The 72089-nt window shown below is 44.6% G+C and overlaps 2 protein-coding genes across 9 annotated transcripts; one reads left to right on the forward strand and one right to left on the reverse strand.

Moving 5' to 3' along the window:
* Nucleotides 1-3679: 3679 nt before the first annotated feature.
* LOC138788984 (uncharacterized) lies at nt 3680-19746 on the reverse strand. Of its 4 annotated transcripts, none has more exons than XM_069967448.1 (2): nt 19696-19746; nt 3680-6573 (listed from the first exon to the last, which is right to left on the reverse strand). In XM_069967448.1, exon 2 carries the CDS (start codon nt 6570-6572, stop codon nt 5670-5672), a length of 903 nt encoding a protein of 300 aa, XP_069823549.1. In that variant the 5' UTR covers nt 6573; nt 19696-19746; the 3' UTR covers nt 3680-5669. The 4 variants fall into 4 exon arrangements, with proteins under 4 accessions (XP_069823549.1, XP_069823547.1, XP_069823550.1 ...); XM_069967446.1 differs by lacking the exon at nt 19696-19746 and adding an exon at nt 19150-19578; XM_069967449.1 differs by lacking the exon at nt 19696-19746 and adding an exon at nt 16624-16718.
* On the forward strand, nt 19321-40998 carry RNF2 (ring finger protein 2). Of its 5 annotated transcripts, XM_069967444.1 has the most exons (8): nt 19379-19397; nt 21720-21774; nt 22993-23084; nt 23178-23338; nt 27685-27900; nt 34604-34876; nt 36743-36914; nt 40235-40998. In XM_069967444.1, exons 3-8 carry the CDS (start codon nt 22998-23000, stop codon nt 40334-40336), a joined length of 1011 nt encoding a protein of 336 aa, XP_069823545.1. In that variant the 5' UTR covers nt 19379-19397; nt 21720-21774; nt 22993-22997; the 3' UTR covers nt 40337-40998. The 5 variants fall into 5 exon arrangements, with proteins under 5 accessions (XP_069823543.1, XP_069823544.1, XP_069823545.1 ...); XM_069967442.1 differs by lacking the exon at nt 21720-21774 and having other exon boundaries at nt 19321-19397; XM_069967443.1 differs by lacking the exon at nt 21720-21774 and having other exon boundaries at nt 19323-19570.
* Nucleotides 40999-72089: the final 31091 nt, after the last annotated feature.

Consider the following 72089-nt stretch of genomic DNA (forward strand, 5'->3'; position numbering starts at 1 on the left):
CGCCTGAAGAGACAAGGGAGCGCTGCCGCCGACTGGACAGACAAGGGGGCGCTGCCTCCGACTGGACAGACAAGGGGACACTGCCTCCGACTGGAGAGACAAGTGAGCGCTGCCTCTGACTGGACAGACAAGTGGGCGCTGCCTCCGCCTGGAGAGACGAGGGGGCACTGCCTCCGACTGGACAAGCAAGGGGGCACTGGCTCCGCCTGGAGAGACAAGGGGCACTGCCTCCGCCTGGAGAGACAAGGGGGCACTGCCTCCGACTGGAGAGACAAGGGGGCGCTGCCTCCGACTGGAGAGACAAGTGAGCGCTGCCTCTGACTGGAAAAAAAGGGTTCAGTCTTCAGAGGCGACAAGAAGATGTCTCCTTTATGAGAACAGTGAATCTGACACCACTTGTGTGTCGGTTTCTCTTCATCATGTGAATCACCTTCTTCTCTGCTACTATAAATACTCTGTGTGTCATGGCAGCTGCTTATTGCTGCCGCTGATTGGAAAAATGTTTTTATTACACCTGTAAGGAACAATGTGACAGCAGAATGAGAGGGGAAGGCGTAACGTGTCAAAAATCTGATCCGCTGTGATAAGAGAAGGCCAGGACAAAGTAAATCAACACTGCGCCGGTCAGCGACCGCCAACCCCGCAAATCGAGCGCAAGCAGGGAAGGAAGGCCACGGAATAGCCCTGCAACCCCACTGTCACACTTTGCGTGGTTGGCGGTCGCTGGCCGACACAGTGTGGAGTTAGTGTAGGGACTCATGTGGGCCAGGGGACCTGCACGTGGTACATGAGGCAATATGGTTTGATCAAATTATATACCAACATCCTGGAGTTGGTTTTTAAATGTATCCGAGAGGCATTAGTGTCAGCCATAGGTGTGAGGTGCAGCAGCTCCTTTGTCTGTATGTCAGTATCCTACAATCAGCTGATTTATGGCACGTCACAATGACCTGATCAGCTGATCAACCAGCATCTGGTCGGCACTCGGCACTATACAGTCCGTTAAATTCTTGTTTTTGTTCTGTTTTTTGACCCAAAGAACAGGGCTGACAACGCTAAATCTAGATTTAAAACAAAAATAATAGTTTATTAAGTTAATTTAAGCTACCATAATAAAATGCAAAAAGTGCTTTCCTAGGGTCAGAATTACAATGAGTCACAACATCATTTTTCTGAACTGTACAGTACAAGAATTTCACATAGCTTGGAGCGAACGTTTTCCAAACAATAAAATATATAATTACCTATCAAAGAGGGTCCGTCACTGGATGTCAATCAGATGCCCTACTTACACAATAGTGCTGTGAGTACTACCTACAGGACAGTCTCTTAAGTGCCAATTTAGTCATCTGCCTTTGGTCTGCGCCTGGTTATACACTCTCAGGCCATACTCCACTGGCCAAGCATGACATGATCAGTACTGATCTGGCAGAACAAAAAAAACTCTATCCTAGACTGCTTCATTCATTGTGGGAACAGGCAGAGGTGAGTATTCACTTTTTTTCATAGGCACTTTTACTGGGGGAGATAATAAGGACAAGCAACTACTGTAATGAGGGCACTAAAGGGGCACAATATCTGTGTGTGAACACTGATACTCTATGAGGCACTATTGTTGTTGGTAGCTATAGTTATAAGGGTAACAGACAGCAGCAACCACAGTACTGGAGAAGCCTGGCTGTACTGGCAGGATGGGAAGTTTGTGTATAAGGCGGAGAAGTGGTGGAGAGTAAAGATGACGGAATTTCGAGCATGCTCAGGTTCATCCAAACACTCTGCATTTGACTACCGGTGGCTGAAGAAGCTGAATGCAGCCGTGGGGCTGTATCCATGTTTTTCTGGAGTCCCTAGGGGAGCATCCAAGTTCTTCAGCCACCAGTAATCAAATGCAGAGTGTTTGGATAAACTTGAGCATGCTCATCCCTAGTGACTGGAATAGTAAATGCATTATAGAGGCAAATCTGCAGAGACAAATCATTTGTGGAAGATGTCTTCAACCTGGTTTGAGTCAAATTGAATGACTCTAGTCAGAAAAGACATCACCTGTGAGTCTCTGAGACATGACTGCAATGTGTTTACTTAAAGGGGTTGGCCTTCTTTAAAGACTTTTTGTAAAACCACATTTATTATTTGTCTATTGTGGTATAACATACTGAATGTACACTCACCGGCCACTTTATTAGGTACACCATGCTAGTAAAGGGTCGGACCCCCTTTTGCCTTCAGAACTGCCTCAATTCTTGGTGGCATAGATACAACAAGGTGCTGGAAGCATTCCTCAGAGATTTTGGTCCATATTGACATGATGGCATCACACAGTTGCCGCAGATTTGTCGGCTGCACATCCATGATGCGAATCTCCCGTTCCACCACATCCCAAAGATGCTCTATTGGACTGAGATGGTGACTGTGGAGGCCATTTGAGTACAGTGAACTCATTGTCATGTTCAAGAAACCAGTCTGAGATGATTCTAGCTTTATGACATGGCGCATTATCCTGCTGAAAGTAGCCATCAGATGTTGGGTACATTGTGGTCATAAAGGGATGGACATGGTCAGCAACAATACTCAGGTAGGCTGTGGCGTTGCAACCATGCTCAATTGGTACCAAGGGGCCCAAAGAGTGCCAAGAAAATATTCCCCACACCATGACACCACCACCACCAGCCTGAACCGTTGATACAAGGCAGGATGGATCCATGCTTTCATGTTGTTGACACCAAATTCTGACCCTACCATCCGAATTTCGCAGCAGAAATCGAGACTCATCAGACCAGGCAACGTTTTTCCAATCTTCTACTGTCCAATGAGATGAGCTGTCGATGAGCTTGTGCAAATTGTAGCCTCAGTTTCCTGTTCTTAGCTGAGCGGAGTGGCACCCGGTGTGGTCTTCTGCTGCTGTAGCCCATCTGCCTCAAAGTTGGCCGTACTGTGCGTTCAGAGATGCTCTTCTGCCTACCTTGGTTGTAACGGTTGGCTATTTGAGTCACTGTTGCCTTTCTATCAGCTGGAACCAGTCTGCCCATTCTCCTCTGACCTCTGGCATCAACAAGGCATTTCCGCCCACAGAACTGCCGCTCACTGGATGTTTTTTCTTTTTCGGACCATTCTCTGTAAACCCTAGAGATGGTTGTGCGTGAAAATCCCAGTAGATCAGCAGTTTCTGAAATACTCAGACCAGCCCTTCTGGCACCAACAACCATGCCACGTTCAAAGGCCTCACATCACCTTTCTTCCCCATACTGATGCTCGGTTTGAACTGCAGGAGATTGTCTTGACCATGTCTACATGCCTAAATGCACTGAGTTGCCGCCATGTGATTGGCTGATTAGAAATTAAGTGGTAACGTGCAGTTGGACAGGTGTACCTAATAAAGTGGCCAGTGAGTGTATGTGTGTATTACAGTATATAGAGGCTGCATACACTGTCTGGCTGGGTTCACACACAGTATATTTCAGTCAGTATTGTGGTCCTCATATGGCAACCAAAACAAGGAGTGGATTGAAAACACAGAAAGGATCTGTTCACGCACTGTTCAAATTCAGTGGATGGCCGCCATTTAATGGCAAATATCTGCTGTTATTTTATAATAACAGCTGTTGTATTGAAATAATGGCGGTTCTTAACGTTATATGGCGGCCATCCACTCAATTTCAACATTGTGTGAACAGAGCCTTTCTGTGTTTTCAATCCACTCCTGGTTGAGGTTGCAAAATACTGACTGAAATATACTGTGTGTGAACCCAGCCTCTGTCTGTACCTGTACTGTACTGCAGCCTGTCCTGCCTGTCCTAGTGCTGACTACGACTACGTTTAGCACAGTAGTGCTAGGACTGGCAGGGCAGGTTTTGGACAATACAGCAGGCTTTGCTCAGCTGAGGATGTGGCTGCCCATGCTAAGGAGAAAAGATCCCAGGCTCCTATCTGAAAGAAAAAAAAATTGAAAAATAAGGACACTTCAAAAATACATAACTTGATATATGTGTTATGATCTAAGCATTGTTACTAGAGATGAGCGTACCGGGTTTGGGTTCGTGTCGATCCAAACCCGAACGATCGGCATTTAATTAGCGGTGGCTGCTGAACTTAAATGCCGAAAGTTCGGGTTCAGATCGACTCGAGCATGCTCGAGGTTCGCTCATCTCTAATTGTTACCTGGTTTTGTTTTTTTATCTTATTTAAAATGGGGTTTCCTATTAAAGTGATGGCCCATCACTAGTGTGTGCCACCACCTTATGATTCATGGACATCCAACCTCTGGGACTCCCACCAATCCAATTGTAAGAACGAATTGCTGCTGCTGCATCCACTTCAACCTTGAGCACACTCGGGTTAGTCCGAACCCGAAACTTCTGAATTTGATTACTGGTGGCTGAATGTAGTTTTCTGACTTATTAGGGCTACATCCAACATCTTCAGACATCAGTAATCAAATGCAGAGTCTTCGGGTTTGGATAACCCCAAACATGCTTTAGGTTCGCTCATCTCTATTCACCAGTAAATCCCCTGCTACTTCAGTGTTCCCCATGGGATGTGCTGCAATGGCCGCCCATACACTGAGCATGTGCTGGAGTTGATCACTGGTCTCAGCGGTCTCATCCTACGTGTAGAACATGTGACCTCAGAGGGCAGCGATTGGCTGAAGCATCACATGCACTCTGTGCACTGGAGGTGAATTTAGGAGTAAAGGTTTTTCTTATGCAAAGAAAAAAGAACGTTACAATAGTGCAAGGAACTACCTAGAACAACTAATACTAAAAAAGTATAGCATAATGTCCAATTTCATGACTCCTGTCACGGTCTTGAATAATTGTTAATGCCCCATGGATGCCATCCTTATACTGAATGCAGACTTACAGCTGTGTGTTCTGATGGTAGGAAGTCATAGTGCCTGAAAATATGCAGCTGTAGGTTTAGTACTGTGATTATATGTTGCTGAAATTAGAAAATTAGAAATGTCTACCAATAATACTTTGTTCCAACATAGTACCTCATAACATAGGCCAAAAACTAATAACACTCTCCAACACATGTACATGGTACATAAAGCTTAAAGACCACAATGCACAAAAGGAGGAGACAGATGTGAGCCAATGTGCATTCAAATTAGCTTAGTTAAAAGAGAAGTCTGGCCATTTCTAAAAGCCGACAGCCTGCAGGGGAAGGGGGGAAACTGATTACAAGTAACAACTTACCTCTTCCCGAGCCGAGCAGTGAGTGCAGGACTCCAGCCGTGCTCCAGGACCTCCAGGGTGTCCACATCACAACCCGGCTGATGGACTGGCTGCTTAGCCAGTGACTAACTGCTGTGGGATACTGCTCCAGTCACTGATTGGCTGAGCGGCCAGTCCATCAGCTGGGACAGGCATTTCCCCCCTAAGTCGTGACGTCATCGGCAGGGGTCCCGAGGCCGGTCCCACCACTCACCGCAGGCAAGACGAGAGGCTCCTACTTGTAATCAATCCCCCCCCTCCCCTGACGGCTTTTGGAAATTGCCAGACTTCTCCTTTAAATCTTGGCTAACGGTTCCCATATAACTCTATATTTGCAGCTCACATTTCATTAATCTACAAGTTACGGTTCTTTGTTGTCGGACTTTAATCTTCTGGCTTCCAACTAAGGCAAAAATGTTGGTCCTTGGACTATTCATGCTGCCAAGAAAGCGCCTTCTATATCATATAAAATATTGGATGCTGTCTCTCCAGTTTCCTGCAAATAACCCTCCTGGATTTCGATGGTATGGGTGCTATCCACACCTGGGGGGCCTTTGATGGGTAAAAATTTGGCGAATCATGGTTATTTTCAGAAGTCCTACTGCTTATGAGCGTGCCACGTATCGCTTCTTCTACAACATGGCACTGTATGCCGAGTGATTTATTAGACTTGGAAATATTGGCCATAACTTTCTTGTTTTTGGTGCCGAAGACTGGATCAGTTTGGGTGGACTTATGAACCTGGCCTGGGAAAAAATCTGTCATAGTACCAATGGATCGGGTGTGGCTGGTGCGGACACCCTTTTTTATGAATCCTCGGCGATAAGGATGGTGATCTCTATTAGACTGATGTATGGGTAATTTTATAACCGTCACTGCAGTCTCTTCTGATAAGCTTTGTTCGGAATCAACATCAATCACGTCAGAAGGAGAAGCAATGGACACAGAGATTGTAGGACACGAAAGAATCGGGGAGCGAGCGTATAAATGATCGAAACGTTCGATGCCGGCAAAGCTGCATATTGGCTTCTCGTCCTTCTTGGCACTTTTGGATTTGGAGCTTTTATTGGTAGAGGATGCTGATGGAAATATGGTCGGCAGCGCATCCTTTCTCAAGCATCGCGTCGTTCCTCTGACTTCGTAACAGTCAAAACCGAAGTGTTTGGAGCAGATACGGAAAGCTCCTTTTGCGCTAAGGAAAATCTTTTGACACAAGGCGTCCACATCCCCAAAGTCCTGTGGTGTCTCCAGCAGCCATCTTCTTATTATATTTATATCTCTTGGAAAAGAATGGAGAACTAGATCCGGATCTTTAATTTTCCAGGAGCTGTTACATCCATTCACAATGCACGACGGCATGCTGTAAATAAATATAAATAGTTTGATTACATTCATACGGTTGCTAAAAAGTTAAAGGGGAACTGTCAGCAGGTTAGACGAATGTAACATGCGGATATTTCACTACTGCACAGGAGACATTGAGACTGCCATTACGGTGCAGTTAGTAGTTTGCTCTACAGGCCAATAGGACAGATAGGAGCACTGCCGCAAACCCATAGCGCCAATCCAGACTGCCCGCTCCACTGATTATAAATAGAGAGGGACGGGCCAGCTGGGGGGGGGGGGGGGAGGATCAGCACTATGGGGTTGGCAGTGCTCCTAATGGTCTTACTTGAACGTGGAGCAAACTACAAACTGCATCGGTACGGCGGAGCGTAAGAGACATACCTTCCTCCTCGGCGTCTCCTGTGCAATAGGGAGCTATCAGCAGGTTAGATTTGTTGAATACAAATAATACACCAGCACGTTTAGATAATCGCGGCTTCAATCATGGCATAATCCATAAATTATGGGTGGGAGCTGAAGAGGATTCTTTTTTCTGCCCATTACTTATGCACTATGCTTGGTCCTGGTAATGTACCTTAGTTCTGGTAATGAGCTTAGTTCTGATACTATATTTCTGGATGAAGCTTAGTCCTGGTACTGTACATATTACTGAGCTTTGTTCTGATACTGTATTTCTGTATGAAGCTTAGTCCTGGTACTGTACATATTACTGAGTTTTGTTCTGATACTGTATTTATGCACTAAGCTTAGTCCTGGTACTGTACATATTACTGAGCTTGGTTCTGGTACTGTATTTATGCACTAAACTTAGGGTACCATATGGAAGAGTATAATGGTGTTACTGTAAGTATTATGTAGTTATATTAATAGTGAGACAAACTTGGGTATTTATAGGAATGAGACAAGTTCAGAAAACGTATAGGATAACATTATTACAGTTATTTACATTAGATTAATAAGTGCATTTGGAATATTTTAACTGTAGGTTATTGGGGTATGAAAACATTTTTGCCGTATGCTGCACCACCAGCACCCGACCCACCCCTGGGTGCAGGAAGCCATGCCCTGACTACCAATTAGGAATCAATTCTGCATCTCACTCTAAGACTCACGACTGTCTAAGGTCTATGGAAACCATGGTGATCCTATCTCAGTTTCCTTAGTAACATCAAAGCCTCCCCCTTGACAAGTGTGGGTCGTAGGGACTGGAGTTTTCTCACGAAAAACAATGAAGAACAGAGTTTTCTCAGACTTTAGACAGGAAGCTCAAGCTGCCTTTTTTATGTTTTACTAGAAAATGTACCCGGCGCTGCCCGGGTATAAAGTGTCAGTGTCCTGTATACCTGCAGGGTCGTATTTACCATTAGGCACCCATGGTCTGGTGTGTAGGGTAGCACCTTGCAGAGGGGCAGTACCCTCCTGTTCAGACTTGCCAGAAAATCTGGTGTCTTTTCGAGGGGGGTATGGCGGTATTGGTCTGGTATAGCGGTGTTTTCCAGTCACAGTATGGCGGTATTGGTCAGGTCTGGTATGGCAGTGTTATTCAGTCACAGTGTGTCGGTATTGGTCATGACTGGTATGGCGGTGTTATCCAGTCACAGTATGGCGGTATTGGTCAGGTCTGGTGTGGCTGTGTTATCCAGTCACAGTATGGCGGTATTGGTCAGGTCTGGTATGGCAGTGTTATTCAGTAAAGTGTGTCGGTATTGGTCATGTCTGGTATGGCGGTGTTATCCAGTCACAGTACGGCGGTATTGGTCAGGTCTGGTGTGGCGGTGTTCTCCAGTCACAGTATGGCGGTATTGGTCAGGTCTGGTATAGTGGTGTTATCCAGCACAGTATGGCGGTATTGGTCAGGTCTGGTGTGGCAGTGTTACCCAGTCACAGTATGGCGGTATTGGTCAGGTCTGGTATGGCAGTGTTATCCAGTCCCAGTATGGCGGTATTGGTCAGGTCTGGTGTGGCGGTGTTACCCAGTCACAGTTTGGTATACCTGTCCTGTAGTGCCCTGTATATACATGTACTGTATAGATGGAGTAGGGGGTCCTGTATACATGTACAGTATTGATGGAGTAGGAGGTCCTGTATATACATCTACTGTATAGATGGAGTAGGGGGTCCTGTATACATGTACAGTATAGATGGAGTAGGGGGTTCTGTATATATGTACTGTATAGATTGAGTAGGGGTTTCTGTATATACATGTACTGTATACATGGAGTAGGGGGTCCTGTATATATATATATATATATGTACTGTAGAGATGGAGTAGGGGGCCCTGTATATACATGTACTGTATAGTTGGCGTAGGGGGTCCTGTATATACATGTACTGTATAGATGGAGTAGGGGGTCCTGTATATACATGTACTGTATAGATGGAGTAGGGGGTCCTGTATATACATGTACTGTATAGATGGAGTAGGGGGTCCTGTATATACATGTACTGTATAGATGGAGTAGGGGGCCCTGTATATACATGTACTGTATAGATGGAGTAGGGGGGTCCTGTATATACATGTACTGTATAGATGGAGTAGGGGGTCCTGTATATACATGTACTGTATACATGGAGTAGGGGGCCCTGTATATACATGTACTGTATAGATGGAGTAGGGGGCCCTGTATATACATGTACTGTATGGATGGAGTAGGGGGTCCTGTATATACATGTACTGTATGGATGGAGTAGGGGGCCCTGTATATACATGTACTGTATAGATGGAGTAGGGGGCCCTGTATATACATGTACAGTATAGATGGAGTAGGGGGCCCTGTATATACATGTACTGTATGGATGGAGTAGGGGGCCCTGTATATACATGTACTGTATGGATGGAGTAGGGGGTCCTGTATATACATGTAATGTATAGATAGAGTAGGGGGTCCTGTATATACATGTACTGTATAGATAGAGTAGGGGGCCCGGTATATACATGTCCTGTATAGATGGAGTAGGGGGTCCTGTATATACATGTACTGTATAGTTGGAGTAGGGGGTCCTGTATATACATGTACTGTATAGATGGAGTAGGGGGTCCTGTATATATATGTACTGTATAGATGGAGTAGGGGGTCCTGTATATATATGTACTGTATAGATGGAGTAGGGGGTCCTGTATATATATGTACTGTATAGATGGAGTAGGGGGTCCTGTATATACATGTACTGTATAGATGGAGTAGGGGGTCCTGTATATACATGTACTGTATAGATGGAGTAGGGGGTCCTGTATATACATGTACTGTATAGATGGAGTAGGGGGTCCTGTATATACATGTACTGTATAGATGGAGTAGGGGGTCCTGTATATACATGTACTGTATAGATGGAGTAGGGGGTCCTGTATATACATGTACTGTATAGATGGAGTAGGGGGTCCTGTATATACATGTACTGTATAGATGGAGTAGGGGGTCCTGTATATACATGTACTGTATAGATGGAGTAGGGGGTCCTGTATATACATGTACTGTATAGATGGAGTAGGGGGCCCTGTATATACATGTACTGTATAGATGGAGTAGGGGGTCCTGTATATACATGTACTGTATAGATGGAGTAGGGGGTCCTGTATATACATGTACTGTATAGATGGAGTAGGGGGTCCTGTATATACATGTACTGTATAGATGGAGTAGGGGGTCCTGTATATACATGTACTGTATAGATGGAGTAGGGGGTCCTGTATATACATGTACTGTATAGATGGAGTAGGGGGCCCTGTATATACATGTACTGTATAGATGGAGTAGGGGGTCCTGTATATACATGTACTGTATAGATGGAGTAGGGGGTCTACCAGTTATTACTGTGGATGTTGTCAGGCAGCTTCCCTAGCAACCATTGCTCCCTGTGAAAAAGAAAGCAGTAATTCTATTGGTTGCTAAGGCTCCAACTGCCGTGTCTGCTGCAGCTAATTATATCACCTGTGTTTGCAGTGAGGAGATTTTCCAATTCATCTCTATGGGGCGCCTCTCTTTCCCCTCCCCCTCCCCTCCTGTACATCTGGCGGGGACGGGACCTTCGCAATAACCTTCCCGGGCACCCAATGTATCTGTGTGCCAAATTTGGGGTCAAACGGTTCAGGCGTTTGGAAGTCTATAGAGGACAGACAGACAGACAGAGAGACAGACAGACAGACAGAGACAGACTTTGATTTTTATGATATAGATAGCATTCTGTCCCATTGGATTTAACAAGGAATTTCATATTTACCAAAAGAAATTAACTTAATAGCCACATGAAAACAAAAATCTATAAACTGAACAAGAAAGTTACGGAAAATGTGCAGAATGGCCTATTTGATGCTTCTTTTAAGGGGTACTCCGGTGAAACAAAATTGTTTTAAATCAACTCATGTCAGAAAATTATATAGATTTGTAAATTACTTCTATTTAAAAAATCCCAAATCTTCTAGTACTTCCAGCTGCTGTATGTCCTGCAGGAAGTGGTGTATTCTTTCCAGTCTGACACTGTGCTCTCTGTAGGACCTGTGTCTGTGACAGGAATTATCTAAAGCAGTAGCAATTGCCATAGAAAACCTTTTCTGCTCTGGACAGTTCCTGGAACGCACAAAGGTGGCAACAGAGAGCACTGTGTCCTGCAGGACATACAGCCGCTGAAGGTTTTTAAAGAGACTCTGTACCCACAAACTGCCCACCCCAAACCACTTGTACCTTCGGATAGCTGTTTTTAATCCAAGATCTGTCCTGGGGTCCGTTTGGCAGGTGATGCAGTTATTGTCCTAAAAAACAACTTTTAAACTTGCAGCCCTGTGCCCAACGGCCGTGGCCTAGAGTATCTGTGCCCTAACTTAGCACTACCACTCTGTTCCTCCTCCTTACCCTCTTCATCATTAGGAATGACACTGGCAGGATATTTCCTATTCCTCTGCAGTGTACACTGCACAGGTGCCTTAACGATCCAGCCCATGTGCCGTGCTCACACAGCTGATTAATAGGAGAAAATCTGCCTGGAGCATTCCTAATGATGAGGAGGGCGGGGAGGAGGGATGGAGGGCTTGTGCTAGCCTAATGCATAGTCACTCTAGGCCATGCCAGTTAGGCACAGGGCTGCAAGTTTGAAAGTTGTTTTTTTAGGACAATAACTGGATTAAAAGCAGCTATCCGAAGGTACAAGCGGTTTGGGGTGGGCAGATTGTGGGTACAGAGTCGCTTTAAACAGTAGTCATTTACAAATCTGTATAACTTTCTGACACCAGCTGGTTTGAAAACAATTTTGTTTCACTGGAGTACCCCTTTAAACTCTAGATAACGTTAATTGCAAACCATCTAGTAGATATGGGGTGTCTATGCATTTTAATGATAGGAGAGATGGGTGGAAAACTCACAGGTCAGTATATTTTTCAGGCTGCGTTCACACTACGTATATTTCAGTCAGTATATTTCAGTCAGTATTGCAACGAAAACCAGGAGTGGATTAAAAACACAGAAAGGATCTGTTCACACAATGTTGAAATTGAGAGGATGGCCGCCATATAACAGTAAATAACGGCCATTATTTCAATATAACAGCCGTTGTTTTAAAAATAACAGCAAATATTTGCCATTAAATGGCGGTCATCCACTCAATTTCAACATTGTGTGAACAGAGCCTTTCTGTGTTTTTAATCAACTCCTAGGTTTTAGTTGCAATACTGACTGAAATATACATATACTGACTGAAATATACGTAGTGTGAACGCAGCCTGAAGCTGGGTTCACACTATGTATATTTCAGTCAGTATATTTCAGTCAGTATAGCAACCAAAACCAGAAGTGGATTGAAAACACAGAAAGGCTATGTTCACATAATGTTGTAATTGAGTGGATGGCCGTCATTTAATGGCAAATTTTTGCTGTTATTTTAAAACAACGGCTGTTATATTGAAATAATGGAAGTTATTTACCATTATATGACGGCCATCCACTCAATTTCAACATTATGTGAACAGATCCTTTCTGGGTTTTCAATCCACTCCTGGTTTTGGTTGCTATGAGGACCTGACTTGAGGACCAAATACTGCCTGAAGTATACAGTGTGTGAACCCAGCCTGAGGCTGGGTTCACACTACGTATATTTCAGTCAGTATTTTGGTCCTCATATTGCAACCAAAACCAGGAGTGGATTGAAAACACAGAAAGGCTCTGTTCCCACAATGTTGAAATTGAGTGGATGGCCGCCATTTAATGGCAAATATTTGCTGTTATTTTAAAACAACGGCTGTTGTATTGAAATAATGGCCGTTATTTACTATTATATGGCGGCCATCCACTCAATTTCAACATTGTGTGAACAGAGCCTTTCTGTGTTTTTAATCCACTCCTGGTTTTGGTTGCAATATGAGGACCACAATACTGACTGAAATATACGTAGTGTGAACCCAGCCTAACTCAGCAAATTTGAGTCCGCTATTTTTCATTAGCAATTCGCAAATTTCCATCCGTACTGCATCCGTATTTTTTGCTGATCTGCAAAAAGTGTGTGGTTAATAATAACCTAGTCACTATCTGCGGATTGCAGATCTATGTTTTTTTCAGATTGCATCCGCAAAAATATGGATCCCATAGGGTTCTATTGTGATCTCTCTTTTGAGGCAGGCGCTATGATCCAAGCTTTTCTCTGCTCTCCATTGCTAAAGCAGTATATGGAATTGCCCTAAGTCCCATAGACTTGCATTAACATTCACTTGCAATGCAAATCTATGGGACTGCCAGCAATTACATACTGTATACTGCTCACTTTAGTGGCAGAGAACTATTTTGCTGTGGTTTTGAGCAAGGATCCTGCTGCCTGCCCTAAATTCTATCCGGGTCTCCAGTCCTCCGGCTGCTGCTGTAGCTGGATGGGCAAGCAGGATGCTGGATCATAAGCGGCGCAGAAGGTAAGTATGTACTGCTTATGATCTGGAAACTGACAGCACTGACAAAGGCATAACTGTGCTGTCAGTTTCCCTTTGCTAGCGGCCACACATGTCCTGTTTACACAGTAAGACGTGTGGCCGATAACAATAAACTTTAAAATGTGATCAGCTGAGGATCAGACATTTCCCTCGTCTGCAGTTTCTAGCAACGTTCCTGGCCGATCACTGGCTTGTGTAAAAGGCCCTTAAACCTGGTTTCCCTTCTCATTTTGTGGGACAGAAGATGCTTGAGGTCTCAGCAGGACCCAGCAACAAATGAAAAATACTTAATAAGTTAAAAGCATGCCCTCTAAGGGCCTATTCCACAGGACCGATCAACAGTGTAAATGAGCGCCAATCTGCTAGATGGTCGCTCGTTTACTGGGCCTATTCCACAACCCGATGATCGTTTAGCGAGGGCTGCAGGTACATGGTTGCAAATGTCCTTGCAGCATACATTACCTAGCAGGGCTTCTCCTCCGCTCCGTCTTCCTCCCAGGGTCCCGCGGCGCAGCATCAACTCCACAGCGGTCCCGGCCAGTGATTGGCTGAGCGATCTGACAGCTCAGTCAGGCCGCACCCAAGCTGATGCTGTGCCGCAGGACCCGGGGAGGAAGACGGAGCGGAGGAGAAGCCCTGCTAGGTAATGTATGGTGCTTCTCAAATCGTTGGTTGCCCACTGCGCACCACTATTTCACAAAGCGATGCGCGGTGGGTGACCTAAATAAACGATCAGCCAATGACACGATCATCGGCTGATCGTTTTCTCTATTCCACCGAGCGATAATCGGACGATTCCGGACGATTATCGCTCCGTGGGATAGGCCCCTAAGGCTGGGTTCACACTGTGTTTTTGCAATCCGTTTAACGTATACGTTTTATAGAAAAAAAGGATTCAATTATGTGTCATCCATTTGGATCCGTTTTTCCATTGACTTCCATAATAATAATAATAATAATAATAATAATAATAATAATAATAATAAAAAAAAAAAAAAGAAGCGAAACGGAAGCGTTCCTGATTGGTCCATGCTGAACACACACCCCTTCCCCATTGCTGTCATGTGACCACACAGACCTCTGGCAGCAGCCCTGCTTCTCTATTCTAGCCTGTAGTACTACGCTACTGCATTATTGGGATCTGCAGTTCCATCCTGTATCTACAAACTGCGGCTGTTTTTCAGGTTTATGCAGTTACAATACATTATACACCACATGCTGATTGCTATATTGTACAGTAACTTATAATATCACATATCCAGCTGTTTCTCATTGTTTGTTTCATTAAAATTAAATTTGCTTTGATTTAAGAGTGGATTTGGATTACAAGCACGGTCCCACAACGAATTATGCTTGTAATCCAAGGCACCACTGTACTTGTTTTCGAGTATTCGATCAAAAATGCCGTAAAAATTTGATTCCTCTTTTACCTTTCCTGGTGTTTTTTTTTTTTTAACCAATAACTATGCAGGGGGGGGGGGTGTGGAACAGGCACTAGGAGCACACAGGAAGTGAAAAAAAAGCATCTACATTCATTGGCTGGCTAAGCCAGGTGACCTTCAGAATAAAAGAATAGTGGTTTTTAGATTTGTGTTCAGATGCTACTTGGAGCTAGACAGGGAGACGGTGTGTAGCTGGGACAGTTAGGTGTTAGGTGATTTTAGGCAGGAGGGAACCCCAAAAGCCCTTGTTAGGGCTAAAATTATAGATAGCAGAGCTTCATCACACATATCTACAGCTATTAAACCGGCTAGCAGCACATGAGTGTGTACAGATAGGCAGGCAGCTGGAGTGCACTGTGAGGAATAGGTTGCAGTGTATCTACTTAGTGAAAACTTTAGATATAGGATATACAGCTGTATACTGAGAGTGTGCCAAAAATTATAATGGTACTACTGTTTTGCATTCTGTGTGTAACATTAACCACTGACATGCCTGTTGAGTGAAGGCATTTCTAAAAAATCATATATCAGGTATATAATAATTTTTAATTTTAAATAATAATTTTAATAATAATAATAATTTTCATAATTATAATGCTGACACTTTATCAAATTGAACAGCCATTGGATTGACCCAGAGTTTATTTCTCCACCGGTGGAAAGCAGCAAAACATGAAGTGCCATGTCTGCTGAAGCTCCTTTCCTCCTCAACCACCATATAAACGGGCCATTTTTAAAAAATCTTTAAGGGTACAAACCCACTTGACGTATTTACTGCGTGAATCAGTCTTAAAAATAAGCAGGCAAAACGCAGGTTGGCTTTATACGATTGTTCTGCATTAAAATACGCAATTGCGTATTTTTGAAGCGTGAAGCTTGTTGTTAGCAAAGCATCAGTTGTTAACAACCTGTGTTAAAAACGCATGTAGCTTCATGCTTCAAAAATACGCAATTGCGTATTTTAATGCAGAACAATCGTATAAAGCCAACCTGCGTTTTGCCTGCTTATTTTTAAGACTGATTCACGCAGTAAATACGTCAAGTGGGTTTGTACCCTAAAGGTGCGATGACAACAGACTCACACATTTTTTTAGAGGGCTCATCTCAAGGGCCATGCATAGAATTTTTTTCCGGGGGCTTACCTCAAGGGCATCAAGATCAATTTTTGAAAGGTCTCATTTCTAACTTGTCTAACTCCATTTTTGAAGGGCTCAACTTATCAACTTATTTTTTGTCACTGCTCATCCCAATTGGTATTCTTAAATTTGGTGCCTTCTGGCTTTCCTACCTCCAATAATTAGCCTCTCATGCACAATTGCATCAGGGTGTGGGGAAAAAACTTGGCATTTCAACTTTCAATCAGAATCTTGCTATTTTAGGAGGATCCATGTATTGCCCATCTCATACCATTTTATTTCTGGATACAAACTTGTTTAGGGTGTCCTCTAACTTCCTTTCATTTTGTAGCTGTTTCAAAGGCAGAGTTTAAAGAGAACCAATCATGGCCGAAATTCAAAATTTTTTTTTTTTTGCTAATTAGCTGTACATTTAAATTTTATTAAAGGGAACCAATCACACACAAATTGGCCATAAAGATAAGGAAACGTGCTGGTACATCAGCCAGCACGCTTCCTAACCATCCCCCTGTCCCCTCCGTCCCATGAACATTCAGCCCGCAAAGTTAGTTTAATAGTGTCCCGCGCTGTATGCAAATTACCATCTAAGTAGTCAAGGTGGGCGGGCAGCTGGTCAAGTAGTCACGGTGGGCGGGGGCTTCGTCATGTAGTCACAGGCTCCTGGGCCGCCTCCGGTGCTGTAATCACGCCCCTCCGGGCGTGTTGTAAAGCGGCTCCTGGTGACGTCACTTGGGGGGGCTGGCATTGCACGTCGGCCACGCCGACGTCTTTACTAAGCTGCGCATGCGCAGTACAGTGGGTGAAGCCGCTGCTGTACTACGCCGCGCAAGCGCAGTACAGCAGCGTCTTCTCAGGCTGCACTGCGCATGCGCAGCTTAGTAAAGACGTCGGCGTGGCCGGCGTGCAATGCCAGCCCCCCCGAGTGACGTCACCAGGAGCCGCTTTACAACACGCCCGGAGGGGCGTGATTACAGCACCGGAGGCGGCCCAGGAGCCTGTGACTACATGAGGAAGCCCCCGCCCACCGTGACTACTTGACCAGCCGCCCGCCCACCTTGACTACTTAGATGGTAATTTGCATACAGCGCGGGACACTATTAAACTAACTTTGCGGGCTGAATGTTCATGGGACGGAGGGGACAGGGGGATGGTTAGGAAGCGTGCTGGCTGATGTACCAGCACGTTTCCTTATCTTTATGGCCAATTAGTGTGTGATTGGTTCCCTTTAATATTTGCAAATACACTTAATTATTTTTATAACTGTATTTTTGAGATATACACACTTTACTTTCCTGTCTCGCGCCGGCTCTTTTCAAAAGAGCCGGCGCGAGACAGGAAGCTCTCGTCATGCAGAGTGGCAGCAATGCCGGGGGCGCCGCAATATTGATGACGTCACTTTGCGTTCCACCGCTGGAACGCAAGTGACTAAATTAAGATGGCGGCGCCCGGCAGCGGACAAGAGGATTGGGTAAAGTATAAGATACAGACTGCAAAGGCAGTCTGTACCTTCATAAATAGACAAAATGAAGATACAGACTGCCTTTGCAGTCTGTATCTTATACTTTACCTCATCCTCTTGTTCGGTACAGCAAGGCCAGCCGCCGCCATCTTGAATATGTCACTTGCGTTCCAGCGGTGGAACGCAAAGTGACGTCATCAAGATGGCGGCACCGGCCTTACTCCACCGGAACAAGTGGATTAGGTAAAGTATAAGATACAGACTGCAAATGCAGTCTGTATCTTCATAAATAGACTTCATAAAGATACAGACTGCATTTGCAGTCTGTATCTTATACTTTACCTACTCCTTTGTTCCGGTGCAGTAATGCCGGGGCACCGCCATCTTGATGACGTCACGCTGGAACGCACGTGCGTTCCAGCGTGACGTCATCAAGATGGCGGCGCCCCGGCATTACTACACGGAAGAAGAGGATTAGGTAAAGAATAAGATACAGACTGCAAAGGCAGTCTGTATCTTCAGGAATAGACTTAGGGAGAGAGGACCTTTAATAATAGGGACAGTGATTTTTAGGTGATAGGTTCTCTTTAAACACACCTGGGATAAACATACATCTATTCTAAGATAATAAGAAAGAAAATACTAAAAGGGCAGACTGGATGGACCCAGTGGTCTTTTTCTGCCGACAATCTTCTATGTTTCTATGTATATACCTCTCCTGACCCCCCCCCCCAGTATATAGTATATATACCTCTCCTGTCCTCCCCAGTATATACACCTCCCCTGTCCCCCAGTATATAGTGTATATACCTTTCCTGCCCTCCCAATATACAGTATATACACCTCCCCTGTCCCCCCCCAGTATACAGTATATATACCTCTCCTGTTCCCCCAGTATACAGTATATACACCTCCCCTGTCCCCCAGTATATACTCCTCCCCGGTATATACACCTCCCCTGTCCCCCAGTATATACTCCTCCCCGGTATATACACCTCCCCTGTCCCCCAGTATATAGTGTATATACACCTCCCCTGTCCCCCAGTATATAGTGTATATACCTCTCCTGCCCTCCCAGCATACAGTATATACACCTCTCCTGTCCCCTCAGTATATACTCCTCCCAGGTATATACACCTCCCCTGTCCCCCAGTATATAGTGTATATACCTCTCCTGCCCTCCCAGTATACAGTATATACTCCTCCCCTGTCCCCCCCAGTATACAGTATATACACCTCCCCTGTCCCATCAGTATACAGTATATACACCTCCCCTGTCCCATCAGTATACAGTATATACACCTCCCCTGTCCCCCAGTATATAGTGTATATACCTCTCCTGCCCTCCCAGTATACAGTATATACTCCTCTCCTGCCCTCCCAGTATACAGTATATACACCTCCCCTGTCCCCTCAGTATATACTCCTCCCCGGTATATACACCTCCCCTGTCCCCCAGTATATAGTGTATATACCTCTCCTGCCCTCCCAGTATACAGTATATACTCCTCCCCTGTCCCCCCCAGTATACAGTATATACACCTCCCCTGTCCCCTCAGTATATACTCCTCCCCGGTATATACACCTCCCCTGTCCCCTCAGTATATACTCCTCCCCGGTATATACACCTCCTCCCCGGCGCACTCACCTCCCGGGCACACCTCACCGCCTCCCTCCCTGTCTCCGCCGTCTTTGTGCCGTCTCCCGTCACACATCCCGTCCGTCCCTTTCCGCCCCGGGTTTTGGCCTCCCCTCCTCCGTCATCTCTCCTCCCCTCACACGGTGCGGCATCTTCCCGAGCTCCATTGCGGATTGTGCTGGGCCCGCGCCATATTGTAGGAGCCGAGCACCAGGAGCCCGCAGCCCGCAGCCTCAGCCCGGACAGCCCGCAGCCCCGTGAGTATGGAGCCCTAGACCGCCCGGTGGTGTAGGGATCGGGCCGCCGCTACGTGCGGTGCCGGGGGGAGGAGGAGGATGCCGCCATTGTCTGTGTGATGCCGGGAGGTTACAGCACAGGACAATGAGAGCGGCCATAGATGTGCTGGACATAGCGATCGCTGCCTGATCCGGTACAGTGTGTCACCACAATGCAGCGTCTCTCCTCATGTAGTGACCGCCGAGACCTATATATATATCCTCCTGTTACCGGGGGGCGGGGCTAACAGAATACCGCGACCTGTCCTACGGGGATCACCTTGTAAAATGCCACCGACAACGGCCTCAGAAACTAACGGGTCTCTGCTTCCCTTAACAACCAATCACAGCGCAGCTTTTATTTCCCCGGAGCTGAATTTGACCTGAAAGCTGCGCTGTGATTGGTTGCCATCGGCAACAGCAGTGTCTGTTTTACCATTCTGAGGAGGAGGACAGGAAACCGAAGGCTGGACGGACTCTGTTGCCCATAGCAACCAATTAAAGCTCAGTTTTCAAAATGAAAGCTGCAATGTGATTGATTGCTATGGGCAACAGAGTTTTGTTATGGACAGTTTAAGGCTAGGGTCACACTACGATTTTCAAATGGTTACGTTTATTGTACCGAAAAAAAACTGGGTCAACCGCTTTTGGTGTACGGTAAAATTAAAAAAAAAATTTAAAGAAGCGTTCATTTGAAGCTTTTTAAAATTTATTTATAATGGAAGTTGATGGGAAAACAGAATGCCACACGATTGCATCTGTTTTTAACAATTGTTTTTGTGTCTGTGCCCCCCCCCCCCCCCCCCCCCCCCCAATTAAATGGATATGTTAAATAGGCAGCAAAAACAAGTGTGAGCCTAGCCAAAAGCCCCTATTACATAAGGTGATGGGGAGAGTAAGTGAGCGCCAACATGTCAGGTTAGCGCTCTCTTGCTCCTCGTTCCCCCGCCTGCTGTCGGTGCTATTACACGCACCAACAGCGAGCGAGGAGGAGCTACCTGGGCGATCGTCATGGAGGGACAGCAGCAGATCGTTGCCGTTTCAGCCCGTTGAAAGACAACGATCAGCCGACATCGTGCATGTCGGCTGATCGTTGTCTTCTATTACACAAAACAAGTATTGGCCGGATACGGCCGATAATCGCTTCGCTGTAATAGGGCCTTAAGGCTGGGTTTATACAACGTTTTTGCAAACCGTTTTTTTTTTTTTCATCAGCTTTTGCAAAAATCTCATGCATCCGTTTTGATCCGTTTTTCCATTGAGGCTACATTCACACGTCCGTTGTTCTGTCCGCAATTGTGGACAGAACATAAAACCTAGGGTATTCAATGGCAAAAAAAGGACATGTCGTAATGCGGACCGGTTGCGCTATGCTAATGAAGCGGCAATGTAGTGCTCCATGAAGCACGGAGCATTACAGATGCATATTCATAGTACGGTCCACGGTCACGGGCTGCACTACGGATGTGTGAATGTAGCCTGACTTCCATTATAATAAAAGGATCAAAACACATCCATTTTTTTTTTTTAACGTACACAAAAACATAGCTGACCTTTTGTGTACGATAAAAAAAAAAAATTGTTTTGATCCTTTTTTCTTTCTTTTTTTTTTTAAATGGAAGTCAATGGAGAAACAGATCCAAGCGGATGCACACAAATGCAAAAAAAAAAAAAAAAGATTGCAAAAACGTAGTGTGAGCCCTGCCTTATTTAGCTGTTGCAAAACTTCAGTTCTCATCATAATGGGAGTTGCAGTTTTGCAACAGCTGGAGGCGCTGCGATAAGAGCAGATACAATGGCCGGTGCTGTCATGTGTGGCCGTGCCCTGCAGTATATGTCATCCCTCCAGCCAGTAATGGCTTGGGGAACAAAGAGTCCTTAGAAAGAAGAGAGCAGCTGCATGTACCATACATCTCCTTCCAGCCACCTTAGCTTTCCTTAAAGGGGAACCTATCATTTAAACAAACTTCTTGAATACCCATCAGGATCCCCTCCCCCTATTGAAACATCCAGATTTCAAGATAGCTCTAGATGCGGAACTTTGCATGCCCTGCATGGAAGCCCGGTCTAGCACTTGGGCAAGTGCCGCAGGTTGCTGACGCTGGCCCCTTTAACTGTACGCACTCCTAATCAGGAGCACATACAGTTAAATTTGGCGTTGTGTTTGACAAGGCCGGGAGCCATTTCTTCCCAGCCCTGTAAATCACCCTTCTGGTTGGAGGCAGCATTATGTCTCCAGCCATAAGTGGCCGCTCTCTCCCCCAGCGCTGCAGTGAACGAGTGATGCCTCTTATGCTCTTGCAGAGCCAGAAAACAGAGGGAAAAGCCTGCTGGGAGAACTGGTGCAGCTGTGCAGCAGGTGAGTATGCGTCTTTTTCTTCTTTTTTCTTTTTTTCAGATCCTAACTTACGATCAGGAAACACTGATGGCTTACTGACCAGTGTTTCCTAACCGTAAAAACGGCCACGGTCACGTGAAGAGTTGTAACACAACTGTAGTTTTTTTTTTTTTTTTTTTTTTTTTAATTATTTTTGCAGATTTCTCTGCTGGAAAATGAATTAATGTTTAAAGTTAAAGACAGAGAAAAACAAACCCCCATTCTACCCTACCATGGCAACACTTTCCTGGTCTATACCTGGCCTCTAGTGATTCCATAGCTTATCCACACGTGAAATGGTTACGTACATCACCATACTTCATTGTAGGAGGCCGGGTGTACAGAGACATCCTGATGAACCAGCAAAGCATTGCTATGGGAGAGCTAGGGGATCGATAAGGATAGCCTCACACTTTCCCACAGTCTGACGTAGTGAGACGCGTTGCCAAGAAAACCTTCCCACACCTGACATATTCTGTGCACAAGTCCTATTGCCGTAATTAGAATAAGGCTTGTACACAGAATTTGCTGGGCGTGGGACCGTTGCCTCGGCAACCCGACCACCTGGCGAGAGCCGCTTCTCTCTACGCCAAACTGTGAAAGCAACATGGCGGTGATCCTTCAGCATATGTTATAGTATATGTAAATCTTCCCATTACATTATAAAACTTGCAGACTACCACTATGCTTCATTATAATGCAGACAACAGAAGTAATCCGTAAGCCTACTATATATCATAGAAGGCGGATAAAAATGGATGTTACACATAAACACTAGAGATGAGCGAATCCACAGTAGAAAGGAAGCGATTTGAAGTCTGCTCCGCTCCCTGACACTCCTCCTCCCCAAGTGCTAGAAAAAGATGGATCCAGTCCTGGGAAACTGAGAAGATTCCCAGGACTGGATCCATCTTTTCCTAGCACTTGGGGAGGAGCGGCAGGGAGTGGAGCAGACTTCAAACCCCCGCAACATCTGTTTGTGGATACTTACAGACCTAATGACTTCCTTTGGCGGTATAATGGGTCTTACAGATTCTGGCTCTGTGACAAACATGGTTGTCAAAGAAATCAAAGGGACCTATACTGTCAGCAATTGCGGTTTGTATGCGGACCTGAGTAGCTCTTACCCTGCCGATGTTTAGTCCTGTTTTTTAATGTACATCAAACTAACGGGTCTTCCGGTCTGTTTTTTCCCTCCAGTGACCATGTCTCAGGCTGTTCAAACCAACGGAGCTCAGCCGCTGAGTAAGACATGGGAGCTCAGCCTGTACGAGCTGCAGCGGACACCACAGGTAGTCACCCCCAGATTCCCTACAACATTGCCCGTCCATATGTTTTTGGTTTTTTTTACGCTTCTGTTTACACAGTCCCTTGTCTGTTATCAGGAAGCCATTACAGATGGCCTGGAGATTGTGGTGTCCCCAAGAAGCCTCCACAGCGAGCTGATGTGTCCCATCTGCCTGGACATGCTGAAGAACACCATGACGACTAAGGAGTGCCTGCACCGCTTCTGTGCCGACTGCATCATAACCGCTCTCAGGAGTGGGTAAGTACTCACAGGGGCTTGTTACCTTACTGTTACTGGATACTTTACACCACCTTTCTAGTTGGTCGTTAACCTGGATATGATATTTAGCTAAATTAAAAAGGTATTCCAGTATCAATTTTAATCAGGAGCATTAAAATGATGGGATGATAAAAAATAAGACTCTCCTATTTCAGTCCCCTGCAGCTCCCATTTATGTCTCTGCTCATTGCCACTGTCAAGTTGAATCTTCCCAGCAGGACCTTTCTTTCATTAGTGTCCTATCTCATTGATTGACTGGGAAGACTTGCCCCTGAAGCAGTAAATAGGGGCATTAGAAGTAACTGGATTGGGATTGGCAGGGAACCAGGGTAGACAATTTTTTTTTTTTTGAAAAATGTCATTACACTGCAATATCTGTTTTGCCTTTGTGAGATTCATTCATGATGTGGGTTATATTAGTAGTAAGGGACCACATTAAATAATACCATATGCCTTACATTACCGTCTGACGAATCCATCAATTTAGGCAGTAATAACCATCCAATGACCATCCAGTATGTATGGAGGTCACCCAGCTATGCTGGATCCTTCTTTTCTTAAAGCTGGGTTCACACTACGTTTTTGCAATCCATTTTTTTAAATCAGTTTTTTTGCAAAAAAAGATGAAAAACATATAGAAAAAAAATGGATGCATGTGTGTGCATTCGTTTTGATCCGTTTTTTCCGTTGACTTCCATTATAAAAAAAAAAAAGGGGGGGGGGGTCAAAACGCATCCGTTTTTTTACAGAAACAAAAACGTGGTCGACCTCATTTTTGTGTCCGTCAAAAAACTGATCCCTTTTGATCCCTTATTTATTTATTTTTTTATAATGAAAGTCAATGGACTGTGTGCATCCGTTTTTCATTCGTATTTTGGGAAAAATGGATTGCAAAAACCAGCCTAAGGGACCTATTACACCAACAGATTATCTGACAGATTTTTTTAAAGCCAGGAATGGACTATAAACAGAGAACAGATAATAAAGGAAAGACTAATGGCCCTATTTCACGGGTCGTCTAGAGGAGCAAACGAGCGCTTTCAGCACTCGTTTGCTCCTCGTTCCCCGCTCGCTGCCGCCGCCATTCAACTCGGATGCAGCGAGCGGGAGGGGCGTCGGGGAGCTGCCCGGGTGATCGCTGATCGTCCGGGCAGCCCATAGGATACAGCAGCGTCTGCTGCCGATGCTCCTATTCAACGGAGCGACGACAGCAGATCGTTGCTGTATTAGTCGCTTGTTTTTCAACATGTTGAAAAACAAGCGACTGCAACGATCACCCGACATGAACGATGTCGGCTGATCATTGCACTCTATTCCACGGGACGATTATCGTCCGTAGCGGCCGATTGCGGCCGAATACGGATGATAATCGTTCCGTGGAATAGGGCTTTAAGATTTCTTCCCTTTTCAAATCCACTCCTGGCTTTGGCTTAAAGAAATCTGTTGGTGATAATCTGTTGGTGTAATAGGGAGGTGGCATGCAGCAATTTAGGGCCCTATTACACCAACAGATTATCTGAAAGATTTTTGCAGCCGAAGACAGGGATATAAACAGAAAACAGGTTCTAAAGGAAAGACTGAGATTTCTCCTCTTTTCAAACCTATTCCTGGCTTTGGCTGTAAAAAATCTGTCAGATATGTTGATGTAATAGAGCCCCTAACAATAAACAATTGCAAACTACATAATTTATCGTTCACCGAAAAATGTTCCCCATATTACACAGAACAATAGTCATTAGTTAAGATAGTTACTACGATCGTTTACTCCATTTGATCCCAGCAAATGAACGATCGATGTGGAATTAGGGTCCATTTACACAGGAAGATTATCACTGGAATGGATTTGAAAAGAGAAGAAATCTCAGGCTTTCCTTTATGTCCTGATCTCTGTTTATAGTCTGTTTCTGGCTTTGGCTTCAAATCTTTGGCAGATAATCTTTCTGTGTAAATGGACCCTTATGGTGTGTTTACACAGGCAGATTTATCTGACAGATTTTGGAAGCCAAAACCAGGAATGGATTTGAAAAAAGGAGAAATCTCAGTCTTTCCTTTATGACCCGTTCCCTGTTTAGGTCCGTTCCTGGCTTTGGCTTTAAAAATCTGTCAGATAAATCTGCCTGTGTAAATGCACAATTACACTGAACGATTAGCAATGATTTTGGCGTCGGCACCAAATGAACAATATTTCGCTGATCATTTGCTTGTTGCCTGTATTTGCGCAAAACAATTCTCGTTTAAATTCGAACAATATAACGATAGTTCGCACAATAATCGTCCCGTGTCACTCCTCTCTCTGAATCTGAACACATGCACACTCAGCCAAGTCAAGTGTGCAAAAGTGTGGTGGACAGAAATGATAATAATGAGGGAAAAATGATTTTTTTTTTCTTTTAAATTCATATTGTTTTACTGCTTCACATAAAGTTTTAAAAAAGTTATAATTTTCTAACACATTCTACAGTTAGTTTTCCTGTAGTTTTTTATTTATTTATTATTATTCATTGGCACCATGTTGGTTTTTACACAGCTTTTTGTTTCTTCTCATCCTGTCTTATGGTAGGTAAGGTGGGGGAAAAAAGTGTTCATTATTTGTAAGGGTATGTGAACACTTAGGAATAGGTCAGGAGTTTAAAGCTCTCAATTTCCACTTGAAATTCAAGTAAAATATGAACAGAACAATGTCCCTTTGTGTTCAATGGGATTTCCATTTCGTCGTCCATACAGCAGAATTTTCAAGCAGAATTTTCTGCCCTGAATCCGCTTTCCACCCAAAAAATTGACAATTCTTAGGATAGATTCAGCTAGAGGAATCCCATAGAAGTCAATGGGGCTTGAATTCTGCTCAAATTCTGCCAGAGCTCAATAGGTGAATAATTTCAAGCAGAAACCTTTCCTATTCAATTCCTCACCTATTCCTCAGTGTGCACATACCCAAAGGGTGGGTTCACACTGAGGAATCTGGGCAGATTCTGCCGCTCGCGCCCACCTCCACCTGTGCCAAAAACTCCCTTTCTATGGTCGGGTGGATTCCGCCGTCCAACCAAAAGAATTGAAATGTCAATTTTTTGAGTGGATAGCGGAATCTGCCGGACCATAGAAGGGCGTCTATAGCTCGGGCAGAAATGCACGTGAGTGGTGGAATCTGCGGCGGAGGATCCACCCGGATTCCTCAGTGTGAACTCATACAAAATAAGCCTACCCTCTCCTTAGGGCCGTTCACATGTTCCGCACATGGACAATGTGCTATGGACCAAAATCACAGAACTCCTGGCATCATGATTCATTATGATGCTGGAAGTTCTGATTTAGTTTAAAGCATAATTGAAAACATTAAATATCAACAGCACAAGCGATTTTAAGAAACTCTGTAATAGGTTTTATGTACTAAAAGAGTTTCCTTCTGGACTGAAAAAGCAATCTCCCAGCCTCCCCCCTCACTGCAGAAGCTGCAGGATTTCTGTCTCCATTATGTGGCTATGGAGAGGGTAGGGGCTGTTAGGAGTGACTGAGCACGGAGCAGTCCTGCACAGCACAACACCCTGCAATCTTCTCTCAGTAAGTTCATAGATAAGCACTGACCTTTCTGACACCTGAATTTAGAGTTTTAGGTGCCCAGAGAGTCTACAAACAGCTGACCTTCATGTCACCTCTTCCTGCTCCCTCGGCCCCTCAGCCCCTCCCCCCTTCATAGGCTTACAATGGAGAGAGCAGAGCCGTCTTCACTGGCTTCTCTGTAATGAAGACGTGTTTGCCTGATAATGCACAGATAAGAAGTCAGGGGGGGAGGCTGGGAGATTGCTTCTTGAGTACAGAAGGAGGCTTTTTTGGCTGATGAAACCTATTACATAGTTTCTTAAAATCGCTTATACTACTGATTTCTGCAATAAAAAAAACATGACAGTTACGCTTTAAATCTTCCCACTACAGTACAACACAAAGATTGAAACTAATTCAGTGCTCCCGGCATCATCGTGAATGATGATTCTGTTCCGCAGCCTGTGTACGGAACATGTGATTGACCCCTTAGATGCTGCAGTTTCCAGAAGCATCCGTAGGTTTTTTTTTAATTCCCCTTAGGGTTAAATCCTTTTATCCCTAGGGTTAAATGGCCTTAGTCGGAGTTGGTTCTGAACTCACGCGTTGCAGCAGGTTGTTAACTGTATGTAATAGCGGACAGGTTTTGTAGTTGATGGGGGGGGGCTCTATTCCTGAGCCTCTACCATAACTGTACATCAAGCCTCAGTGTACACTTATGTCATTGTGCAGGAAGACGCTAAATCACTATTGCTTTTATGTCTTACACAATTGTCATCCATTTCTATCAGGAATAAGGAATGTCCGACGTGTCGTAAAAAACTGGTGTCCAAAAGATCACTGCGCCCAGACCCAAACTTCGATGCCCTGATCAGTAAGATCTACCCGAGCCGAGATGAATATGAAGCTCATCAGGAAAGGGTTTTGGCCAGGATCAGCAAACACAACAACCAGCAAGCGCTGAGCCACAGTATTGAGGAGGGCCTCAAAATCCAAGCAATGAACAGGTAATGCCGGCCCGAGCGCATGCTATACACTGTATGTTGTCTGTTGATTCCTCCTTCTCCATTTCTTAGATCCTAGTCATGTCGATTTGTATTCGTGCAAAACGGTCTATGTAAATGCAGTGAAATACCGCTAGAGTCCGTCCTTTTATGTTTCCTATTTTTCTAGAATCCACTCCTGCCTTGGGCTCCAAAAAAGAAAAAAAAAAATGTTTTTTGTTTTTTAAAAAAAAAATTTTTTCCCTTCCAAAAATGGCTAAACCTAATTTCAGATAAGCTTAAATAAATCCGCGATTTCTTTTCACTTATATTCTGGCTGCAAATCTTGGCTCTATAGGATCAATGAGGATTTATAGATCAGGTCTTTAGGCTTGCGCTGCATCGGCGACCTCCACGAAGCCCCAGATCTCTGTGTAGGCCCAGTCTCAGACCTAAGGTTGGGCCAGGACTTGCAGCCATATTATACTTGTCTTAAACTCACCTATATGTGCCAGTGCTGGACACAGTTACCAAGTCAGTAAGTATATTCAACGTTTTTAGCAATAACATCCAGGAGCTCAGTTATTGTCTTTGTTTGTCTTTATTTGATGTGTATTTCTACACATTAAAGGGAGTCTGTCAGCTCTATATCATGCTCAGGTGTCATAGAGGTATTGCTAAGCTGCAGCATGCACGCCTCCTCTCTCCACCACTTTTCTCTGCCTTAACTAATTCACATACAAGGTTCAGTGCTGAAAACTAGAGATGAGCAAACCTCGAGCATGCTTGAGTTCATCCAAACCCGAGCGTTCGGCATTTGATTAGCGGTGGCTGCTGAAGTTGGATAAAGCCCTAAGGCTATGTGGAAAACATGGATATAGTCATTGGCTGTATCCATGTTTTCTAGACAACCTTATAGCTTTATCCAACTTCAGCAGTCCCCGCTAATCAAATGCCGAACGCTCGGGTTCAGATGAACTCGAGCATGCTTGATATTCTACTACTCTACTAAAATCCAAGCCCTGTACATCAATCATGCAGGAGGGGTGGGGGAGGAAGGAGGCATGCATGCTGCAGCTCAGCAGTCCTTCGCTGACATTTGAGCATGCTGTAGAGCTGACAGATTACCTTTAAGGCAGTCGATGAGAAAAATATCTCCATAATATGATGCAATGGACTACCATGTTTTTATGTTTTGGATTGTCACAGGTATAATTTGGGTCTCTTATTATGGATCCATACAAGGATCTGTAATATACGGCCTATAAAACCACAAAACATTGCTTCTCAGACAAAGTAAACTACTGGTATACAGTATATCCCCTTTGAGATGAATGCACCGGTATCTGCTGAGGTATCTTCTGTTTTGTGCTGTGTACAGGGAGAGGAGAACATTCTAAGCTGCTTACCAGTTTCTTCTTCTGGAAAATAAACAAACCGCAGGAGAAGAACATTATGGTAAGCCAATTTAGAATTTTCTCTTTTTAGCATCAAAAAACATTCATGTAGGTGCAAAAAAAAACCACACGTACTTTAGGCTCTTTTCACACCTGCAGTGCAGGAGAATCCATCAAAAGAAAGGATAAGCAGAATAAAGGACTCCAATGGGATCGGTCGGGCAGCGTTGGTGTCCATCATGATCTATCTTAATTCTATCTTTCTGCTTCTATGGCGGAACAAAAAATGTAATCAGTGCAGATGTTAATAGATAAATGCCTGATAAATGTGATCTTAAAGGGGTATTCCGCTGAAACATAACTTTTCAAATATAGTTGCCCATTGTGAGTAAATAACAAGGCGTATTCTTACCTTACTGTGCTTCCCAGGTGTCCTCCTACAGCATATTCAGAACCCAGCCGAGACAATCCCACCTCTACTTCCGAGACGGGGGCGACAGCTCTTACAGCCAATCACAGTGATGAAGAGTCCATCTCGGAAAGGGAGGCGGGATTGTTTGGCCGGGGACTTGAACATGCCATAGGAGGACACGGGTGGGTGGAAGCCAGCATGGAAAGGTAAGAATACGCTGTTTATTTCCCCACCATGGGCAGCTGTATTTGCAAAGTTATGTTTGAGTGGAATACCCTTTTAAATGCTTAAAGGGGTATTCCACTCAAACATAACTTTTCCTATGTTGCTGCCCATGGTGAGACTAACTATTAATTCCATACTTGTTGTTATCTATTCAGTCTCCTTCCTCCAGTTCTCAACTGCTGCTTTCTGCTTAACCCCTTGCCCCAAAATGACGTCCTGGGACGTCATGAAATGCCAGTGCTTAATGCATCATGACGTCCCAGGACGTCATGAAAGTAAACAAGCACTGTGCAAAATCGCACAGTGATGTTTACTGTTTCTGGGCACTGGCAGGACCCAGGGTCTCCTAGCAACAGCCAGGAGACACACCTGAGCCCCGACGGTCAGTTTAACCCTATAGATGCCGTGGTCAGTACTGACCGCGGAATCTATAGGATTGACAGGAGGAGGGAGCTCCCCCTGTCACCCATCGGGACCCGTGCAGTGTGATGGGGAGTCCCGACGTGTGGCTGAGCCTGCTCATAATCAGTGGAGCCTGGCCCCCCGGCGTATCTGCAGATCTGACCCCCGCACCCCCCCTCCCGCTGAGTACATATAGTAGTATATAGGAGTGACAGGAGGAGGGATCTCCCCCTGTCACCTATGGGGACCCTTACAGCACAATTGCGGGGTCCCGATGTGTCCCCCAGCTTGTGGAATCAGTGCACCAGTAACTGCAGAAGCCTGTGAGATCGCGCCGAAGGCTCTGTCTCACACACTAAGTGACAGACTGTCAGATCCTGCGGCGCGATCTCACAGTAGCGATCTGTGCAGTAGTTACTGTAGTGTAGTAGTAGCAGCAGTTATGATCGCAGGGTCCCGATGTGTCCCCCAGCTTGTAGAATCTTTGCATCAGTAACTGCTGCTACTACTACACTACAGTAACTACTGCACAGATCGCTACTGTGAGATCGCGTCGCAGGATCTGACAGTCTGTCACTTAGTGTGTGAGACAGAGCCTTCGGCGCGATCTCACAGGCTTCTGCAGTTACTGGTGCAATGATTCCACAAGCTGGGGGACACATCGGGACCCCGCAATTGTGCTGTAAGGGTCCCCATAGGTGACAGGGGGAGATCCCTCCTCCTGTCACTCCTATATACTACTATATGTACTCAGCGGGAGGGGGGGTGCGGGGGTCAGATCTGCAGATACGCCCGGGGGCCAGGCTCCACTGATTATGAGCAGGCTCAGCCACACGTCGGGACTCCCCATCACACTGCACGGGTCCCGATGGGTGACAGGGGGAGCTTCCTCCTCCTGTTACCACTATAGATTGCACAGATCCGGACCCTGTGATAGCTAGTATAACACATAGTAGTACATCAGAATTGATATGTGCTATACCTGTCAATGTCAGGCTATAGCACATAGCAGTACTGATAAACTACTATTTGTTATACTAGCTATCACAGGGTCCTGATGTGTGCCTGCACTGTGTACCTGCTAAACATGGCCCCCAGTGTGGTAACCTGTGAGATTGCGCCACAGGCTCTGTCTCACAGGCTGTCAGTGTAAAACTGACAGGTATGGCACATAGCAGCACTGATGTACTGCTATGTGCTATACTAGCGATCTAACAATTGCAGCGTTTAGTCCCATAGGGGAACAAAATAATAAAGTGAAAACATAAATAAAATAATAAAGTAAAAAATGTAGATTTTATCTTTCATGGCAAAATGCTTAAGACTTTCCTCCAACACCTGTGAGGTCTAAATGCTCATTACACCCCTAGAAGAATTTTATGTGATGTCCAGTTTCCAAAATCGGGTAATTTCTGGGGGTTTTCCTCTGTAATAGCATCATGGGGGGTGCTGCAAACGCATATGGTCCCTAAAAACTGTTTTAACAAAATATGTGAGAAGAGCATCTTTCCCCAAACAACAGTTTGTGACCTATATAGGGTACTGCCGTACTCAGAAGAAATTGGGGAACACATTTTTTGTATTATTTCCTTGTCTGTCTTATTATATTAGAAATTTCAAGCCAAAAATGAATTTTACTGGAATATTTTTTCCATTTTCATTGCCCACTGCTAAATACTTTCTCCAAACACCTGGGGAGTGCTTATACTTACTATACCCCTGGATGATTAATTTGAAGGGTTTAGTTTCCAAAATGGGGTCACTTGTGGGGCGGTCCACTTTGCTGGTACTACAGGGGCACTCCAAGCGCATGTTGCACCCAGAAACTGCTCCATGAAAATATACACTGAAAATGCAAAAAGGGCACTCCTTCCCTTCTAAGCCCTGCCATATGCCCAAACAGTGGTTTATACCCCCATATGGGGTATTTTTGTACTCAGGAGAACTTGCGTTACAAATTTTGGGGTGCATTTTTGCATATGTTCTTTGTGAAAATATGAAATTTTAAACTAAAAGAAAATATTAATGGAAAAAAAGCCAATCTTTAATTTTTTATTTCCTAATAAGAAATGCTTTCCTCAAACACCTTTAAGGTCAAAATGCTCACTACACCTCTCAATGAAATCTTTGAGGGGTGCAGCTTTTAATATGGGGTGAGTTATGGGGGTTTCTAACATACAAGCTGCTCCAATTGACTTCACAAATGGACTGGTCCCTAAAAAAATTGATTTTTGAAATTTTCATGAAAATGTGAAAATTGCTGATAAACTTCTAAGCCTTGTAGCATCCTAGGAAAATAAAATATGTTAACCAAATCTTGACAGCACATAGCAAACGTATTGCTAATGTGACTTAGTAACTCATTTATGTGGTGTGACCTACTTTTTTAGAAACAGAAATTTTCAAAGTCATACTAATGCAAATTTTTCAAATTTTTCTTAACATTTTGCACTTTTTCCCCACAAAACACCAAAAATATTGACTGATTGAATACAATAACATAAAGTACAATGTGTCACGAGAAAACAATCCCAGAATTGTGAGCATACGTTGAAGCATTGCAGAGTTATAATGAAATGAAGAGAGACAGGTCAGATTATGAAAAATGAGCTTGGTCATTAAGGCCAAAACATGCTGCGGAGGCAAGGGGTTAAAACACAAAAATCTGTGTGTGAGCTTTTCTCTCTGTCTCCCTCTCCTCCCCCCTCCCTTCTGAGACGGCTGATGTAAACAAGTTTCTGGCAGGCTTCCTATGCAACTTTGTAATGCTGGGAAAGTTAATCATAGTTAATCAGCAACTTGACCTCATATTAACCCTCCCAGCAGTACAAAGAAGCTACAATGTTGCAGATAAAGCTGGTCAGGGACTTGTTTACATCAACTGTTTTAGAAGGGAGGAGGAGGGAGACAGAGAGAAAAGCTCACACACAGATTTTTGTGTCTTGAGCAGAAAGCAGCAGCTGAGAACTGTGGGAAGGAGACTGAATAGATCAGAACAAGTATGGAAGGAATTGTTAGTCTCCTCATGGGCAGCAAGTTATGTTATGTTTGAGTTTTAATACCCCTCGGGGTATGTGCACACTATGGAATCCCGATGGAACACCCGCTCGCGGACTCTGGCAGCCACACGCATCTCCGCTGCTCCCATAGGCTTCATTCTATGGTTTCTATGGCAAACCATAGAACGAAACCTATGGGAGCAGCGGAGATGCTCGCGGCCACAAGCTGCAGAATCCGCAACGGGTGTTCCATCAGGATTCCGTAGTGTGCACATACCCTGAAGGTTTGCCTGTCAGTTTAAAAATAACTTTTGGCATGTCCTAGGGACATCAGAAGTTTTTGATCTCTAGAACATGCGGAGGGCAAAGTGCACAGGTTAACAGTCCTATCTCTGCTCTCTGTGCTTGTAGCAAGGAGGGTCCCAGTGACATCACATTGTATGTCTGTCTTGGTCATGGGCACAGAGCACGCTCCCCTACTCACTCATTATACCCATGGGTCAGGGTCTAAACTCTCTGAGTCCGACTGATCACAGCTTTTGACAGTCGAAAGTTTTATTTTTTTTTTTTTTTTACAGTGACAGTGCCAGTTTAAAAAAAAAAAGTATTATTTTTAGAAAACTGCTGTCCACTGTCTGTTGTTAGGCTTAATCTGTAGTAACAGAGTAACCAGGTTAGCAGAGAGGAGTAAGTGCTGTGATTGGCCAGAGAAGCAAGGGTGGAAGTGTGTGTACCACCCTTTGCATCAAAAAGATGTGATGCAGCTGTCCAGGCAATTCTGTATGAGAAAGTATCCTTCAAAACAATTAAAAATCTGCTGCCACCTATAGGTAGCTACCCTGTAGATCAGTGTGTGACTTTTTTGAGGGAATGTGCCATCACAAAACTACCTATTGTTTAATATTTTTTTAGGATTTTTTTCATATATTTTTTTTTTCCAGTTTACTATCTATAGTATAAAATTAGTCTGGTAGATTTCATCTTCACCACTGGGGCTAAAACTAAGCTGAGCCTTCCTGTCTGTGATAATGGGGGGGAGGCTGCTGGAAAGTTATTTGTACAAAATTACAGTGAAAGTTAACACCAGTAAATAGAGGATACAATAGCAGCTCTGCCTTCCCCTGACTGTGCAGTGACCTCTCTTAAAGGTCAAAGAGCATGCCCTGTAACCTTTCCCATTTGTGTGAGTGGGACAGGCTCGGTCTTACTGTTGTCTGTGTCTGTGATGCTTGTTTCTAAACTCAGTTTGCTGGATTCTGGATATCACTGATGGGATGACTTTTCCATTCCAGGTTACAGAGAGGTAAAAAGCAGCAGGTGGAGAATGGCAGCGGGGCAGAAGACAACGCGGACAGTTCCCACTGCAGTAACGCTTCTGTACACAGCAACCAGGAAGCGGGGCCCAGCAACAAGAGGACCAAGACATCCGACGACTCCGGATTAGAGCTGGACACTAACACTGAGGCCGTCACTATGGATCCCGCACTGGACGGATCCAGCGAGATCGAGTTGGTGTTCAGGCCCCATCCTACACTGATGGAGAAGGACGACAATGCTCAGACTCGGTAATAACAGAATACTCATTGCTCATCAAACAGGAGAGACCGTCACCGGCACTACTTAGTCATATTTTTCCATTCTATGGTTCCATAAATAATTATAATACGGATGTGAGTTCGTCTTTAAATTATGGGGTGCTCACTTCTACTGAAAATGCAGTACGCTATAGACAATGTAGAAAAAAGGAAAATAGTAACGGGCACTCACCATTAAAAATTTAAACTTTATTCAAAAATCTTGATTAAAAACGCCATAGCAGGAAGAGCATGGGGATGTATGCCAAGGAGTTGGCGTACATCACCATGCTCGTCCTGCTATGGCGTTTTTAATGAAGATTTTTGAATATAGTTTGAATTTTAAATGGTGAGTGCCCTCTACTATTTTCCTTTTTTCTACATGGAATACTCATTACATTTCATTACAATCCATGGGATGTGTTATTGCCATTGTGCAGCTACTGAGACCACGCCTGCTTACAATGATCAGGATGTACCCCTCAACATCTCAGAAGGCTTACATCGAAAACGTGGCATCCCTGAAAGTGAGAGCCAGATAGCAACAGGCTTCAGAAGTAGAGAGGAGCAAACCTGACAAAAGTTCAGGTTCGTGTAAACCTGAACAGTCTGCATTTGAATCCCTCCGCCTGGAGTAGGTAAAAGCAGCCCAAGGATTGTCTGGAAAACATGAATACAACCTATAACTGTATCCATGTTTTCCAGACAGCCCTCAGGCTGCATCCACCTTCTCCGGGCAGCAGGATTCAAATGCTGACTGTTCGGTTTTGTGAAAACCCAAACTTTCAGCAGATTTGTTCATCTCTACTCAGTGCCAGCAACTATAACTCATGATAAGGTTACCTTTTGTTTTGCCTGACTTTATGAAGCCAGACACTCTCCAGGATAAGATGGTTCCAGATTAGTTAGCAGCTGCAGTTCTGCGTACAACTTAAAAAATCACAGACAACTGATGTATGTATCAGTAACATAAGTTTGGGAAGCACCCCCTTTATTGTTTTGTGTTAACTTTTATAGGCAGAATATGGGGCGGTACTACTCATGCGCAATGTATTTACATGAAATACATAAACTTTCAATACAGGCGGGGTTTCAAGTCACAAGACACGTACATTTCACACTCTGATTCCTGTTTCCTGTCCTGCGCAGTCAGGCTGGTACAACAAGTTGTTTGTTATATATTGTTTATATAACAGTGTCTCCTTGTGTCTGTATTGTGGCTGCGATGAATGTTGAAGGTGCTGTGCACATTGGCCTGCTGCCAGCATTCCTCTGCTTCTTCCAGACCATCTGTCATGCTCTGATCACATTCTGATCATCTTTTGATTCAGAGACCTGTGTGTGTGTGTGTGTGTATATATGTATGTATGTATATATATGTATATATATGTGTGTGTGTGTGTAGGTGTAGTCCCACAGGTATGGTGTAAGCAGGTAAAATCACATCACCTAGCCTTATCACTCACAGCCAACATCCTACAGCTGTTATTCCAATCACAGCTGTTTAACCCCTTGGATGCAGTGGTCAACGGCAAGCAAGGCATCTAAGGGGTTTGTCAGAGAGACTTTCACCCTCTTTCGGGTTATTGAGGTGTCAATTTGTTGTGTTGTATTGTAGCTGGAGAGGCCTAGTGAAAGTCAAATGGGGAGAGATTTATCAATCGAGGCCACCTACCCCATGATTTAGGGTACTTTTAAACATCTGATAGATTTTTGAAGCCAAAGCCAGATATGGATTTGAAAAGAGGAGAAATCTCAGTCTTTATGACCTGTTCTGTTTGTGGCTAACAGATAAATCTGTGTGTGTAAACTGACCCTCAGACTTGGTTATAACTGAACTATGTTTACATTTTACAGGTACATAAAAACCTCTGGGAATGCTACTGTCGATCATTTATCAAAATATTTGGCAGTCAGGTTGGCTCTTGAAGAATTTCGAAGTAAAGGAGAGACAAACCAAATGAATCTGAACACGGCCAGCGAAAAACAGTACACCATATATATCGCTACGGCCAATGGGCAATTCACGGTGAGTATTGCATAAGTATGGAGGCCTCCTATAGCTGATCTGTAAATAGGAAGCCAAGCTTTTTAGTAGTTAGAGGAAAAGCTTTAGCTTCGGCTGTCGAGGCATGGTGAGAATTGTAGTTTTGCAACAGCTGGAGGGACAAAGGTTCCCCATCCCTGTTCTTGAAAGAGTAGTGGTCAGTTTTTAGGAATATATTCCAGTTGACCAGAAAATCCCTTAGCATTAAAGGGTTATTCCACCCCAGAGCTAAAAAATAAAATGCTTCCTAGCTAGGGCTGGGCGATATGGGCCAAAATCAATATCGCGGTTTATCGCACATGTAGCCGCGGTGACGATAACTGAACGATAATTATGACACGCCCCTTTTTACAAACCACACCCACTTGCCATGCCAAACTGGCGATATCAAAAAAGTAAAAAAGAACTCACTCAGCAGCAACCCGTGGTTAGTCTATTATCATTATTATTATCATTACCATTTGTCATTATTTGGGGATGTATGACTATAGAGGGGGCCGACAGGGGTGTATGACTGTACAGGGGGGGCCGACAGGGGTGTATGACTGTACAGGGGGGGCCGACAGGGGTGTATGACTGTACAGGGGGGGGGGCAGGGGTGTATGACTGTACAGGGGGGGGCAGACAGGGGTGTATGACTGTACAGGGGGGGCCGACAGGGGTGTATGACTATATACAGTGAGGGCAGACAGGGGTGTATGACTGTACAGGGGGGCAGGGGTGTATGACTGTACAGGGGGGGATAGGGGTGTATGACTGTACGGGGGGGATAGGGGTGTATGACTGTACAGGGGGGATAGGGGTGTATGACTGTACGGGGGGATAGGGGTGTATGACTGTACAGGGGGGATAGGGGTGTATGACTGTACAGGGGGGATAGGGGTGTATGACTGTACAGGGGGGGATAGGGGTGTATGACTGTACAGGGGGGGCAGGGGTCTATGACTGTACAGGGGGGGCAGGGGTGTATGACTGTACAGGGGGGGGGCAGGGGTGTATGACTGTACAGGGGGGGCAGACAGGGGTGTATGACTGTACAGGGGGGGCAGACAGGGGTGTATGACTGTACAGGGGGGGCAGACAGGGGTGTATGACTGTACAGGGGGGGCAGACAGGGGTGTATGACTGTACAGGGGGGGGCAGGGGTGTATGACTGTACAGGGGGGGGCAGGGGTGTATGACTGTACAGGGGGGGATAGGGGTGTATGACTGTACAGGGGGGGCAGGGGTGTATGACTGTACAGGGGGGGGGCAGGGGTGTATGACTGTACAGGGGGGGGGCAGGGGTGTATGACTGTACAGGGGGGGATAGGGGTGTATGACTGTACAGGGGGGGCAGGGGTCTATGACTGTACAGGGGGGGGGCAGGGGTGTATGACTGTACAGGGGGGGCAGGGGTCTATGACTGTACAGGGGGGGGCAGGGGTGTATGACTGTAGTTCCCTCATTAACAGTACAGGAGTGTAGCATAGGAGGAGGAGTGAATGGGCTTCAGCAGGCAGGATAAGCTATAGGAGACATTGCTGTGTGTGACATCCTGCTTGCTGCAGCACATCCATTCCTCCTATGCTAGACTCCTGTACTGTTAATGAGGGAACTACAGGACAGCTGCCGCCAAGTGCTGCTCCTCCAGCTCCAGCTCTGAAATGCCAGCGTCCCGGCACACACACGTGCAGCGCTCGCCTGCCGGATGTGGGGGGCGCTCAGATAGGACCGGACCGGTAGGGGCCTCGGACAGGTGAGGAGAGGTGGTGAGGCCTCGGACGGGACGGGACCGGACCAGTGGGGTGGGGGCCTTGGACATGTGAGGTGGGACCGGACGGGTGGGGAGAGCGAGCGCTTGGACGGGACTTGCGGGGGGCGGGAGGTAAGCTTTTGCTGCTGCCCCTCCTCCTCCTCCTCCCGCTTTGATGCCGGCGTCCCTGCACATAACGTGCAGCGCTAATGCCGGGCGGCGCGCATGTGTGCTCTGACGGGACAGGAAGTACAAAAATACCGCAGATACCGTCCTGGCTAAGTTGAGGGCGGTTAACCGACGCCAGTGACGGTATCGGTATTTTTGCGGTATACCGCCCAGCTCTATTCCTAGCTGCTCTTATTCACCAAGTCTTCCTGAGTATTTTGAGTCATATCCCAGCTTTCTAGCTGCTGCCGTTCCTGAGTTACAAGTTTTTCTAAAAGCCGATCTATATCCAAGATTGCGCCAGCCAGGAAACTACATCTCCCAGCATGCATTGTACCTCAGAGTCAACTGCCAAATATCCGCCTCATCTTGTAGTATCTGCCCATCGCTGGCTTAATCTGCTTCTGCTTTACACTGAAAACAAAGGGAAAGATTTATCAAACAATATGTAAAGTGAAACTAGCTCAGTTGCCCTAGCAACCAATCAGATTCCACCTTTCATTTTCCAAAAAGTCTGATATATGAAAGGTGGAATCTGGTTGCTACGGGCAACTGAGCCAGTTTCATTTTACACTGTTTGATAAATCTCCCCCAAAATAGCTATCTACATAGACTAGAAAGAGAGAGAGAGATGAAACAACTTTGTTTCCTTTCCCTTATACTGCTCAGGAGGCTGTCACTGTTCTGTTTCCCCGCCTCTTGGCCAGGTGCTCACTGATTAGTGTGATGTCAGTGGTGGGCGGGGTTACAGATGAGGCGTTACAGCTTGCCTGTTAACAGAAGAGACAGAGATCGTTCGACTTTGGTCTCAAAAGAGGGTGGAGACAGAGTGGAGCAAGAATTGAGGATATTCTGCAGCTGGGGGCTGGGTTCACACTATGTATATTTGAGGCTGTATTTGGTCCTCATGTCAGGTCCTCATAGCAACCAAAACCAGGAGTGGATTGAAAACACAGAAAGGATCTGTTCACACAATGTTGAAATTGAGTGGATGGCCGCCATATAACAGTAAATAACGGCCATTATTTCAATACCACAGCCGTTGTTTTAAAATAACAGCAAATATTTGCCATTAAATGATGGCCATCCACTCAATTACAACATTATGTGAACAGAGCCTTTCTGTGTTTTCAATCCACTCCTGGTTTTGGTTGCTATACAGCCTCACAAATACAGCCTCAAATATACATAGTGTGAACCCAGCCTGAGTCAGGGTGTAAGTCAGGATTTACGGCCCAATTCATGTATTAGAAACCAATTACAAACAAACTTAGATTATGGGTAGGAATTCAACAGGGTAAAATTTTCTTAAGTGGAGTACCCCTTTAAACACAGTATAATAATCTGAAAAATCCATTTGCATTCTTGCTCAGTTAACATCTGTTCTGTTTTCTTCCAGGTGCTAAACGGTTCATTCTCCCTGGAACTTGTCAGCGAAAAGTATTGGAAGGTGAATAAACCGATGGAACTTTACTACGCACCAACTAAGGAGCACAAATAGTGACGGACTCCCTCAGACCCGGTGCTCTCCCTTACCTCCAAGGTGGACTCTGCCGATCCCTCCGACCTGACGGACATTTGTCACCTTACTTTACAAGGACGGTGTTTTTGATGACTCTCGAAGCAAAGAGACTTCCTTTTGACGAAAGGACCATGTCTTTATCTAAGGATTCCTTATGTTATTTGTATTTATTTATTTAGTAAAATGTTGGTAAATGGTTTGTATGCGTCGTATGGACCCAAATGTAGCAAAAGGAGAGGAGGCGTCTGCCGTAAACTAACGCCAGCTAAGTATGGGTTCTTGGTTCTGGAGGACAGTGAATGTATCCCATGGGCACATGATGCGTCATATCACTAACCTGATCATGGTGACTTTTACACTTCATATCAAGTTTCTACAGAGCACATGTACAATTTACCCCGCTCCATTTTACTGCTCCCCCCCCCCTTATCACGATAAAACGGTCAGACAAGACTTGTGTTCCATCCTATTGGTTGATACAGATCTGCTTTCTGTGCCAAGTGTATTGAAGTTCCTGTGGGCATGTGGATGTTCAACATTATACAGTTAAGAAGGTGTGAGAAATTGACTCTTATCTATCCTGCGGAAGTTAGTATTATGTATATACCCATTGTAAATAAAACGGCTTTGAGTTGGCATGAGTTATTGACGCGGACGATCATTTTACTGCTTTCCACTTTTTAGATAGACTGCAAAGTGTTATCGGGTCTTGGATGACTTCAACCCCAGCCTCCACTGACCAGCTGCTTAAAGGGGCTATAGAGCTTCAGTATGCATTACAGCCTCTTCATCATTTAAAGGGGTTATCCAGCGCTACAAAAACATGGTCAGTTTTTCCCAACTCTTGTCTCCAGATTGGGTGGGGTTTCAGACTTAGTTTCATTGAAGTAAATGGAGCTTAAAGGGAACCTGTCACTTGGCATTCCGGCGCGGAGCCCCGGACACTTACCCTTTGCTGGAAGTCCCGCTCCTGGACCCGGTCCCTGGACGGAGATATTGCTGTGTGTGCTCGCACCAGAGATGAGTCCGACACCCATAGAGAATGACTGCTCCATCAAGGAAATTAGCATACAGCATGCTCAGCTTCGGGTGCCAATATCTCTGTCTGGGGACCAGATCCAGGAGCGGGACTTCCAGCAAAAGGTAAGTATCCAGGGCTCCACCGGGGGGTCGGCCGGGCTCTGCGCCGTAATCCCGGGTGACAGGTCCTCCTTAATTGCAAACCACACCTGAACTGGAGACAAGAGAGGGGGGAAAAGTAGCCATGTTTTTGTAGCGCTGGATAACCCCTTTAATACTGGGTTTGACACTGGTTTGTACTTGGCATCTTTATTTTTTTAATTTTCTTTTTTGGTATAGCAGCTCTGTCTTACTCGAATGGCACACAGCAGCAGTGCCAAGTAAAAAGTACGTTACTGGAGGCAGAAAAGTTAAAAGAAGGAAAAAAAAAACCTTTTGTGTATAGTTATGATCAGGGTCTGGGAACTTAGCCACCCACTGATCGCCAGAAGAAGTGCCCAGCTAAGTGCTTCTCTCCCCAGCTGACTCCTTGCTGCAGGAATGAACTTGAAGAGGGAAATTTATCAAGGGCTCTGCACCCATTTTTGGTCTAAGTTCTATTAATGAACCATTATTCGAGGGGTGAATATTTTTTAGAATACCTGCAACTTTTATTAAAATCTGTTTTGAGTATTCAACTAAAAATCGGGGATTTGCACCAAATTTATGATTTGCGACTTTTTAAAAAGTCACACAAACTGGTCTACATCTGGTCAGTACCAAGGGGGATATATTTGCACCATTTTTTATGAATATCCTGAGAATTTTCTATTCACAAATTTATTATTGCATGTTTTACAGTGAAAAAAAGTGAATTAAAAAAGTCTTTAAAAGTATTTAAAAAAAAAAACCCTTGTAAACCCCCTCCCAAAGTTTAAAATACCCCTTTATTGCCCATTGTAAAAAAAAAATAAATAAATAAACATATTACATATCGTAGCATGTGGAATTGTCCGATCTATTAAAATATAACATTATTGTTCCCGGCAAGGTGAGCATGGCTGATTTTATTGAATTATAAATCAGAAAAAAACAAATAAAAAGCGATCAAAATTTTTCTGTTACACCAATATATTAATAAAAACTAGAGATCATGGCGCAAAAAAAATGACAACTCAACTAGCTCCGTAGGGGGAAAAATAAAAGCGCTATGACTCTTAGAAGGTGAGCAGGAACATTGCATTACCTTGACCCCGACAGCCGGGCATCAAAGGGCTTGCTCTTGAAGGGGTTAATAATGATGCTGGGAGCTTCCAGGTCCAGTCTGTAGAACACAGTCTATGTACGGACGGAATTCTCCGGATGTGTAAATGACCACTTAGGGTGGGTTCACACTATGGAATTCCCGTGGTTTGCACCCACTGGGGGTGGGTTGGCTCGCCTCCAGTGCTTCAGCCCAGGCCTGATGGTACATTCCCTTTAATGTGGCTTCGTGCTGCTCCTCCCTGGGTGCTGGGAAAAGTTTTCCAGGACTGGATCCAGCTTTTCCAGGCACCCGGGGAGGGGGAGTGTCACAGAACGGCAGTGAGTTAAAACGCACTTGGCTGATAAGTGGATTGCAGAGATATGTAACTATGTAAATACCCACTTGTGGCAAGATCCAGGCTGTAATCGTAATCATTTACATATTGCAATGGTTTGTTTGCACCAATATTACTGTTAGGCCCATAGCCATTACACAAGAAAAAATTGCAAAAACTATACATAGGTAGAAAAGGTATATAATTCTTTATTTAGACCAATAATTTAATACATGATACAAATATGGAATAAAAGATACACAGAAGTATATAACTGGAGAGAGGGACAGATGTCAGTGAGGTAAATGTGTAATTCTATGCACAAATAATTGTAAATTACAGTGCTTAACCCCTTAACAACAAAGGGCGTATATTTACCCCCTGTTGTTGGTAAGGGTGTTCAGAACGGGGCCGCGCGGCGACCCCGCTCTGAACCGCCGCGATCCCAGGTGCCGCATATAGCCCAGGACCGCAAAGTTGACAGCTGCATCCGATTACTGCATGCAGCCGTTCCCTGGTGTCTAGTGGCGGAGATCGCCCCCCCTGGGACGTTGTCCTGGAGGAGCGATCTCCGTGTCTGGTGCCAGCCGGCTGATCCTGGCTCAGCACTCGTTTGTTTTCGGCTGCAGCAGCTAAAAGAAAACGAGTGCCGATCTCATTGATCTATGCTGCATATCTATGCAGCATAGATCTCAATGAGAGATCAGTGCACTTATACTAGAAGTCCCCCAGGGGGAATAACCCTAACCCCAGGGGGAATAACTCTAACCCCAGGGGGAATAACCCTAACTCCAGGGGGACGTCTAGTATAAGGGTAAAAGTAAAAAAAAAGTGTTTGTTTTCAATCAAAACCCCGTCCCCTAATAAAAGTCTGAATCACCCACTTTTCCCATGTAATAAATAAACATGAACAAATAAATAAACAAACATGTTTGCTATCGCCGCGTGCGTAATCGCCCGAACTATTAATTAATCACATTCCTGATCTCGCACAGTAAACGGCATAAGCGCAAAAAATCCCAAAGTTAAAAATTGTGCATTTTTGGTCGCATCAAATCCAGAAAAAATGTAATAAAAAGCGATCAAAAAGTCTTATATGCACAATCAAGGTACCGATAGAAAGAAGACATCATGGCGCAAAAAATTACACCCCACACAGCCCCATAGACCAAAAGATAAAAGCGCTATAAGCCTGGGAATGGAGCGATTTTAAGGAACATATATTTGTTAACAATGGTTTGAATTTTTTACCGGCCATCAGATAAAAGAAAAGTTATACATATTATACATAGTTGTAATTGTAACGACTTGAGGAACATATATAACAAGTCAGTTTTACCCCAGGGCAAATGGAGTAAAACAAATACCCCCCCAAACAAACAAAATGCATTTTTGTTTTTTTCAATTTCACCATACGTTTATTTTTTTTCTGGTTTTCCAGTGTACTTTATAAAAAAATGCAGCCTGTCATTGCAAAGTACAATTAGTGGCGCAAAAAATAAGGGCTCATGTGGGATTCTAGGTGGAAAAATGCAAGTGCTATGGCCTTTTAAGCACAAGGAGGAAAAAACGAAAACACAAAAATCGAAATTGGCTCGAAAGTGTCACTGTCGTATTTTGTGTTTTTTTTTTTTTTTTGGCAGAAATCAATAGTCCAGGCGATTTTAAAAAACATTGTAATTGGGTTTATTAGGTTTAGGGAAGAAAAGGAGCACTGCACCTCACACCTATGGCTGATACTAGTGCCCCTAGGCTAAATAAAAAACACATCAGAATTTTGTGTATGAATTGATCAAGCCATACTGCCCCATGTACCATCGTGCAGGTATCTGATACACATGGGTCCCTACACTAAGTCCACACCGTGCCAGTCAGTGGCCACCAACCCCGCAGGCGGGCACAGTCAGGGAACGGGGGCCATGGGACGGCCCTGCGACCCCCATGCCACAGGACCAGACCCAAAAACACCACACCAGAACCCGGCCAGCACCACCGGCGGAGAAGGTCGCCCCCAAACAGCACAAGTCTGGATAAGGTATTGCGCTTACCATAGCTGCTGCAGACAGAATGGGAAAAGACAGGAGGGATTAAAACCATGTGCACTCAGGTGTCTCCTGCTAATTGCGGTCATGTGGGTCTCACCAGGAGGAGTGCAAAACACGGAGAAAAGAGAGAAACAAAATGCGGTTCAGGGAAGAAAAGGAGCGCTGCACCTCACACCTATGGCTGATACTAATGCCCCTAGGCTAAATAAAAAACACATTAGAATTTTGTGTATGAATTGATCAAGCCATACTGCCCCATGTACCATCGTGCAGGTATCTGATACACATGGGTCCCTACACTAAGTCCACACCGTGCCAGTCAGTGGCCACCAACCTGGCAGGCGAGCACAGTCAGGGAACGGGGACCATGGGACGGCCCTACGACCCCCATGCCACAGGACCAGACCCATTTCTGTCTTTTTGGCTTGTGCATATTTTATGTATTCTGTCCCTTTTTTCATTGTGGCTAGCACTCGTGCTTTGTAAGACCCATGTGATCCAAATTAGCGGGAAGCACCTGTGTGCATAAGGGGAGGATCTCCTAGTATTCTCCCATTCTGCCTGCAGAGGAATGGAGAGAGAGGTAAGAGCTTGTTCACACTTGTGTTGCTTGGCGTCCACTTTTTCCTCCGGTGGCGCCTGCGGGGTCCGGGGGGGCCCTTTAGGGTCTGGTCTTGTGACAATGGGGTTGCAGGGCCATTCCGTGGCCCCCCTTCTCTGCTTGCGCACACTTTGCGGGGATTGTGGTCGCTGACCGGCACAGTGATGTTTTTTGGTTAGGGACTCATGTGTGTCAGAAGACCTGCACGTGGTACATGAGGCAATATGGTTTGGCCAAATTATATACTAACTTCTGATGTTGGTTTTAAATGTAGCTGAATAAGCTTTCGTGTCAGCCATGGGTGCGATGTGCAGCCATTTCTGTCTTTTTGGCTTGTGGGTTTATTAGGCAAATATGCCATTATCTGCATTCAAAAAGACTTTCCCCAGGTCCCCCCCTCCCTCCTCTCTCTCATTCACTGCTCATTATTAGGAAATCACGACTCTTTTACATCAGTCGGGCCCTGTGTAACCTATGGAGAGGGGAGGGCAGAGGAGGGAGATTAGTTACCAACAGAGAGAAGAGAACAAAGGATTACACAGTGGAAGCTGTGTGAAAGGCTCTATTCAGAGGTCATAGAGGTCAGTACTGACTTTAGAGGAGATAGCCCGGTGATGTTGCTGTAAATTAACTCTTGTTGTCCTGTTTTGGTGCCTCATCTCCCTCCACCCCTCCCCTCTCCATAGAGAACTATGAAGACAGGGGGGAGAGCTTTAAACTGCTTTTTCATGATAGAAATGCATTTTTCGGCTAATAAATCCAATTACAAAGCTACTTAAAATCGTCTGTATTATTGATTTCTGCATGAAAAATTGAATCAACAATGACACTTTAAAGTACTAGCACCCTAGAGGGAAAATCCAGTGTAAGGCATGGACTATTGATATATAGTTGGTAATCACCTATGCACGCTGGGCCACCACACAGGGCAATAGTCATGTGTGTAACGTGGAAAGAATATGCTAACCACACTAATGCTTAAAAAATAAAGCCTAAAAGAAAAAGGAGGAACAAAAAAAGCAGCCAAACACAAAAGGGGAAGAGTGAACACCACCGACCCCACTGACATCTTACCGCTCTCCAGCACAGACAGCCCCATGGACATTTCGCTCACTTCATCAGGAGCTGAGGAGGTTGTATAAAAAAGTTTGGGGGAAAAAATAAAAATTCTTAGTGTCCAAGGGTTTAAAGGGGTTATCCAGCGCTACAAAAACATGGCCACTTTTCCCCCTACTGTTGTCTCCAGTTCAGGTGCAGTTTGCAATTAAGCTCCATTTACTTCAATGGAACGGAGTTTCAAAACCGCACCCAAACTGGAGACAACAGTAGGGGGAACGTGGCCATGTTTTTGTAGCGCTGGATAACCCCTTTAAGCGATCGGAACACACGTCCTGCTGTTGCTCCATCTACTCTTGATTCATTCCATTGATGCAATTTCTATAGCTACTGAACAGTTTTTACCAGTGGCCTGAATTTACAATGTGTTTGCCCTCCTGTGTTTCAGCAAGGACAGCAGTAGATGGCAGCATAGTACATGAAGACTAGTCGCTGACAGTACACCTATTTTCCATAAATCAAGGGGAAGATTTATCAAACATGGTGTAAAGTGAAACTGGCCCAGTTGCCCCTAGCAACCAATCAGATTCCACCTCTCATTCCTCACAGACGCTTTGGAAAATGAAAGGTGGAATCTGATTGGTTGCTAGGGGCAGCTGAGCCAGTTTCACTTTACACCATGTTTGATAAATCTCCCCAAAATGTATAGGGAATGAATAAGAAAATAATATTTTTATTGTTCTATTAAAATAAAACTAGATTTGCATTTCCAGGAAAATACATAGTGCTTGAAAAGAGCACCCCCTTACCAGTGACTTCCTTTTAAGAGAAACTTTAATCCTGGGTGCCGTCTCTTTAAGAGCGACTTGGGTCTCATCCCTTTAAGAGCAACTTGGCTCCCGTCCCTTTAAGAGTGACTTAAAGGGACCAAGGTCGCTCTTAAAGGGACCCATTTCGCTCTTAAAGGGACCCAGGTCGCTCTTAAAGGGACATATTTCGCTCTTAAAGGGATCCAGGTCGATCTTAACGTGACCCAGTTCGCTCTTAAAGAGGCCCAGTTCGCTCTTAAAGGGGCCCAGTTCGCTCTTAAAGGGGCCCAGTTCGCTCTTAAAGGGGCCCAGTTCGCTATTAAAAGGGCACAGGTCGCTCTTAAATGGACCCAGGTCCCTCCTAAAGGGACCCAGGTCGCTATTAAAGGGACCAATTTCACGCTTAAAGGGACCCAGGTCGCTCTTAAAAAGACCCATTTTGCTCTTAAAGGGACAAATTTCGCTCTTAAAGGGACATATTTCGCTCTTACAGGGACATATTTCGCTCTTAAAAAGACCCAGGTCGCTCTTAAAAAGACCTATTTTGCTCTTAAAGGGACCCATTTCGCTCTTAAAGGGACCCATTTCGCTCTTAACCCCTTAAGGTCAAAGCCTATTTTCGTTTTTGCGCTTTTGCTTATTCCATTTTAAGTTTAAAAGTCCATAGCGCTTGCATTTTTTCACCTAGAGACGTATATGAGCGCTTATTTTTTGCGAAACCAATTGTACTTTGCAAGGACAGGCATTATTTTTCTATAACATATGCTGCGAAACCGGAAAAAAATCATTTGCGCTGTCAAATTGAAAAAAAAACGAATTTGTTTTGATTTCGGGGAGTTTTGCATTTACGCCGTCCGTCCTATGGTAAAACTGACTTGTTATGCATGTTCCTCAAGTCGTTACGATTACTATGATATGTAACATGTATAACTTATATTGTATCGGATGGCCTGTAAAAAATTCAAACCATTGTTAACAAATATACGTTCCTTAAAACCGCTCCATTCCCAGGCTTATAGCGCTTTTATCCTTTGGTCTATGGGGTTGTGTGAGGTGTCAGTTTTTGCGCCATGATATGTTCTTTCTATCGGTACCTTGATTGCGCATATACGACTTTTTGATCGTTTTTTATTACATTTTTTCTGGATTTGATGCGACCAAAAATGCGCAATTTTGCACTTTGGAATTTTTTTGCGCTGACGCCGTTTACCGTGCGAGATCAGGAATGTGATTAATTAATAGTTCGGGCGATTACGCGCGCGGCGATACTAAATATGTTTATTTATTTATTTATTAATTTATATTTATAAAATGGGAAAAGGGGGGTGATTTGGACTTTTATTAGGGGAGGGGGATTTTTATTAATAAAAACACTTTTTTACTTTTTTTTTTACTGTAACTAGAAGCCCCCCTGGGGGACTTGTATATAGACAGCACTGATCTCTCATAGAGATCAATGCTGTGTATATACACAGCAAAGATCGATTAGATCGGTCATAGATTACTGTGGCCTGCTGCAGGCCATAGCAATCTATTGCCGAGCCGGGATCAGCGTCATTCCGACGCTGAGGCCCGGCACGGGCAGAAGAACGGATCTCCCCCCCGCGATCGCATCGCTGGGGGGAGATCCGTCCCACTAGACACCAGGGACGTGCGGCGCAGTGCCTCTAAATGCAGCTGTCAGGTTTGACAGCTGCACTTAGAGGCTTAATTAGCAGGCGCGGCAACGGGACCCGCGCCGGCTAATAGAGGCACTGCCCGGCTGCACATGTCAGCCGGGATCAGCGCCGTTCAGAGCGGGGTCCCGGCGGGACCCCGCTCTGAACACCCCGAGCAGCACCAAGATGTATCAGATATGTCATGGGTCGCTAAGGGGTTAAAGGGACCCAGTTCGCTCTTAAAGGGACCCAGTTCGCTCTTAAAAGGACCCAGTTTGCTCTTAAAGGGACCCAGTTCGCTCTTAAAGGGACCCAGTTCGCTCTTAAAGGGACCCAGGTCGCTCTTAAAGGGACCCAGGTCGCTCTTAAAGGGACCCGTTTCGCTCTTAAAGGGACCCAAGTCGCTCTTAAAGGGACCCGGGTCGCTCTTAAAGGGACCCAGGTCGCTCTAGCGACATGGGTCCCATACATTTTGGAGTGACTTGGGTCCCTTTAAGAGCAGTGTGCGTCCCGTCCGTTTAAAAGCAACTTGGGTCCCATTCCTTTAAGAGCTACATGGGACCCTTTAAGAGCGACTTGGGTCCCTTTAAGAACGACTTGGGTCCCTTTAAGAGCGACATGGCTCCCGTCCTTTAAGATCGAATTGTGTCCCTTTAAGAGCGACTTGCGTTCCTTTAAGGGCGACCTGGGTACTTATAATGGTAAAGACCATTGCTCGGTTACCATGACAATCTTACTCATGTCAGTGAGACAAAATCGTTAAGGACCTTCCATATATTACATCTTCTATTGGCCAATAGCGGACATGTGACCGTGGATGTTGTGATACATTGCCTGACGAGACCTTAGAGTTCCTATTGGCTGCTATATCTCAGCTATTTGCATATGTGCTGTGATTGGCTGTCAGCGGTTAGAGTGTGGCCATTATTTGCAATGGGCCATTATTTTCTATGGGAAATTTGGGGTCTTTAAACGTAAATTTCTTAAAAACGACAAATCCGATCGAAACGAAAAATTGATAGCACACCTCACACCGCCGAGGGCTTCGAAACGCAGTTTGAACGGAGTGTGTGGGCAAAGCGGTTTGGGCTGTATTACACGCAGAAAAATGGCTGGAAGAAGAAACGGAAGAAGAAGAAGAAGAAGAAGAATACGAATTACAATATAGGGATTTTCAAGCACTTTAATAAAAAGACAATACAAAACATGCACATGGAGCCTGGGAACAACAGACTAAAAGGAATGAGCTTTCTCTACTATTAAAAGAGTACTCCAGAGAAAATAAAATATTTTCAAATTAACTGGTGTCAGAAAGTCATATAGATTTGTAATTTACTTTGATTAACTGTAATCTCCAGTCAGCCAGTTCTTATCAGCTGCTTTATGTCCTGCAGGAAGTGGTATATTCTTTCCAGTCTGACACAGTACTGTCTACTGCCACCTCTGTCCATGTCAGGAACTGTCCAGAACAGCAGTAAATCCCCATAGAAAACCTCTCCTGCTCTGGACACTGTGTCAGACTGGAAAGAATATACTGTATATATGAGAGAGAGAGATACGCATCTTTAGAACATTGCTGTTTTTTTACATTTTCCTCCTTATTTTTGCATTTTAAGGCTATGTTCACACTACCTAAGAGACCTGCCGTTCCGTGACCCGGCCGGTCTTTGCAAAGATCATCCCGGCCACTACTTAAAGGGGTAGTGCGGCGGTAAAGAATTATTCACAGAATAACACACATTACAAAGTTATACAACTTTGTAATGTATGTTATGTCTGTGAATGGCCCCCTTCCCCGTGTCCCACCACCCCCACCCATGTACCCGAAAGTGTGGTGCGCTATACTCACCTGTCACGTGCCGACACCCGTCTCCGATCTTTATTCAGTGACGTCTTCTTCGACCAGCCGACGAACAGCTCCGTCTGTTCTGAATGCCGGCCAGCCTCTGCAGCGTCATCCAATGCTTAGCCGCAATTGGCTGAGCATAACTGTGCTCAGCCAATCGCGGCTGAGCACAGTTGTGACGCGGCGGAGGGGGGACGGGCGGCAGCGACTCGGCCGTGCGTCCGAAGATGACGTTTGGCACAAAATGGCGGACGGCCCTCGACACGGATTAGGTAATGTATAATGCACCAACACTTCCGGGTACACGGGTGGGGGTGGGGGGACACGGGGAAGGGGGCTATTCACAGACATAACATACATTACAAAGTTGTATAACTTTGTAATGTGTGTTATTCTGTGAATAATTTTTTAGCGCCGCACTACCCCTTTAAGTACCGTCCGGATGATCTTTCCATCAGCACGCGCTTGCATCAGAACTCCCCATAGGACACAATGAAGCAAGCGACCGGAGTCGCTCGCTTCATTGTGTGAACTGACATGGGTTTCTACGGCCGCTATTCACTGAATTGCGGCTGCAGAAAACTGACATGGCAGTTCTTTACGGCGCTGCATAGGATCCCGGCCAGAGCGCATACTATGTGTATACGCTCTGGTCAGGATCCCATAGAAAATAAGGCAGTGTCTCACAGAGCACAAAGTATGGCCGTTGTTACCCATGGCAACAACGGCTGTACTTTTTACGCTGTGTGAACATAGCCTAACATTGCAGCCATAACTTTGCTTTGCCCATTGACTTAGTCATAGGTAGGCTTTTTAAAATAACCGGATGAGTCGTATCTTTCTGTCATACCAATAATTTATTACACTTATTATTGATTTATTATACATAGCATTTGTTTATTATTTATAGTATTTATTAATCACACATCATTATATATAGCATTTGTTTATTATACATGGTTGGTGAACAAAAATGATTTATCTTCTACATCTAACAGCATCCAGTTGTGTTTAAAGAGTTCCGAGCGTTTATAGCATAACCAAGAACATAGCAGCAACCTTTCGACCCAAGAGGGCTTTGTCAAGCATACAGGTGAGTACAAACTAGCGGAGGTATAAATGTGTTACAGCATACGCATGGGTGCAACAAGGTATCGAAGACTGTGCACATGAAGCAATGTACTGAATATGTAGGCAGAGTTCCCCTTTACAGGATCACACGGGAGCCACCTGCTCTGCACACCTCCTTATGAATATTCACAAATCCCTACAGTGATGTCTGTGCACGCTATCGGTATTCCCACACCTGTGTAGTTAGACTGACTGAGCGATAGGAATCTTACTGTGCAAGCGTGGGAATACTATACAAGCGTATATAATAATGTTCTGTTTGCGAGATATAGAATCTCCCATGCAAACATCTTTTTCACGTGTTCCCCTCCCTTTGTTGGTCGGATAACACATGCTGTCTCTTGTACCATCATACTTGTATAGTTGCCATCATGGTGCTATGAGAAATAGATAGAGACATTAGGGGAGATTTATCAAACATGGTGTAAAGTGAAACTGGCTCCGTTGCCCCTAGCAACCAATCAGATTCCACCTTTCATTTTCCAAAGAGTCTGTGAGGAATGAAAGGTGGAATCTGATTGGTTGCTAGGGGCAACTCTCCTCCTCCGTGCCATCCCGGAAGTGCGTCTCGTCATGCGTGTCACGCTGAACCGCAGTACGTGGTGTTGGGCCAGGATGTGTGCCGCATGCGTTCCACCCCGGAACACACCAGGGGATACGTCGGCTCGTGCCGACAGGGGGGGCGTGGATGATACATGGCTCCTGCGTTCCACACTGGAACACATCAGGTCACATGGGGGAGCAGAAAGAAAAAAAGGAAAACAGCAAGAAAAAATGTACATAATTTAAAAGTCCTAAGCGGATAAAAGGACATGTGTGGTACAACCAACCGCTTATATACATGTCTAAATAACATTGCACACATATATGAATAGAAAATAAACAATGATAATAATTTAAAAGAATTATATATATAATAACATGATATCATTAAATGAAAAATTTTAAATGAAATGTAAAAAATTATTCTAAGATCTCTTTAGGGGGGTGGGACCCAGAAATTGTCAACAAGATAATACTGTACAGATTGATTGATATATAAATATTATTTATTATTTTAATAGATTTGTTCTAATAATTCATTAAGACCATTGGGATGTAAAGTGTCAAGGCGGTAAATCCAGAACATCTCTTTATTGCACAGACTCCCATACGTTTCCTTAAAGGGGTTGTCCAGCAAAAATCTTTTTCTTTCAAATCAACTGGTGTCAGAAAATTATATAGATTTGTATTTTACTTCTATCGAAAAATCTCAAGTCTTCCCATACCTATTAGCCTATTACTTATGATCGTTTTTTCTTCGCTATTGCGTTCGTATTTACTGCAAACGACCGAACGACCTCTTATTCAATGCGAGCGATTTGCGAACGAGCAATGATAAAAATAGGTCCACGTCTTATAAAGCGATCAACGTTTTCTCGTTCGGTCGTTAATCGTTAACTGCCTTTCAACCGAACGATTATCGTTTAAATTCAAACGATTTAAAGATAATCTGAACGATAATCATCCGGTGGAATAGGGCCCTAAGTTTGGTGGGGTCATTATTGTGGATCTGTGCAAAGCGTCTGGAGACGCTATGTTTCATATGGCGGTAACATCATTGTTTGGTCTGCCTGGAGGGGTATAAGATACTAGTGATCTGTCCACCATGTAAAGTGATTACCTATGCGATTGATGTCTTTACTTTGGGTTATTTGAGTGCTAGTTATTTTACTTATGTCTTCATGTGGTTGATCTACATTCGGGCTATTACACTTGCGCCCTCCATGAGTAGATGTCCGGCCAGAAAAGTGGCCTACACGTTTACATGGCTTGGGGTGATATGGGTGTTTATCTAATGCCCACTATCATCGAGTGAGTTCTTTATTATTATTTCCTGGATGAGCGCTGCTCCATAGCCGGTGATACCAAATATGTTAATTTATTTGTAATTTAGATTTATTTATGAAAAAAAAAAATATATATATATATATATATATATATATATATATATATATATATATATATATATTTACTGTGTTGCATTTGTTAAGTTATCTACTGATCAGGTCTGACAGAATGGGCACCTGTCTAAAAACCTTCCAAATGTTGCAATCACTACTAATTCATGCATTTAGGGGTTTAAGTAACTGGCATCAGAGTGATTGCTGATATCGGTCATTAGCAGTGGGTCTCAGCTGAGAATATCTACTCTTGCGCCATTCACACAAAGAAGCAGAGATAAAGCATTATAGCATTCACTATGCCAGAACACATAAACTTGGGACATTTTAGAAAGTTCATCCCAATGTTGCCAACCCCTTTAAAGAGATGTGTCGCCTAAATTTTCTTTTACTGATTAGACTCGGATACTAAAACTTGTTTTTTTATTCCAAGTTGCTTCTATTTTCTGACCGTAATTTTTTTATTTCACTTTTTGTACATTATTATGGGGGATGACATCTTGCCTGAGCTGTTGTTAATAGCACATAGTGATATGCTTTACAGTAAGACTCATGGACATAGACAACAATAGACAGACTGTCTCCTTAAGATACATGTAAAAAATTACTGGGCGTACTCTGTGACTTTTGAAAGGTCACTTCTCAGGGAGCTGCTATTATCTTCTCTTTCTACTGGTGTCACATGATGCTGCATTACTGTATAGATCCCTTTACAGCAGCCTCCTCTTATCACCACAGACACAACAGGAAGTCTGAGCTTAGTTTTGGCCCCAGTGGTGAGAATGAAAACTGCAAGATGTCAGGATTATTTCATAATAAAGATAGAAAAATGGCAAATTACAAAAAATTTTACCAAAAATTTCTTAAAGATATGTTTAACACAAAACATTTATACAATAAGTCATTTTCTGACAACACAATCCCTTTAATGATGTGAGAGACTTTGATTTTGCTGTATTACTGATAGGAGATAAGACTGGATGATCAAATGTTTACGTCCGAACTTCCAGACACTATCCCTGGATCCTTTATAGTCTGGTAGTTTTTGTTGTTTGGCTATGGTTATTGAAATTTATTTCACCAAGGCTAGGTTCACACTACGTTTTTGCAAAAAACAGATGAGAAAACAGATGGAAAAAAACGGATGCACACACAGCCGTTGATTCGTTGAACCATTATAAAAAAAAAAAATCAAAATGAATCAGTTTTTTTAACGTACACAAAATGTAGTCGGCCTCATTTTTGTGTCCGTTAAAAAAAACAGATCCGTTTTGATAAATTTTTTTGTTTTATAATGGAATTCAGTGGAATGCATCCGTTTTTTTCCAAAAAACGGATTGCAAAAACGTAGTGTGAACCCAGCCTAAGCTGGTGAACAAGCAGTAGGAGGAGAAGCAGGTGGAGAAGACAGTGTTAAATATAGAAAATATAAAAAAAAGTTTATACTCTTCACAATGTATACAACATAAAATATTTATTTAAAAAAGTATATACTGTATACCATGAGAATTTATCTTACAGATTATAGAGGAGAAGTTTCCCAGGACTGGATCCAGCTTTTCCCAGCACCCGAGCAGGAGCGGCACAGATTGGAGGAGAAGTCAAAGCCGGCAGCCTGATGAGCAGAATGCAGATGGGAACGAGGCGCTTCTCTTCCTTCCTACTGTAAATTCGCTCTTCTCTAATACAGATCTTACAGTAGTGTTAGGAATAATAGCAGTGAGTGAAGGCAAATAAAGCACGGAATCATTGTAATTACTTTTATTTGCATAAATGCGGATGTCCTGAAAACATAACACATTCACTTCCAGATGATAACAATGGCAGGACTGCATCCAGTGTGTCATAATCCTCCATAGAAGGGAAAGAAAAGGGATATGATGCTGATCTATAAAAACAGCAGTGCCAGCAGTTTCCTTTAAAAACTCAAAAATTTGATGTAAAAATAAAAAAAAAAATAATTCAGATTTCCCTTCAATTTAAATTACTAAACGGACATTTAGTGGTATTCTCATTGCATGGAATCACCCGGCTTCTGACCCTTCTGGACAGGCGATTCCAGTCCGGGAAGATCAGATATATTTCCCAGTTCTTCTGTGTTTTGAGGGTTTGCCTCATAAGCCACATTCTTAAGGCCGTAATAGACGGCCCAATATTTAGGAGCAAGCGAATGCCACCCTGTCATGTTAGCGTTTGCTTGCTCCTCGCTTCCAGTCAGTGCTATTACACACACCGTCAGCGAGCGGGGACTGCGGGAGGGGCTGTCCGGATGGTCTTTAGATCGTCCGGTAACCCACAGAAGATAGTGGCAGTCTGTTGCCACCGCTCCTATTTCACAAAGCCACGGCTGTCAGACTGTCGCTATCTGGATTATGGTTCATGCAGAAAGGCAACGATCAGCCGACATCATAAATGTTGGCTGATCGTTGCCTTTCTGCATAAGCTTTCTTCTTCGTCGTCAGGCAGCACAGAAGGGATATCCATCCCCCACTCACCTCTCCAGGACCGCCCACCTAGATCAATTATCTAATTAAACAAATGAGGTTAGGTACCGTATAAGTATAATCCCCCAACAATGCTACATGTCTTTTTTTCTGTCCTCCAAAGTCTCCAGCAGGTTTACCGTACCTGCTAAGAAGCCCACCTGGACGAGAGGAAGAAGAAGAACAGCCTTGCGGGGTCCTGGCTGCACCGTGTGCCTTGCGGCTGACAGTTGATAGAGCCAGCGGGGGTGCCCTGGCCAGACTGCTCAAGGAGAAGTACCTGGTAGTGCCAGGGTTATCCTGGTCATTGGTACTTGCCTGCTTCTGTAGGCCTCCCGGGTAAGTTGCCGCTCATGGCGTCTATTCTGTCGGCAGGAGTACCAACATGGCGGGTCTCGGCACAACATGCTTTGTGCCGCCGTCGCGGAGGTGTTGACGTCATGACGTTCTGGACGTCGGCGCCTTCTGATGACGTAGGCGGCATGCGTCCCGCGTCACTTCCGGAATTCGGCGGTTCCGGTTTCTTCGGCGCATGCGCAGCCACGGCCATTTAAGCCCGCGAATCCTGGCGCCCACAGCCACTCTACTGCCTGGGCAGCCGGATTCTGGTTTTTGTAAGGTACTAACTGTCTTAGGAGGCCTGGTCCTTCTACTATTGGCATGAGGTTCTTTACCATGTATTCTGTTCTTACAGATGTCTAGCCGAGAAGGTTCGGGAAAAAGCAGAGGAAAGTCCCATCATAGATGCTGTGCTGATTGTGAACAACCTATGCCTGATGATGTCTCTGGGAATATATGTGACCCTTGCTCAGAAAGGAGAAGTCATTCTCGGTCTGGCCGCAGGACTAGAGAGTCTCTGCGTAATACTCCTCAGCAGCAGTCTCAGAATCTCATGGGTGAATTAAAAGAAATGCTCACCTGGTTCAAGGAACATAAAGATGATATGGTTCCTCCATCTAAACGAACCAAAAGACATCATAGGCATACAAATTCTTCTTCATCTTCATCTGAAGCATCTGGGTCTGCATCGGAGCCTGAGATCTCCGAGGACTTCTATCTCTTTAAAAAAGAGGCTGCTGACAAACTGATTAAGGAATCTTAGGCCAACTTTAAGGCATCCGGTAGCATCCTGGGACTTAAGCTTGGTACTCAAGCGTATCAGACTACACCCTTTTGAGCCTCTACAGGACGTCGATCTCAAATGGTTGTCATATAAAGTAATATTCCTGGTTGCAATAACTTCTGCAAAAAGGCTTGGAGAGCTTCAAGCTTTGTCATCTCGCAGTCCTTATCTCAAGTTCCTCCCTGAAGGGGTCAGTATCAGAACAGTGCCATCTTTCCTGCCCAAGGTAGGGTCTGTAGACAATGTAAACAGAGAAGCGTTTCTGCCCGTGTTCTTTCCAGACCCCAAAAATGAAGAAGAAGAACTCCTACATACCTTGGATATAAGAAGAGCCCTGTCGATATATACTTCCAGAGTTGCTCAGTTTCGCCAGGAAGAAAATCTTTTTCTACAGTTCTCGGGGCCTAATAAAGGCAAAAAAGCCTCAAAGGACACCCTGGCAAGGTGGATCAAGATGTGCATCTATGAAGTCTACAAGCTGGAAGATAAAGAGCCTCTGTTTCCGCTGAAGGCGCATTCTACCCGCTCTACTTCGACATCATGGGCAGAAAGAGCCCAGGTGCCATTGCAGGAGATCTGTAACGCTGCATCTTGGTCCTCGACATCTACGTTCTCAAAGCACTACAGATTGAATGCACAAAACCAGAATCCAGCCTTCGGTGAAGGGGTGCTATCTGCTGCTATGCAAAACTAATCCCTCCCAGTTATTCGTGTTTATTCTATGCATCAAAATTTGTACCTGTAATTTTTCTTTCTTCGAGACGTCAGGCAGCACACGAATACCCACCCAATTAATGTTATTTTTGCATCTATATATTGTTGTCTATTTTATTACACATGTAGCATTGTTGGGGGATTATACTTATACGGTACCTAACCTCATTTGTTTAATTAGATAATTGATCTAGGTGGGCGGTCCTGGAGAGGTGAGTGGGGGATGGATATCCCTTATGTGCTGCCTGACGTCTCGAAGAAAGAAAAATTACAGGTACAAATTTTGACCATTATACTAAATGATTAACGACCAGTAATCGGCCAAATACGGCCGATAATTGCTTTACATAATAGTACCCTTAATGTCACTACACTGTAGTGACCCGGTACGGGCCCCTAAGTTCTGTTCCATCTCAGTAAGGTAACTCTCTCGGGCTTGTACAAGTGGGATGAGGTGTCCACTGTACTTAGCATTTTTCCCGCTAGGTGTCACTAATGTGTTTCTCTGTAACCTGTTTATGCACAGCTGAAGTCCTTCTCCTTTGCTCTTTTTTTTCCGCACACACACAGCCCACCACTCACAGCCAGGGTTAGGAGAAATCCCTGAGGTTAGGACTTAGTTCCTGGTGGGAGGAGTTAGGCCATGTTCATTCTTCAGCGCGGACAGGGCAGGAGCGCGCGCCTCCCATAGACTCCCATTATGAGCGGGAGGCTAACGGCATTCCGCGGTGAACAATTCCGCTGCGGAATTCCGCTAGTTTTGCTCAGTGGGAACGGGGCCTTAATATGTTCGGCTAGGGAGTTGGAGGAGGACACAGCTAGTCTAGCAGGGATGCAAGTGGAAAAGTTATTTCTTTTATAAGCACTAGAACAGCTATGCAGTGCTAAGCTTTGTACAAGGGGAGAAGCCTAACAGGGATCACCTTGCCCATGCCCTAAACCTCTGAAACATGCAGGGTAGTTGTCTTCAGAGTCATAAGAACTGACCCCAGTGGAACAAAGGTACTAGGAAAAGTCTACGTATTCCACTGCGCAGGACAACTGGGAGGGCTCGGGAGTCTGCTCAACACAGATAACAAGGCCTTGGGCTCATATTACCCACCTAGGATGGGTAGCTCGCAACTAGGGGGCATAAGGCAGTCAAGACAAGTCCTCCGTGAGTACGAGTATGCTCTATTCTCTTCTTCTACACATGTCTACTGTTCCGGCAGAGTACATTTCTACATTGGGCTGGGCCAACTCTTCTACTCTCTCTGCTGCAAAGAACCTTCTTACTACAAGCACCTGATCTCTATCTCAAGTACAAACACCTGAGTTATTACAAGATTGTACCTACTGTATTGCACTGGACTGTATTGTTGCTGCCAGTATACTTTTTACTGCACTACGGTTACTCCCAGTAAACTGTTCTATTTTACTGGCCTTCCATTTTCCAAAGGTGGAATCTGATTGGTTGCTAGGGGCAACTGAGCCAGTTTCACTTTACACCATGTTTGATAAATCTCCTCCATAGTCTTCATACAGCTCTGTTTGTGAACAGTTTTTATTGATATGGCTTTTAGAACCCGAGGGGAAAAGAACTTAAAGTGACTGTACCACCAGGCCCAGGCTGAAGCACTGGAGGCGGCCGACCCACCCTTAGTGGGAGGAAACCCCCGTCCCTCTATGATAGGGTTCCAGGGTTCCATTGATTCTAATGGAGTCACATTATGGAGGGGCTGGGGTTTCCTCCCACTAAGGGTGGGTCGGCCGCCTCCAGTGCTTCAGCCTGGGCCTGGTGGTACAGTCACTTTAAGGGTACAAACCCACACACCGTATACGCAGTAGATACGCAGCAGATTTGATGGTTTAGATTTGATGCTGTGTTCAGTTATTTAGATCTAATCTGCTGCGTATTTGTTGCGTATTTGATGCGTATTTGTTGCGTATCGCAGCAGTAAATACGCTGTGTATACGGTGTGTGGGTTTATACCCTAAAGGGAACTAATCAGGATGATTGTGCTGATATGGTTCCCAGATGCACAGTATAGATCTACTGTGCAGTTCTCCATAGCTGCAACAGGGGAAAATATAGTTTTAATCGGGCCCATGAGGCCCAGAGAGGGGTGATAACTAGTCATCTGGGCGGGCAGCTACCTGTGACTAGTAACTACTCTCTGCCTGTCAGCGCACAGTGCGGGATGATTGACAGGCAGAGAGGCCACTAATGGGTCTTTCTGCATGTTAATCATCCCCGCACTGCAGGCTGAGAGGGAGAGCTATGACTAGTCACAGGTGGCTCCCCGCCCAGATGACTAGTTGGTGACAATGTCCCCGCCTCGTGCAATGGAATAAAACTACCTTTTTCTGATGTAAAGCTACTGTTGCAGATGCGGCTGGTAACCTCAGGGAGCTCAATAGTAGATCTATAGGGTGCAGCTGGGAACCATATCAGCACAATCATGCTGATTGGTTCCCCTTAAACTTTTATGGTCTTAAAAGTGTTTAAAAAAAAAAATATTTCCACCTGACAACTTCTTAATCCAATGTTTTCTCTCTTTCTCCAATGCATCTAAATTGGAAAATGGAAATTCAATAAAGTTGTTTTTGTTTTTTTGTTTTTTCAGATTTTAAATCAATAAAATAATTTACTTGTGAGAATGGACTGAAGGGCCAATTACACTGGGTGGTTATCATGTAAAAAACATCATATCGATTCAGTCATTGACCAGTGTAAACATGTTCAGTGATCAGCAAGAACTTTCCGGCGAGTTGATTTTATCTTTTTTGATTGTTTAAATATTATTGTGCTTCGGTGTAATATCCCTGTGTGTAAATAGGCGTCTTCTAGCTGTACAAAGGCCGGCCAGGAGGAAATGCTTACAGTGATTGAAATTCTAAAAAAAAACATTTGCCACCTATAAATAAACGGCCCTGCACAGGGAAGATAAGAGCCTCCTGTGTCCTTTTGCTTAAACCCTTATGTACTGCAGTGTGTAAGTGACCCAGTGTTCTCTTACATGCTGCAACACAAAAAAGGGTTAACAATTAGCTCTCTGCCTCTCTACTCTGATAACCTCTGACCTCTGTTCTCTGAGCTCCTGCAGAGGTCAGGGGTTATCAGTGCAGGAGTAGTGAAGGAAATAGCTAATTGTCTTCTGTTTTAACCCTTTTTTTGTGTTGCAGCATGTAAGAGAACACTAGGTCACTTACACACTGCAGTAAATAAGGGGTTAAGCAAAAGGTAGTCTGCTCCTGCACCTATGTATATAACCATGAGGCTCCTAATCGGCTGTGATAGTTAAATACAGTGGATGGACAGAACAAGCAAACATTGGCTTTCTGCTCTGCCAGTCACTGTTGTGGCTGCACGCAGGATTCTGCTTCTGGCCACAAGAGATATATTTTTTGGCCACATCACCGAATATATTATATATATATATATATATATATATATATATATATATATATATATATATGGCATAGTGTGTAGGGGAGGGGGCCCCATACAGTTTTTAGCTATGGGGCCCCATGTATCCTAGCTACGCTCCTGAGGACAACCACCCACATGCCCAAACTCACCTGGCCTCGCATAGTCCCCTGGCGTTTCTTTATTCTCCCACCTCCCTGGTGCACAAGTGAGGCCTGCTCCGGTGAGTATGTGTATGGGGGAGTGGGTCTCTTGTGGCTAGAGGTGCAATGCGGGCCCCCTTAGTGCAAGGGCCCCATAGCAGTGGCATGGTCTGCCTTTATAGTAGCTATGCCAGTGGTGAAATAACTAACAGGAAAGTGGTTTAAACATTAAATCTGAACCACTGTAAGCTATAAGAGATGCTCTGTTCTTGAGGTCATCCAGTTTAGGGCATAGCAATAACATACGGTATCTATGGGTAAGGATTGCTAAGGCTTTCTCACTGTTGACTTTTTACAGTGTTGGCGCTTGGCTGCTCTATAACCCATGTTTGCAGAGGGCGTACAAGCTACAGATAAACTGGCAATAAAATTGGCACTTAAAATCCTCCCCTTACTTACTTGGCATGGAACCTGAAATCAGCAGCAATATAGAGCACGTGGATGTGAAACTGATTCACGCGTCCGTAGTGCCGTCCATAGCCGCAGACCCAAAACTACGGACAAAGTACATCCATAACCGTCTGCATTTACACTGACCCATTCATTGAGAATAGGAAATCCATGGCACAAATATGGGCCACACAATGGCTCATGGCCCTAACAAAGACCCGTAACACATATGGGTGTGCGGGGGCCATAGAATTAATGTTTCTTTTTTCCACACCTCCACTATTTATATATAGCTTCACATTACCGTATTTTCCGGCGTATAAGATGACTTTGTAACCCTAAAAAATCTTCTCAGAAGTCGGGGGTTGTCTTATACGCCGGGTATGGTCACCCCATACGGTGGGGGGGCTCAAAAATGGACGCATCCCCACTGTATGAGGCGACCAGTATAACAAAAAAAAAACAGTTAACTCACCTGGGGCCTGTTTCCAGCATCTGTGTGTCTCCTGTGCCGTTCCCGGCGCAGGCAGTGTGACTTACACTGCCTGGGCCGGAGATCCCCGAAGCTCTCCTGGGCAGCGTCTCATTGGAGAAGCTCAAAGATGCTCGCCTGGCGGGAGAGCTTCGGGAGAATGACAGAGGCAATGGAAGTTCCAGAAGCCTCTAAAAGTGTACGTCGCACTGCCTGGGGACGGGACAGGAGACGCATGGATGCTGGGAACGGGTCACAGGTGAGTTAACTATTTGTTTTTAAAAAAACTTAGCTGCAGTTAAACCTTGCCTGACAGCAGCAGGGCTGTGGTCAGGCAGGGGTTAACATTTTCCAGCGTATAAGACGAACCCCTGACAATCCTTTTGAAAATTCAGGGGTCGTCTTATACGCCCTGTTGCCTTATACGCCGGAAAATACGGTATATTCTATATATTGAAAGAAGGATGCCATTTTAAAGTATGATTGGTCCTAAAAAACGAGCCCCCATCCAGAGGTACTGAAAAAAGGAATAAATAAATTCTCATTTTGGAAACTAAGAAATTGAAAATAAAAAAATCATTAAAGGGGTAAAATGGAAACATAGAAGATTGTCGACAGAAACCCCCCCCCCCCCCCTCGTCCATCTAGTCGGCCCTTTTAGTATTTCCCTTCTTATTATCTTAGGATAGATATAGGATAATTTTTTACTCACCGTAAATTTTCTTTCCTGTAGTCCGAAGCAGCAGCACAAATGGGGAAGATCCTATCTTCCTGCAATGGTAGGACAGATGGTACTAATAAAAGATTGATTAGGAGCCCTATAAGAAGGCCATACAGACCCCTCCTCCTTGTGTCAATTCTAACGACAACATTTAAAATTCATAATAGAATCTTAGTTAATAAGGCATTAAAACAATAAATAATAGTTTGTTTAAATCAGGGCGGGAAGTCTGTGCTGCTGCTTCGGACTACAGGAAAGAAAATTTACGGTGAGTAAAAAATTATCCTTTCCCTTACGTCCTCAGCAGCAGCACAAATGGGGATATAGCAAGCTATGAAAACAGACTAGGGAGGGCCATTACATTACAGAAGACAGAATGGCTGAGCCAAAAACTGGTTGACTCGTGAATATATAGTCTATAGTGCTTGACAAAGGTATTGACGGACGACCATGAAGCAGTCGTGCATATTTGTTCCAAGGGTACAGATCTTTTTTCAGCCCATGTGGATGATATTGCCCTCATTGAATGTGCCTTGATTGCACCAGGTACCTGTAATCCAGCTTCTTGGTAGCATATGGAGATGACTTCCCTTATCCATCTGGACAGAGAAGCTTTGGATGACTTGCATCCTTTGTTTTTCCCTGCAAAGGATAAAAACAAGTGGTTAGATTTCCTGAAGGAGTTTGCCCGTTCAATATACATGCTCCAAGCCCTTCCCACATCTAAGGGATGAAGCTCCTTCTCTCCCGTGTTGGCAGGAGTAATGGATTGTAACAATGGAGATGTGGAAGAGACTTTCACCCACCAGGCTTCAAACATCTTCTTTACCTTCAGGTAGGTTCTGTAGGCAGTTGTGGCTCTGGACTACACAAGAGTGGTCACCACTTTGACAGCATATCAATTCCCACCTTGTTGACGGCAGTCAAGCTTCGGACAAGCCTGCCCTCTTGAGTTATTAACTGAGGGTATACAGAAGCCTCCAGATTATTCCTATGGAATTAGCGCCATGCTTTTAGATAATAAGAAGCCATCATGAAACCAGAGACTTGCTACTTGCAAGATTTTTAGACTCTGCCCACGCCTGGCAGGGACGCTGGGAGTAATCTCTGCTACTTGAGTCAGTAGCTGTGGAGACTGGGAGAGTTCCCAGAAGATTCTTAGGCAGGGGGCTCACCATTGTGAACCATGCCCTCTTGGGTCAATAGGGGCAAATGAGGCTGACCAAGGCCCAACCTTGTCTCAGATTCTGCAAGACTCTGGGCTTTTTGGGAGTGAGGAAAAAAGGTTTTCCAATTTGAACCTTGAATAGGAATAGGTCTATCCTCCATGCGATTTTCCAGAAAGCTTCTGGTCCAGAGACCGTTCCTCCGACAGGGTTACATCGCAGCATAGATTGCCAGCAGACAAAATGCCCCTGCCTCCAGTAGTAATACTACAGAGTTAGTGCCCCTATAAAGATCGATATGCGCCATCCTAGATGCGGTTTTGATCTTATACTGATAGCTTACCATAGATTGGTGTGCTGGAGTGGACTAGTATTCCCTTCATATGTTGGATGCCAGCAACATCTCTGATGGGGATTAAGGCTCCTTTGCCCTTTGCTCATACAAGCGCCCCACTGCTTGATATATCAATGGTTTTCTCTACCCACTTCATTGGGAGACTGCTGCCATTGAGCAGGGAAAGCTATCCTTGTCTCTGGGTGTTATTTCCAGTGTAGACATAAGACCCAAGGGTATCAGATGAAGTGACAGCAACTGGGGAGTGCCGAGAACCCCGACTTGTGTCAACTTCTGTAATCTCTCTGGAGGAAGAAAGTCACAGACTGGGGATCTATTCTCCTCCCTAGGAATTGTTCCATGCCAGAAACAATGATGAGCTTCAATTTTCTCAAACAGTCAAAGTACAATAGACATTACCTTGGTGACTGTAGATGGAGCCAAGATGATTCCAAACAGAAGGGCTGTAAATTGAAAAGAATGCCAATTGCCTTGTACAAAAGGTCTTGATGTAAAGGAATATGCAGCTTTTGTCTGTAGACAGGTATATGCGGGTATACATGGTCAGATAACATCCTTCTTCTAGGAGGGAACTACAGAGCATAAATCCTCCATACAACTGCTTTCTCAGAGGAGGCTTTATACAGGTACATGCAGGTATACCTGGTCAGATAACATCCTTCTTCTAGGAGGGACCTACAGATCATAGATCCCACATACAGCACCTTCCTCAGAGGAGGCTGCATACAGGTATACACGGTCAGATAACATCCCTCTAGGAGGGACCCACAGATCAAAATTCAATATGGTAGCCTTTCCTATCATATAACACTGGTACAGACCTCTCTCATTATGGAAATAAATTATCAGAAAAGACGTAGTCACAAGTTCTTGTCCCCATCCCCAAGGCCTCCGAGACGTCTGGTCCTTCTTGTGCAGGATTCTTTCCTTTACCTTCCATACTAGAATTCCTACGGAATGTGGAACAAAAGTAGAAGTTCCTTCTCTTATTAGACTGGGGCAGATAATGGACCTGATCATAAGAAAAAAAGAACTTTCATGAGAATGTCCAATACAGATCCAACTATCTTTATATTGGAGTGAACATCTGCCCCCTTACAACGAAGGACCAGTCTCCAAACTGTGGGGATCAGGCAGCCAAGTATACTGCTCAGCTATAGTAATATAAACAATTATTTATTTTATTTCATTTATTTATTTATTTATTTATTTTTTTAATTACTAAGAATTTTTTTTTTTTTTTTTTTAACAAGGTCTTTGTGCGTCTGAAGGAGCCATGACCTCGGACTCCATCCAGTTCAGCCTGTAGATTATCATTCAGATGTAAAATCTTAAGCAGTCATTGTCTCTTCTGAGAAAAAGTTGCAATCCACAAATTAATTCCCTGCCACCTGAAAGTCGAATCTTGCAGGATCTGTATGCCAAGAAAGCTTTTTCCCCAGAAGTTCTGTTACCAGAATCCTGCTACATCCAAGGATGGAAGTTGTGCCAGACTGACCGGCCAACTAACAGACTAGTGCAGAGTGCCTGGAATCAGACACACAGGTGCACTGAATATGCAACCAGCAATCCTAAGGCGGTGTTCACACATAGCAGCTTCATAGCTTTACTGCATCCTTTCAGTACACAGAAGCTCCATAGGGTCACTGCATCATCTGATATCAGTATTACAGAGTGTAACTAGACAGCAGGTGTACAAAGTATTACAGAGTAATTAGACTGCAGGTATACACAGTACACATCCAGCATCTCTAAGGATGTAGCTTCATAGGTCACTGCATTATCTGATAACAGTACTAATCAGATAGGATTGTAGATGTGTACATCTGTGTACTAAGGCCATGTTCACACACAGTAGCTTTACTGCATTCTTAAATAGCAGCACTGGAGCAGCGCAAAAAAGCTCCATAGAATCACTGCATCATCTGATGGCAGTTTTAGGGAAAGTAATCAGACAGCAGGTGTATCCAGTACACATCCAGCAGCTCTAAGCATGTGCTCACACACATAGCTCCATATGGTCACTATATGATCTGATAGCAGTATTAGGGAAAGTAATTAGATAGATGTATCCAGTACACAACTAGCAACTCTAAGGCTGTGTTCACACACAGTAGCTTCATAGGGCACTGCATCATCTGATAGCAGTATAGTGAAAGAAATCAGACAGCAGGTGTTACACAGTACACTACAATTCTAAGGCAATGTTCACACACAGTGGCTTCATAACTTCACTGCGTTCTTAAATAGCAGCACACAGAAGGTCCACATGATAACCATCATCTGATAGCAGTATTAGTGAAGGTAATTAAACAGCAGGTGTACATATTACACGACTAAATTCTAAGGCAGTGTTCACACACAGTAGCTTCACTGCATTCTTAAATAGCAGCACACAGAAGGTCCACATGATAACCATCATCTGATAGCAGTATTAGTGAAGGTTATTAGTGAAGGTAATTAAACAGCAGGTGTACATAGTACACTACTAAATTCTAAGGCAGTGTTCACACACAGTAGCTTCACTGCATTCTTAAATGTCAGCACACAGAAGGTCCACATGATCACTGTATTATCTGATAGCAGTATAGTGAAAGTAAATAGACAGCAGGTGTATAGTATACAAGTAACAATTCTAAGGCCGTGTTCACACACAGTAGCTTCACTGCATTCTTAAATGGCAGCACTGGAGTAGCACACAGATGCTCCATAGGGTGACTGCGTCATCTGTTAGCAGTATTAGTGAAAGTTATTAGACAGGAGGTGTATCTACCACTACACAATAACTCTAAGGCTGTGTTCATACACAGTTTTATAGCTTCATTGTATCATCTGATAGAAATACTGGAAAAGTAATCAGACCGCAGGTATACACACTACACAACTACAATTCTAAGGCTGTGTTCACACACACAATTTCACTGCATCATCTGGTAGCAGTACTATAGAAAGTAATTAGGCAGCAGGTGTTCACAATGCATAAATAGCAGCTCTAGGGTTGTGTGCACACACAAACACACAGTTTTATAGCTTCACTGCATCATCCGATGGCAGTACTATAAAAAGTAATGAGGCAACAGGTGTACACAATTAGCAGCTCTAGGGCTGTGTTCACATACAGTTTCAGAGCTTCACTGCATCATCTGGTAGCAGTACTATAGCAAGTAATCAGGCGGCAGGTGTGCACACTGCACAACTAGCAGCTCTAGGGTTGTGTGCACACAGTTTTATAGCTTCACTGCATCATCTGGTAGCAGTGCTATAGAAAGTAATCAGGCAGTAGGTGTGCACACTGCACAACTAACAGCTCTAGGGTTGTGTGCACACACACAGTTTTATAGCTTCACTGCATCATCTGATGGCAGTACTATAGAAAGTAATGAGGCAACAGGTGTACACAATTAGCAGCTCTAGGGCTGTGTTCACACACATACACAGTTTCATAGCTTCATTGTAGCAGTACTGGAGAAAATAATGAGACAACAGGTGTACTAAATACCCAACTAGCAGCTTTAAAGCTGTGTTCATGTATACACACTATAGTTACATATGTACTCATATAGTGAAGCAGTCTAACAGGACTTGCACAACCAATGTTAAAAAAAGTGAAAGACATTGAAACGAAACATTTGAGGCATAAAAGCTTCATACAACATATATATATCCAATAATCCTCCTGACACACATGCCAGGCTTCCAGCTCAAAAGAAAAAGCAGCATATCTTACCTTGCTGAAGTATCAAGAAACATTAGCAGCCGCCCAGGTGAGGACACAGATCTGGCAGCGCCATGATACTTACTGCAGCAGCTTCATGGCTTCCCTCACACAGCGGCTTCATACAGCAGAGAAGCTGAGCGATAACTCTACTAAAAAGTAAATAATCTCCTCTCTGATACAGCAGAGCAGGAAAAACAACATTTCTATAAATTTCCCCTCTCCACACGACCATGTGGAAAGGAAGAATCTTTGGAAAGGAAAGTCAGACACAAACATAGGCCTGAGCCTGCTTCCCTCTCCTACCACCTGTCCCACAGGAGGACAGAAAAAAACACAAGGAGGAGGGGTCTGTATGGCCTTCTTATAGGGCTCCTAATCAATCTTTTATTAGTACCATCTGTCCTACCATTGCAGGAAGATAGGATCTTCCCCATTTGTGCTGCTGCTGAGGACGTAAGGGAAATGTATATACCAGGCAGGTTTACATTCTTTTATTGTAGATTTACCAACCACATCTGCTGGAAGTTTGTTCCAAGCATCTACTACTCTTTCAGTATAGTAATATTTTCTCACATTGCTTCTGATCTTTCCAGCAATTAACCTGTCACTGTGTCCTCTTGAGTTCAGTTATATTTCCGAAACCCCTTCCCTCCTAAACCTTATTTAGTCCTGTAACATAGATAAAGGTTTTGATCATGCCCCCCCCCCTCTTCTTTCCACCAAACTATACAGATTCAAATCCTTCAGTCTTTCCTGATACTCCACTTAATAATGATTTAACCCTGTCCTGACTTACACCCTGAAGCTGCTGAAAATATTCACTTCTTGCTCCACTCTGTCTCCACTCATCTGTCCTCCCCCTCCCTTCTGAGACATATGATCTATATCTGTTTTATTGCTAGGCAAGCTGTAACACTTCATCTGTAACCCCGCCCACCACTGGCATCACACCAATCAGTGAGAATCTGGACAAGGAGCGGGGAAACAACAGAACAGAGACAGCCTCCTGAGCAGTATAGGGAAAAGGTGACACAGTTGTTTCATCTAGATAGATAGATAGATAGATAGAGACATTTTGTTTACAGTGTAAAGCAGAAGCAGAATGTGCCAGCGATAGGCCAGCCAGATACTACAAGATGTTGGTATTTGGCCCTGAGATGCAATGCATGCTGGGAAATGTAGTTTTCTGGCTGGCTCCATGTTGGATGTAGACCAGATATTAGAAAAAACTTGTAACTCAGGAATGGCAGCAGCTAGAAAGACAAGAGATGACTTAAAATACTCAGGTGGGCCTGGTGAATAATAACAGCTAGGTTTGGGAGCATTTCATTTTTTAACTCTTGGGTATAATGCCCCTTTAAGTCTTCCCACAGATATGTGTATTGGCTGCTTATTTTTGCGCCCACAGTGGTCAATACTGGTCCTCAGACCCACGGTCAGTCCAGGTCTTGCATCTGTAATACAGACACAAAAATAGGTGTGCAATATGCTCCTCTGTGGAAAGCCTAAGGGGTTAAGCATACATCTACCCTGTAGTGTAACCCAGTAATGTAGGATTAATATGAGGCTTGATGGCTTAGTGGTGGTGGGGAGCACCATTCAAATCTTCGCAAAGGAGGTCAACCTTTCCTAGTTATCCTCCAGTGCTTATAGGGGTTTTTTAAGTGGTTCCTCCTGTCCCAAATGTGATTCAGGCTGCTATCCTGTTTCACCCCGATGCAGAAGCTCCCGAACCTTAATGCAGAATCTTTACTCCTCAGCTTCCATGCACCATTTATATAATGTGTCTTTTCTTTGGTCTTTAAACCTGCTCATGCACCAAAGTCCAGGTGTGACTACAACTCCTGCACTTTGCTCCTCTTATAGATAAGGAACGATTATAACGGCTGATTTCCTTTAGAGGAAGGACATAAAAAGTGATAAATGAAGATAATGCCCAAACTGAATCATATGGAGTGTGAAGGTCAGTCAGTGCAGTGGGCTGCCCCAAGGGCTATACTTCCAAGGCAACGCTGGAGGCAGCCACTGCATTGCCTGTACTTACAGTCCAAGCTCCATAGACTTACGTTAGGAGCTCGACTCATCACGTGAAACGGAGCCGGGAGAGGATTATGCTTAGCGCTATCATCTCCTGTCTCGTTCTCCCAATCAATACTGGTGTAAACACTCAGACCTGGACCGATCAAAACTTTTGACACATTTCTATGGCATCACATGAGTAGTAATCCGACAGCATCCAGTGAAAAAATTGCGGTGAAGTTTATTCAAGCAACATACACAGTGGCAACGTTTCGACCCCTTAGGGCAGGAGTGGGGAACCTCCGGCACCTGAGAGCTCCTGGAGCGGCCTGCGGCTCTCCTGTGACATGCGCCACTCTAGCGGGGCAGGAGCTGGCATACACTGCATCCTCCTATGTCTGTGATGGCTGCCAGACACAGGAAGATGCTGATCGCGCCGTCTCCTTCCCCACCAGAGCGGCACACGACTTCTTTCTCCTGCGGCCCATGCGCGATGATGTCATTTCATCACGCGCCGCCTGCAGGAGAAGGCTGGCACAAACTAGAGGAGAGAGGAGAGGACCTGGGCAGCGTGGGAGCGGAGGAAAGGTGAGTAGGATGTTTATTTTTTTATTTGGAAAAGACAATGGGGGGTTAATTAGACTACCAGGGACATGACTGGGGGGGGTTAGCTAGACTACCAGGGCATCACAGGGGGGGGGGGGGTAACTAGACTACCAGGGACATGACTGGGGGGTTAACTAGACTACCAGGGACATCACTGGGGGGTTAACTAGACTACCAGGGACATCATTGGGGGGTTAACTAGACTACCAGGGACATCACTGGGGGGTAACTAGACTATTAGGGACATCACTGGGGGGTTAACTAGACTATTAGGGACATCACTGGGGAGTTAACTAGAGTACCAGGGGCATCACTGGGGGGTTAACTAGACTACCAGGGACATCACTGGGGGGGTTAACTAGACTACCAGGGACATCACTGGGGACTTAACTAGACCAGCGTTTCCCAACCAGGGTGCCGCGGCACACTGGTGTGCCGTGAGAACCCGCCAGGGGTGCCGCGGGATCCCGGTGGGAAATGCGTCACTTTCCCTTTAATATCCCTAGAAGCTGCGGCCGCGCAGCTTCTAGGGATATTCCGATCGGTTTGATGTTCAATCGAGCAGAATGTCAGAGCAGGACCTGTCAGCGTCCTGCTCTGACATTCGATCCCATAGGCCGCGGCACTTCATGCCAGCAGCCTATGGGGCGCCGGGATGTGACCTCTCCGGCAGGCGTGATGATGT

This window comes from Dendropsophus ebraccatus, chromosome 4 (genome assembly GCF_027789765.1).
Source record: "Dendropsophus ebraccatus isolate aDenEbr1 chromosome 4, aDenEbr1.pat, whole genome shotgun sequence".
Taxonomy (NCBI): domain Eukaryota; kingdom Metazoa; phylum Chordata; class Amphibia; order Anura; family Hylidae; genus Dendropsophus; species Dendropsophus ebraccatus.

Coding starts and splice junctions, on each gene's coding strand:
- RNF2 (XM_069967440.1), top strand. CDS start 21,645: ATGTCTCCAGCCATAAGTGGCCGCTCTCTCCCCCAGCGCTGCAGTGAA. Junction 23,085..23,177: donor AGCTGCAGCGGACACCACAG/GTAGTCACCCCC, acceptor GTCTGTTATCAG/GAAGCCATTACAGATGGCCT. Junction 36,915..40,234: donor CGGCCAATGGGCAATTCACG/GTGAGTATTGCA, acceptor GTTTTCTTCCAG/GTGCTAAACGGTTCATTCTC.